The sequence below is a fragment of the Somniosus microcephalus genome, chromosome 13, assembly GCF_052327205.1.
Source record: "Somniosus microcephalus isolate GS21.2 chromosome 13, FLI_Smic_1.0, whole genome shotgun sequence".
Lineage (NCBI taxonomy): Eukaryota > Metazoa > Chordata > Chondrichthyes > Squaliformes > Somniosidae > Somniosus > Somniosus microcephalus.
The window spans coordinates 32,838,549-32,910,637 of record NC_140999.1 but is presented as its reverse complement, the minus strand read 5'-3'; positions in this window follow the sequence as shown (position 1 = coordinate 32,910,637).

The window sequence follows — 72,089 nt, the reverse complement described above, 5'->3', positions numbered from 1 at the left end:
ACCACTGTCCATCACCTGGTGTACCTTTTTGTACTTCTCCTGTGGAGATTTCTTACTGTTGGTTTTCTTCCCAGACCTGCAGACTCTTGCTATGTGTTCTGCTTTCCCACACTGTCTGCACACTTGGTCCTTGAACCAACAATCTCTCTGGTCATGTGTTGTTCTGCCGCAGCGATAGCACTTCCCTGTTCCATAGGTCATTTCGTTGGTGCCGTATTCTTGCGGTCTCCGTTGTATCTCTGCAGCGCCCCTTGCGGCTGCTTCGTGTGATACTGCCATATTGAAAGCTTTGTCCAGCGTAAGGTCCTTTTCTGATAGAAGCCGTTTCTGGGTTCCTTCACTTTGTAGCCCACACACAAACTTGTCCCTTAATGTGTCTGCTAGTCCTGCTCCAAACTGGCAGTATTTCGATAGCTTGCGCAGTTCCGTTAGGTACTCAGCATTGCTTTCGTCTTTGTGTTGGTTCCTTTTATGGAACTTAAATCGTTCTGCTATCAGCAGCGGTGTGGGGCTTAAGTGGTCCTGTAGGATTTCTACTATGCTTCCAAAATCCTTGTTTACTGGCTTCTCTGGGGTTATTAGATTTCGCAGTAACCCATAAGTTTTTGCACCCATGGAATTTAACAGAACCAGTGCTTTATTAGCATCTGGCACTTCATTTGCCCTGCAGTACACCTCAATACGTTCCACATATGTCGCCCAATCTTCGACTTCATTGTCGAACGTAGAGATACTGCCACTCTTCGGCATCCTTGGTTGTGCGTTAACTATCCTCAATGGCGCCTCCCGCACTTCCCCTTCTTCTCCGCGGCCCAATGGCATCTCCCCTTGCTTCGCCCAGCGGACCCTGATCAGCCCGTGATCCCTGGCTGTGCTCTGCGCGTTCTTCTCTTGATATTTGTCGACGCCGCTCGGTCAAGAACCCGGCTGTTTCTTACCCTCTCTCTCTCCGGTTTGCAGTATTTTTCCTCGACGCCGCTCGGTGATCAATCCCCGGCTGCGCCCTGCTCTCTTCACCCCCTTTCTTTCCCCGTCGACGCTGCCCGGCTCTCTCTCTCTGCCGTCGGTCGGCTCCAGCCGCCGCTGCTCGGGAAGGGTCTGCTCTGGACCTGTCGTCGGTCTCTTACTGCTCGTTGTGGCTGGGGAACCAAGCCCGGCTCTCCACAGCCTCCCCAGCGAAGTTGGATCTCTGCCTGACTGCTGGGCGGTTGCTTGCGGTCGACGCCCGTGTTCCTGGACTCGACTATTTTTTTTTGTTTTGTTTTTGTTTAATGTTGCAGGTAGATTCGCATCAATACTCGTCGCCACTGTTAGATCCGTGGTTCAGTGGATAAAGAATTACACGGATGCTGTACATAAACAAACAACAGGTCTTTACTGCAGGAGGGTCATCTCTAGACTGGAGTACAGAGGCATGCGCACAGCTTATATACCGGTGTGGTTACTGCCGGTACTACAGTATACAGGAGCTGTAAAAAGTAGTTCTGACTTAAAGCACATACACTACAGACTGGCTTCCCACATTTTAGTGGTTTGCCAGCTCGGTATAGTTTTCTACTTGTTGTGCACAAAGTGCAAGGGAAGGGACAGGATGCTCCGTTCTCAACATGAGGGGGCATGGGACAAAAGTAAAAATAAAGTCTATGACCAGGTATAAAACAAACCTTGACTTTTATTAAAATGGAAGTTTGATGAGTGTGTGTGTCGTTATTTTTCCTATGTGTGTGTAATTTTGCAAGTGGTGCAGGGGTGTTGGACCCCCTCCGTGCTTGGATGTGAATGTAAGCAGATTTTCGTACCTTGTATATATTTCAAACACTACACCTAAAGGGGAACGGGAAAGTGCTTTGTTTTGGGGGTTTTAGTTTAGATAATACAGGGGAAGGTTGGCTCCCAGGGATCAGAAATTTTGCTCACCCAGGATGATACTATAGTGGATAAAGTATCACAGGGGGGAGTGTAAGGTTTGCAAAATTCTGCAGATCCCCTCAAACCAAGAAGATTACTGTTTTAAAAGAATATTGGGCCAAAAAGGGGTTTAAAGTTAAAACCCCAGGATTTTAGTTATTTTAAAAAGGACATGTCCAGGCCTGTGGAAGGCTGCGACAAAGGGGTTGGGATGAGCCTCTGTAAAACAAACAGTTTGAGTATTGGCATAGGCCAAACTGTCTGGGAATGTTCTGGACTGTCTCAGTCATTCCACATAAATGACAATAGGCCTACGGAAGGACAGTTCCCGCCAAAATTACAGAGCCATCAAGAATATGAATAATACAGTACATGCCACTGATCAACAAAAGGGACCCTGACCCCAGCAGGAGAAGACAATTGAGCAACAGTTTAACCACTCAGAGAAACATCCAAAACCACTTCACACACTTAAACCAATTTCAAAGCAATCCCGAAACTCGTTTAAAATCAATTAAAATTAGATGGGACCAACTCGAAACTTGATAAAGAATTTAAAACTATTAAAGTTAACAGACGAGTTGTTCAGATAGAAAGTCATTCAGACAGTCAGTGAATTTGAAGGTACAGTTCACACAGACAGAGGCACAGCTCATTTGAAAGACATCAGCCTCGGGACAATCAATCGACGGAAGGACAACAGAAGGAGAACGGAAAGGAATCGCGGCAACCAAGGGCCCCACGAAACCAAGAACCAAATATTATCAGAAGCCAACCAGGTAATACTGGGCCACCGCGACCAACAAGAAACTAACTCGGAAGAAACCGAAGATCTGCAAGTTTTTCCACTCTACAAACTATTCTTGCATTTGGTGAGCATTTCTCCTGGTCATCTGGAGTCCAACTTAGTCAGTGTAGTGGGATTGTTAGGGGTGAAGTATTCTGTCTATTGTTATTCTCCCTCGTATATTCCAAAGTGTTCCCCCTTTTAGAGTGATAAGATTATTGTATTGTATTTTTCCTTCTCAAATAAAAACCAAAGTTCTTGTATCAAATTCAGTTGTCTGCTGCAATTTCATTACAACCCCCAAAAACGTACAGGTCTAGAACCAAGGGAGTTGGAGCGATTCGAACTGCTCAGGAGTCAGAGGCAAAGCTGACCACACACACCACCCCTTACACATGGTGCGGAGGTAAAAGATATATTTCTGTGGTGGAGCTTCTAAGATTCAATGATTAAATGAAAAAAATGAGGACAAAATACAGAATAACACTTACCTTAAGGAGATTACTTTGCAGTCTGTAAACTTGGGCCTAGAAATTCAGGTGGCTGTGCCACCCGTTAGCACCTTAACAGGGCGCTAAGTGGGTCGCAAGCCACTGGCCATGCCTCCCGCCAAATTCAGCGGGACGCTAATGGTGGCGCTAGCCGTTAGCGCTGCGCCGCTACTGATTACATCATCGGTCTGCGCAGCGCCCCGCTGACGCCCCGGCCACGATATTAGGAAGCGCCCCCTGCTTTACCGCCGGACGCTATGTGCGACCGGTTCAGGGGGGCCTACCTGCGGCGGTAGAAGCGCAAATTAAAGGAGGTGTGCGGGGCGGCCATCTTTGTTGTTGGCCGCCTGCCAGCACCTCTCTGCGCTCCCGTCCCCGGCCTCCTATACCCAGCGCCCCCCCCCCCGCGGAGTGCCAGCTGCGTTGCAAGAGCCCGGCACTTCTCCTCGCTGCCGGGCTCTTTTGCTGGCACTCGCGATCCTCGGTGGCCCAGCTGGGCCCCAGATCGTGCAGAACAAGGCCCCTCCCCTTTAAAAAGGGGAGGAAGGCCTGCAGTACCGCAGCGCGAGGTGCTGCAGCGTGTGGCGCTGCGGCACGTTGCGCAACGATATTCAGTTGCAGCGCCCCAAGAGGGATGCGGGGTGCCTCCAGTAGCGCTGCGCTTCCCTTTGGGGCGCTCCAACTGAATTTCCAGCGGGCAGCCGCGAATGCTTCCGGGGCGCTACTTTTAGTGCCCTGGCGAGGCTGGCGCCCCAAACGGGGCGCTACTGAATTTCTAGGCCTTGGTGTTTATATCACTTTTATTATACATGGTATTGAGCTGCAAGAAAGATATTTTCAGTGATTCAATAAAATGAATATATTAAATGATCAGAAAATCATTTTAATAAATATTGCTCTGATGCTGTACCTGATGAGAAATAATTTTTGCTGCTGATTGGTACAAGAGTGATGAGTGGTCATATAGTGATTCCATGAATGGCAAACTTGTTGTAGTGCAGGTCACATTAAACCCAGGTGGCGATGGATTTTCTTTTGGTGTTTCTGCGATAAAGCAAGAGAATTGTACAATGAAATAAACAATCCAACTGTATTGCTGATCTATTTTACAGTTCCGTTTGTGCTGTAGACAAATCATTCAAAAGAAAAGGGACTAAAAGGCATAAACTGAATGTTGCAACATTTAACTGAAAATATCAAACTTTGTTCGAACTGAATGATTGCTTATCATGAAAAGTGAGCACAAAATAACAGAAATCTTACTCATTGGTTGGAGGAGTTGATTCATGATAGTCTGTAAAAAGAATAGCATAATTTAATCAATTAGAACTTTCCTCAATGTACTATGAAATGTTTAATGTGTTTGGTGCAATAATCTTATTGCAGTGAGAAAAGCCTTGAGCACTTGATAAGTTATAAAAAGCAACAATGCAATGCCACACTCCCAGTGGGGAAGCTGAATTCAAAGGGAATTCCGTTTGGAGCTAGCACAACATCCTCGAAGTACAGATTATCCGAGCCGCCCTCCCTGTGAATACACGTCGCCACTGAGATTCCAGGATGGTTTCTACAGTATAATGTAAAATAACCAGACAGTTCATACCATTTACGTAGAGACTGTTCTTGTCCAGAGAATAAGGTCCCAAAGTTGTGATGTTCTTTGCGTTGTAATTGAACTGATGGTACACAGTAACTCTATCAACTTTCTCTGTAGCAGAATTCTTGTCAAAAGAACAGATTGCATACACTTTGGTCTTCTGACTGCCCATAGCACTGCCAAACAAGAAAATAACAAGTTAATGAATCATATAACAAAATTTTGAAGATTGCCGATGAGACCAACTGAATATTGCTACTCACCAGAATTGATCAATACGCTTTGTAAATGTTTGTATACTTGTTTTGATTGAAACTATAGTGGCGGAGCCACTAAGGGACTCCGATCAAATGTATATAATTCCCTTTAACAGTGTGTTAACTGCAGCCTGAGTCTGTACCCTTGTATATACTGTTTGCATGTACAGGGCGCGGTCCATTTAAGAATGCGGGCAAACGCGATGACGTCACGCCATTCATCACGTGATCCCCAACGGCAGGAAAAACATGATGATGTCATGATGCCAACTACGGGACCGCCCTAGCAGTCCTCGTGGAGCCTCCGAACTGACTAGACCTGTTTTCGTAGTTCTCGTGTATTGGTTTGTTAAACTCAGTTTGTTTTATATTAAACATCGTTTGTTGATCGCCTGAGTCGACCTCAGTCTCTTGATAGGAACTAGGCATTCCTACATTGCTGACCCCGACTTTTGCGAACGGTTTTCGCAGAAGGAACGCAGCATGGAAACAAACGCCATTACATTGAAGCTACCGCAATTCTGGGAGCAACAAGCGACCTCACGGTTCGTCCAGGTCGAAGCCCAGTTTGCGCTACGGAACATCGTTGCGGATCAGACCCATTACTTTTACGTGGTCTCCGCACTCAACAGCTCCACCGCCTCGTGGATCGTCAGCCTGCTCGAGAACCCCCCGGACGACGGCAAGCATGAAGCGATCAAGGTGCGGTTATTGCAGGTCTTCGGGCTCACGAAGTCGGAGCGCGCCCGCCGACTGCTCGCTGTGCCTGGCCTCGGGGGCTCCAAGCCATCTGAGCTCATGAGCCAAATGCTCATGCTCCTTGGCTCCGAACCGCAATGTTTCCTCTTCAGGGAGCTATTCCTCAGTCAGCTACCGGAGCAAGTCCAGGCTGCCCTGGCCCGGTCCGAAGTCACAGACTGCACAACGCTTGCTGCTGGAGCGGATAAGATTTTCGCGGTGACGCAGCAGTACTGCGCTGCCACGAGGCGCCCATCCCCCACGGATGCCGCCCCAGCCCCTCAGCCTGTGGGGCTGTGCGTCTACCATGCGCGGTTTGGCGCGAAAGCCAGATGTTGCCGACCTCCCTGCAGCTTCTCTCCCAAAAAAAAACATCCACTGCAACCCCGGCGAAGGAAGAGCAGGTCTGACGGGTGCCCCGCGGCTGCGATGGCCATCGGAAATTCTGGCAAGCTGTTGTTCATCACCGATTCTATCGCTGGTCGGCGATTCCTGTGCGACACCAGCGCACAGTGCAGCATTATTCCCGCGTTAGCTATGGATATTCAATCTGGGAGGCACGGTATCTCACTCGAGGCGGCTAATGGCGGTGCTATCCGGACCTTCGGCAAACGGCGGGTCCAGGTGTGCTTCGGCGGCCAGCGATTTGTGTGGGAATTTTTTACGGCCGGGGTTTCACAAGCCATCCTCAGCGTGGATTTCCTGTGCGCCAACAGCCTCCTGGTCGATGTGCGGAACCGACGGCTGGTCAACGCGGCCACGTTTAACTCCATTCCCTGTCACTGGGGCAACACCATGTCGCGCACCATCTCCTGCGCTTTCCCAACTCCGGACGATTTTGCTCGCCTGCTCGGAGAATTTCTGGACCTGACCAGGCCCACGTTCTCCTCTACAGCCATGAAGCATGGTGTTGAACACCACATCACCACCACCGGCCCCCCGGTCCACGCGCGGGCCCGGCGCCTCGAACCCGGCAAACTGGCGGTCGTGAAGGTGGAGTTCGCTACGATGGAACGCCAGGGAATAATTCGCCGGTCCAATAGTCCCTGGTCTTCGCCTCTCCACATTGTACCGAAACCTGGCGGTGGATGGCAGCCATGCGGCGACTATCGACGGCTTAACGATGCTACCACTCCTGATCGATACCCGATCCCCCATATTCAGGATTTCTCTGCCCATTTGGCTGGGAACACCATTTTTTCAAAGGTGGATCTGGTCCGAGGCTACCACCAGGTCCCGGTACACCCGCAGGACGTGCAGAAGACTGCAGTCATCACCCCATTCGGCCTGTTTGAATTTCTGAGGATGCCTTTTGGTTTGAAGAATGCTGCCCAGGCCTTCCAGCGTCTCATGGACTCTGTGCTGCGGGACCTCGACTTCATTTTTGTCTATTTAGACGACATCCTCGTGGCCAGTCAGAGCAAGGAGGAACATATCATGCACCTGCGCACCCTTTTTCGTTGCCTCAGCCTACACGGCCTGATTCTCAATCCAGCCAAGTGTCAGTTTGGTCTACCGCACATGGATTTCCTGGGGCATCGCATTACACCGGAGGGAGCAGTGCCTTTGCAAACAAAGGTGGAGGCGGTGACGTCCTTTCCACGCCCACAGACCGTCAAGGCCCTGCAGGAGTTCCTCGGGATGGTAAATTTTTATCACCGTTTTGTGCCCAAGGCAGCTCTGCTCATGCAGCCCCTGTACGAGGCCCTCAAGGGCAAGTCTGGCAAGGATCCGGTTAGCTGGACAGTCGACATGGACCGGTGTTCACAGAATCACAGAATCACAGAATCACAGAAACCCCACAGTGCAGATAGAGGCCATTTCGGCCTCGCCCTCGCCAACGCGGCCATGCTGGCGCACCCACTACCAGGTGCCACCATCGCCCTCACCACCGACGCGTCAGACTACGCCATCGGCGCAGTGCAAGAACAGTGGGTCCATGGTACATGGCAACCGCTGGCGTTCTTCAGCCGTCAACTACGGCGCAACGAGCGGAAATACAGTACCTTTGACCGGGAGTTGCTAGCTATTTTCCTGGCCTTCCGCTATTTCCGGTTCTTGCTGGAAGGACGTACTTTTACTGCTTTCTTAGACCATAAGCCCCTAACGTTCGCTATGGCCAAGACTGCCGAACCGTGGTCAGCCCGACAACAACGTCAACTTACGTTTATTTCTGAGTTCACGACGGACATTCAGCACGTGGCCGGAAAAGACAACCTGGTGGCAGATTGCCTCTCCCGTGCGACCGTTTATGCAGTGCAGCTCGGAATCAACTACGCCCTCATGGCTGCGGATCAAGCCTCGGATCCGGAGGTACAAGCTTGCCGAACCAGCCCCTCTAGCCTCCAAGCGACCAACATCAAATTCCATGCCGCGGGCACCACGCTACTGTGTGACGTCTCCGTAGGAGATCCTCGCCCTATTGTGCTGGTCGCCTGGTGCCGAAAAGTGTTTGACGCCATACACGGGTTGTCACATCCTGGCATGAAGGCCTCGCAACGGCCGATGTCGTCCAAATTCATGTGGCGGGGCATGCACATGGATGTCCGCGACTGGGCCAACACCTGCGTGGTCTGCCAAAAGGCCAAGGTGCAGCATCACGTCAAAGCTCCATTGGCCACCTTCGCTGTCCCAGAACGTAGGTTCGATCACGTGCATGTAGACCTGGTGGGGCCACTTCCACCTTCCCATGGGTTCACACATCTTCTTACGATGGTGGACCGCACCACTAGATGGCCAGAGGCAGTTCCTTTGTCATCCACCACTTCCGCAGACGTAGCCAGGGCATTCATCTCCTCTTGGGTCGCCCGTTTCGGGGTACCGGCGGACATCTCTTCCGATCGTGGGCCGCAGTTTTCCTCTGAGCTCTGGAATGCAGTGGCTCAAGGGCTCGGCATCAAGCTACATCGCACCACAGCCTACCACCCACAGGCGAACGGCCTGTGCAAGCGATTTCACAGGTCGCTCAAAGCCGCACTGAGGGCCAGCCTCCAAGGCGCTGGTTGGGTGGACAGGTTACCATGGGTCATGTTGGGTCTTCGCACGGCACCCAAGGAGGTCGAGAGCTGGAGAGAGGACAGTTTGAAGGTCGAGAGCTGGAGTGACAGTTTGAAGGTCGAGAGCTGGAGTGACAGTTTGAAGGTCGAGAGCTGGAGTGACAGTTTGATGGTCGAGAGCTGGAGAGACAGTTTGAAGGTCGAGAGCTGGAGAGACAGTTTGAAGGTCGAGAGCTGGAGAGAGGACAGTTTGAAGGTCAAGAGCTGGAGAGACAGTTTGAAGGTCGAGAGCTGGAGAGACAGTTTGAAGGTCGAGAGCTGGAGAGACAGTTTGAAGGTCGAGAGCTGGAGAGACAGTTTGAAGGTCGAGAGCTGGAGAGAGGACATTTTGAAGGTCGAGAGCTGGAGAGACAGTTTGAAGGTCGAGAGCTGGAGAGAGGACATTTTGAAGGTCAAGAGCTGGAGAGACAGTTTGAAGGTCGAGAGCTGGAGTGACAGTTTGAAGGTCGAGAGCTGGAGAGACAGTTTGAAGGATGAGAGCTGGAGCGGAACCCGGTTACCAGGACGCCAAGTTGGACAGCCAGGGGTAATGTGCAGGCCAGGTGTGTGGAAGAAACCAAGGGGAAACATCGAGAAAAACTGAGAGGAAACATCGAGAAAGATAGAGGAAACATCGAGAGAGAGAGAGGGGAAACATCGAGAGAGACCAAGATGGAAACATCGAGAAAGACTGAGGGGGCACTTTAATTATTAATTTTATTAATAAATTAATGATTTAATTCATTAAATTTATTTAATTATAAGTTGTGAGTTCCTCACGATGCTCTCCCAGTGCGGCCACCCTGTAACCAGAGATTATTCTAGAAGCCTGGGTAGAAATATCAATGTAATTACTGTAGAAATTACTTTTTTTACATTATTGCTTGTTCATTTTATGCACTGTCTTTTTATATCTTTTATTTATTTTATGTCTGCTTTATTGATATTTAAAGTATGTATGCGTGTATATGTCGGTATGTGTTTTTTTGTGATGGCGCCGATGAAGATGGCTGCCGTCCTTGCGAGCTCCGTGCATACCAGGCAGCTCAGTGTTCTTGCTGCTTGGTGCTCTCAGCTCGTCAAGAAAAAAGCATTTCACTGACTAGATTACACTTCTTGTATTTAGTTATGTGACCAATAAAATTGAAATTGAAATTGAAAATTGAAATTGAAATTGAAAGGAAGATCTTCGCTCGTCCTCGGCAGAGCTCGTCTATGGCCAACCGCTACGCGTACCAGGTGATTTCCTTCTGACTCCAACAGAGTCATGGTTCGCATCCAAGCAACTCATCAGCCATCAGGGGCTGCCAGGTGTTTTGCACCAGTACCAACGTCACATCACGGCTTTCAGAGCTCCCACGTCCCAGCAGAGCTGAAGAACGCTGAATTTGTGTTCATCCGCCACGACGCTCATCGGGATCCGCTCAAGGCCCCTTACACTGGTCCTTTCCGTGTGCTAGAGCCGGGAGACAAAACTTTTTGTTGGACATCGGGGGTAAACCGAACCACATTTCGGTTGACCGGTTGAAGCTGGCTCACTTGGACCTTGACCGCCCGGTCGAGGCCGCACAGCTGCCAAAACGTGGCCGACCGCCCACAGTCGCCATGCCAGATCAAGCGCAACCGCCCGCCAGCCCGCCCGCCGTCCAGCAGCTTCCACTTCAAACGCACAGAAGTCGCTCTGACAGGCTTGTCAGGCCCCCTCGCCGTTTCACTTTTTCTGTTAAAGAAAATTTTGGGGGGGCGCATGTGGCGGAGCCACTAAGGGATTCCGATCAAATGTATATAATTCCCTTTAACAGTGTGTTAACTACAGCCTGAGTCTGTACCCTTGTATATACTGTTTGCATGTACAGGGCGCGGTCCCTTTAAGAGCGCGGGCAAACACAATGACGTCACGCCGTTCATCACGTGATCCCCAACGGCGGGAAAAATGTGATGACGTCATGACGCCAACCACGGGACCGCCGTAGCTGTCCTCGTGGAGCCTCCGAACTGACTAGACCTGTTTTCGTAGTTCTCGTGTATTGGTTTGTTAAACTCCGTTTGTTTTATATTAAAATTGTTTGTTGATCGCTTGAGTCGACCTCAGTCTCTTGATAGGAACTAGACATTCCTACACTATTATTTAAAAATCTAGAAACTGAAATTGCTCAACGTGAGCAGCGCCCCAGAAATAGTAGGTCTGACCCCGTTCGTGCCGACCAATAACCGGCGCTATATTCACAAGGGTAGACCACTGGGAGCTCGGAACAACAGCCTGATTGAAGCAGTACGTCCCTTTAATGTGTAAATCTCCATCCTATGTTGCCCATAGGACTCAACTGAGTCGGGCATGCACAGATTCAGCTGGCAGTCCAGCCGAAGAGGAGCTCAGAAGATAAGATTTTATTTATTTTTGTGGGGCCCGGGGTGACGATTCTTCATCTGGGCTACCATTAAACAACCTGAGCCACTGCTGCACTGGACCACCCCACCTTTCAACCTCCCCTCCATCGTACCCCACCTCCTCTATAGCTTCCCAAATGCCAGCCCCACCACCCCACGCCCAGACATTTCTTTTTCTGTCCCAGAGTCTGTAGGGTCGCCTGTTGTTGTGGCAGCCTGGACCCAGCAGTCTATCCCGGGGGGGTTGTATTTTGCTCCCAGTTGGTCAGTCGTATGTTATTTAGTGCCGACTCTCACCAAGAATGCTACCGGCATTGCTGGATGATCAGTGCAAGTGATCCACCAGGCAGCCAACTAAAACCTCCACAGGGGGTAAAACTACCACAACATTTCTTCAACGGGTTGGAACACCTGTCCCAAAGTGACAGCACATTTAAAGGTTCATGGGTCAACTGAGATAACAGCACCTGGACATGCAAATACAGCAACCAATTAGGAAAGCTAATGCTATGTTAGCCTTTATTAGAAAGGATTGGAGTATACGAGAAAAGAACCCTTACTACAATTATATAGGCCCTTGGTTAGACCACACCTGGAGCACAGAGCTTTGGTCTCTTTGCCCAAGGAAGGATATACTTCCGTTACAGGGAGTGCAACGAAGGTTCACTAGACTGATTCCTGGGATGATTGTCCTATGAGAGGAGATTGAGTAGACTAGGCTTATATTCCCTTGGACTACACCAGAGATGGAAAATCATTAAATGATGCTGGGAAAGAGCAGAGAAATGATATATGGACAGATAGCTCTATTGTGGAGATAACACTGGAACATGGTGTGGAGGTAAAATATATATTTGTGCGGTGGAGCTTCTAAGATTCAATGATTAAATGAAAAAAATGAGGACAAAATACAGAATAACTCTTACCTTAAGGAGATTACTTTGCAGTCTGTAAACTTGGTGTTTATATCACTTTTATTATACATGGTTTTGCGCTGCAAGAAATATATTTTCAGTGTTTCAATAAAATGAATATATTAAATGATCAGAAAATCATTTTAATAAATATTGCTCTGATGGTGTACCTGATGAGAAATAATTTTTGCTGCTGATTGGTACAGGAGTGACGTGTGGTCATGTAATGATTCCATGGATGGCAGACTTGTTATAGCGAAGGTCACATTAAACCCAGGTGGCGATGGGTTTTCTTTTGGTGTTTCTGTGAGAAAGCAAGAAAATTGTATAATGAAATAAATACTCCAGCTGTATTGCTGATCTATTTTACAGTTCCGTTTGTGCTGTAGACAAATCATTCAAAAGAAAAGGGACTAAAAGGCATAAACTGAATGTTGCAATGTTTAACTGAAAATATCAAACTTTGTTCGAACTGAATGATTGCTTATGAAAAGTGAGCATAAGAAGTGTTCAGTTGAATTCAATTAATTACAGAACTATGAGGAAAGCTAAGCACGTTGTTAACATAATCAAGAATGCATATGAAATGTATTTGAGGACAAAAAGTAGGCATAACGCGAGATTCAAGCAACCCAGTCTACTTGATCTGCCAACTGACCGGTTAAAGTGTTGGAGGATTATTTGTGATCTTGTTTTGTCCAGAACAGCACAATTGTTTAAAAACTTGATTATGGGCTGAAAGAAGCAAGCACTGATAATAATTTAAGTATTTAGACAGGACATGCGAGAGTGAGTCTGTTATGGAAAATATTTCAAACTGAAAGTTCGTTTCACTGGCTACATGGCTTGGTAGGTGCAAATAGCCCTTTGCATTCTACATGATCAAAATTTATGTATTTTCCACAACCTGTAACATGGGTATCATAAAGGGAGCTACTGAAAATAACAATTGGATAAGTACCATTTACATAGAGGCTGTCGTTGTCCATTGCATATGGCCCCAAGTTAGAACAATCTTTACCAAATCTGATCTAACCAGAAGAAGCTTGCTTAGATTGTCAGTGATATAATGAAGAGGCAAACCTTTCCTAAGAAATTGAAAAGAACCCATACTCACTGGTTACAGGAGGTGATTCATGGTAATCTGAAAATATAAATAGAGTGTGCTGTCACAGAAATTTATCACAAGTCATCATTCTGCTCAAATATACAATAATTGATGTCATCCATTAATTGGAACTAATCTGCACAATGTCATATGTCCTAGGACAGAAGATATCAATGCGAATAGTTTGGAATTTTAGACTGCACATGCAGGAGTCTGATATGGAAAACACTTCAATTATATTGTCAGCAAAGTGATGGAAGGTGTCGTCGACAGTGCTATCAAGCGGCACTTACTCAGCAATAACCTGCTAACTGACGCCCAGTTTGGGTTCCGCCAGGGCCACTCAGCTCCTGACCTCATTACAGCCTTGGTCCAAACATGGACAAAAGAGCTGAACTCAAGAGGTGAGTGACTGCCCTTGACATCAAGGCAGCATTTGATCGAGTGTGGCATCAAGGAGCCCTAGCAAAACTGAAGTCAATGGGAATCAAGGGGAAAACTCTCCATTCGTTGGAATCATACCTAGCACAAAGGAAGTTGGCTGTGGTTGTTGGAGGTCATTCATCTCAATCACATGACATCACTGCAGGAGTTCCTCAGGGCAGTGTCCTAGGCCCAACCATCTTCAGCTGTTTCATCAATGACCTTCCCTCCATCATAAGGTCAGAAGTGGGGATGTTCGCTGATGATTGCACACTGTTCAGCACCATTCGAGACTCGTCAGATACTGACGCAGTCCGTGTCCATATGCAGCAAGACCTGGACAACATTCAGACTTGGGCTGACAAGTGGCAAGTAACATTCGCACCACACAAGTGCCAGGCAATGACCATCTCCAACAAGCGAGACTCTAACCATCTCTCCTTGACATTCAATGGCATTACCATCGCTGAATCCCCCACTATCAACATCCTGGGGGTTAAACTGAACTGGACCAGCCATATAAATACGGTGGCTACAAGAGCAGGCCAGAGGCTGGGAATTCTGTGGCAAGTGTCTCACCTCCTGACTCCCCAAAGCCTTTCCGCCATCTACAAGGCACAAGTCAGGAGTGTGATGGAATACTCTCCACTTGCCTGGATGAGTGCAGCTCCAACAACACTCAAGCAGCTCGACACCATTCAGGATAAAGCAGCCTGCTTGATTGGCACTCCATCCACCACCTTCAACATTCACTCCCTCCACCACCGGCGCACTGTGGCTGCAGTGTGTACCATCTACAAGATGCACTGCAGCAACTCGCCAAAGCTCCTTCAACAGCACCTTCCAAACCCATGACCTCTACCACTTAGAAGGACAAGGGCAGCAGACGCATGGGAACATCACCACCTACAAGTTCCCCTCCAAGCCACACACCATCCTGACTTGGAACTGTATCGCCGTTCCTTCAGTGTCGCTGGGCCAAAATCCTGGAACTCCCTTCCTAACAGCATTGTGGGTGTACCTACACCATATGGACTGCAGCGGTTCAAGAAGGCAGCTCACCACCATCTTCTCAGGGGCAATTAGGGATGGGCACTAAATGCAGGCCTAGCCAGCGATGCCCACATCCCATCAATGAATTTTAAAAAAAGATGCTGACTCAATCGATAGCTCCATGCTCGAAGAAGAGCAGATGGAAAAGTAAATACAAGAACCTCTTACTCGCCTTCCTTCTCATTGCTTGCTTCATGGGTAGAGGCAAACACAGTAACTGGAAAGTCTCTCTTGTGAAAGAAGTTAATCCAAATTCAAAATTTTGGAATGAACAGATTGCAGTCACTGTGGTGCTGTTACCATTTACCACACTGCAGAAAAACAAAAGAAGTTTAATATTAGCAGCAAATAATTTGCATCCACATAGTTTGTTAGGTCACTAAGACAAGAATGATTAAGTCGTTGTTGGCCAAATGGTCAGCAAAGAAACCCTCGGTGCGATTAATATGTCTCTCTGCACCATTTCTTTGCAGGAAATATTCTTTGGGCATTCTGGATAAGTGAATTTTATATAAAGTGCAATACTCTAACAATAAGATACAAAATGAAGGAAGTTTTAAATATTTAGTATGAATGGTAATATTTCTTACCTGAATGTATCTACTTTGCAATTTAAGAATGTTGCATTTATGCTGCTGTTCTTAAACAGGTAATTGTGCTATAGGGAAAAAATCAACATTGCTTTAGATACAGAAACAAAGGAAATGATGGTCTAATACTTCTCCACAAAACATACTTGTACAACTCTCTCACCTCATTTGCAATCATACTTGTCTGGTTAGAGGTGTTTGATGGAATTCCTTCGAATGCTGGACTGTTTACAATGAATGTCACATTATAGTCAATAGGTTTTGGTTCCTCGCTTGGAGTCTGTGTTACAGTTACAACTGGTATTGCAGCTGTGGAAAGAGAGGAAAGCATTTTAGTGCACAGAATGAGAATATAGTGAAAGAAGTATTTCCCACTTCTGAAAGGTTAGACAGCTTAACCAGCGCAATGAGGAAATCCCAAAGCAAGTTCATTCCAATATTTGATTTTTGTTAAAAGGACTCCTGCTCCGTGATCTGACCAGCAACTTATGTCATTCACTCTTGAAACATTTAATTGAACTGAAGCAATCCCACCAGTTTTTAGTTCTTTGACAAATTCAAGCTGTTTTCTTCAAGCAAATAAATATGTTATCTTGTGGCGGAGCCACTGAATGACTCTGGCAACTGTATATAATTCCCTTTAACGATGTGCTAACACCAGCCTAAGCCTGTACCATGGTGTTAGACATTACTTTGTTTTGTATATAGTGTTTTGTATGTACGGGGCATGGCCCCTTTAAGAGCGCGGGAAAACGCCGGTAAACGCGATGACGTCTCGTCGCAAACCATATGACTGCCCAGGCAGTCCTCATGGAATCTCCATCTTGTTAAGACCTGTTTTCGTGGTTCTCCTGTATCGATCTCAACAAACTGTTTGAACTCGTTTAGTCTTACATTAAAGACCTGTTTGATTGATCTCCTGAGTCGACCTCAGTTATTAGTTAGGAATTCGTCAATTCCTACATTGGTGACCCCGTTTTTAGTGAACGTTTTTCGCAAAAAGGACACAACATGGAGGCCAACGCCATTTCGCTGAAGCTACCGCAGTTCTGGGAGCAGCAAGCGACCTCGTGGTTCATTCAGGTCGAGGCCCAGTTTGCCCTGAGGGACATCGTTGCGGATCAGACCAAATATCTCTATGTGGTCTCCGCACTCGACAGCTCTACCGCCTCGCAGATCATCAGCCTTCTCGAGAACCCTCCAGCAGAGCGCAAGTATGAAATCCTCAAGGCGAGGTTGCTGCAAGTTTTCGGCCTCACTAAATTGGAGCTCGCCCATCAATTGCTCGCTATGCCCGGACTCGGGGACTCCAAGCCTTCGGAGTTAATGAGCCAAATGCTCACACACCTTGGCTCAGAACCAGAATGCTTCCTATTCCGTGAACTATTCCTCAGTCAGCTGCCGGAACAGGTGCAAGAAGCCCTGGCCAGATCCGAAGTTGAGAACTGCGCAGCACTCGCAGCAGAGGCAGACAAGATTTTCGCGGTTACTCAGCAGAACTGCGCTGCCACGAGGCGCCCATCCCCTACAGACGCCGCCCCAGCTCGTCAGCCTGCTGGGCTGTGTTTCTACCACGCGCAGTTCGGCACAAAAGCGAGATGTTGCCGCCCTCCCTGCAGCTTTCCCCAAAGAAAAAAACAAATGCGACCACCGAGGAACAGGTCTAACGGGCGCCCCGTGGCCGCGATGGCGATCAGCAATGCGGGCAAGTTGCTGTTTATCACCGATACTCTCTCTGGTCGTCGTTTTCTGTGCGACACCAGAGCGCAGTGCAGCATTTTACCGACATCCGCCCTCGATGTGCAGACCGGGATTCACGGTCTTGCCCTTGAAGCAGCCAATGGCGGAGCAATTCGGACCTTCGGCAGACGGCGAGTGCAGGTGTGTTTCGGGGTCCAACGTTTTCACTGGGAGTTTGTTACAGCTAAGGTTTCGCAACCCATTCTCGGCGTGGATTTCCTGTGCGCCAACAGCCTCCTGGTCGACGTGTGGAACCGGTGGTTGATCAACGCGGCAACTTTTCATTCTATCCCTTGTTACTGCAGTAACACTACGTCGCGCACCGTCGCCTGTGCTTTTCCGACTCCGGATGAGTTTGCTCGCCTGCTCGGCGAATTCCCCGACCTGACAAGACCCACGTTGTCCTCCACGGCCATGAAACATGGTGTGGAACACCACATCACCGCCAACGGCCCCCCGGTCTGCATGTGGGCCCGGCGCCTGGAACCCGGCAAGCTGGCGGTCGCAAAAGCGGAGTTCACAATCATGGAACGGTTAGGGATTATTCGCCGGTTGAATAGTCCCTGGTCTTCACCCCTCCACATCGTCCCGAAGCCTGGCAGTGGATGGCGGCCATGCGGCGACTATCGACGCCTAAACGACGCCACTACTCCTGATCGGTACCCGATCCCCCACATCCAGGATTTCTCCACCCATTTGGCAGGGAACACTGTCTTCTCGAAGGTCGACCTCGTCCGGGGCTACCACCAGGTCCCAGTTCATCCCCAAGACGTCCAGAAGACCGCAGTCATCACCCCATTCAGACTTTTCGAGTTTTTACGAATGCCGTTTGGGTTAAAGAACGCCGCATACAAGTCCATTCCTTTGCTTTCTTTACCCTTGTGGACCACCTTTACTTTTATCTTTCCGATGGGGTATACTCTTTGCCCCGTGTATGTTTTCAATACAATCTCCGTATCCCTTAGGGGAATGTGCGAGAATAACCTTTTGTAATCTTGCTTATTCATAACCGTCAATGCCGATCCCGTGTCCAATTCCATCTTCACTTGGACTCCTGCTATCTGGAGTGTAACCCAAATAGTTTGGTGGTCTGCTGTGTTACACACATTATGTATTCTTAGACAACCCAGTTCCTTACTGCTGGAGTCTGAATCCGTCTTCTGTTCATCCGAACTGTTCTCTGTCACCTTGTGTACTTTTTTGTACTTCTTCTGTGGTGACTTTTTGTTGCTGGTCTTCTTTCCTGACCGGCATACTTTCGCTATGTGACCGAGTCTGCCACATTTTCTGCATTCTTGATCTTTGAACCAGCACTGGTTCTGATCGTGCGTTGTCCTTCCGCAACGATAGCACTTTACTGCACCCAATGCCATTTGATTGGTGCTGAGTTCCGATGGCCTTAGCTGCATTTCCATGGTGCCTCGTGCTGCCGCCTCGTGCGATGCTGCAATGGTGACAGCTTTATCTAGCATAAGGTCCTTTTCCTCTAACAGTCGCTTCTGAGTTCCTTCTTTTAATAGTCCACACACGAACTTATCTCTCAGAGCATCTGCTAGTCTTGTACCAAACTGACAGTACTTTGATAGCTTGCGCAGTTCAATTAAGAATTCAGCATTGCTTTCTTCTTTCAGCTGCATTCTTCTGTAAAATTTAAATCGTTCTGCTATCAGCAGCGGCGTGGGGTTTAAATGCTCTTGCAGGATAGTAACAATATTCGCGAAAGTCTTATCCGCCGGTTTATCTGGTGTTACAAGGTGCCTTAATAACCCATACGTCTTCGCACCCATCGAGTTTAATAGGGTTAGTGCTTTCTTTTCAGCCGGTATCTCATTTGCTGTACAATAAACTTCAGTACGCTCCACATAAGTGGCCCAATCTTCGACATCGCTATCAAAAGCAGTGATGTTACCGTTTTTAGGCATCCTTGTAAGTTTCTTTAAGTATTTTATTTATTTATATTTTTTTTCCAAAATGGCGGCTTCCCGCGCTTGGCGGCTTTTCCCGCGCTTGTCTTCTTCCTGCGCCGACTAAAATGGCGGCTTCCCGCGCTTGGCTTCTTCCCCCGCTGGCTACAATGGCGATTACCGCGCTGTTGCCGTTCTTGCCTCCCAACGGTCCTTAATTTCCCCCGACGCTGCTGCTTTTACTCCCCGCTGTCCTCGTGGGTATTAGCGCTTCCTTTCTTGCTGCGCGTCTGTTCCGATTGCAGCCCGGCCCTTTACACCGGCTGCGGTCAAGTTCTCCGCCCTTTTTCCTCCGGTCTCGCCCCCCTTCTCCACTGACAACGCGGCCGACTTTCTGCCCGTGTCGCTAGATCAGCTTACTCACTGCCGTGGAAGAAGGATGATCACTGCCTGTCGCTGATGGTGGACTTTGTGGTCAGCAATTCCAACCCGGGTTCTCGATGCCTCCCGTGCGAATGCGGTGCTCAGCAGGATGATGAGGGCGGATGCCTCTTCTCGATGCCCGTTCTGGGGACGAAGCTGCCTTGGATGCAATTGCCGCTGGGTAAGATCGACTCGTCGCCACTGTTGAGTCTGTGTGTTCCAGATATACTTATTTTAAATAACTGGACACAGACAACAGGAAAAACTTAAACAGGTCTTTACTACTTGAAGGTCAGGGCTGAACTGCTTTACAACTTACTACACAGAGCTTATATACCGGTGTGGTCACCACCGGTACTACAATATACAGTAGCAAGAGAAAGTAGTCCATCTTCTTAAGGTAGTTCTCTTAAGGTGGTACAGGTTACATACACCACATAACTGTTATTTTGTTAGTTATGGTTTCTGTTGACATGATGTTGTTTTGCTGTAATGAAAGACTTTTGTGACAATAAAGAGAAGTTTTAATGTGCTATGGTGCACGTGACTAATTACAGTGATGCTGGCCTTCAGAGGCTTTCAAACATCCAAAGTGCGCAGGAGTAAAGACACTCATCATTCCGCCAGAGGGGCCTCGAAACGAGTCCTCATGAGCCTCTGACGGATGGCCCTTCCACTTTCAGGAGCCCTTCCATCTTCCTCCTCCTCCTCCTCCTTCTCGTCCGCATGCTCCTCCTCCTCGTCCTCCTCCGCCTGCTCTTCCTCCTCCTCCTCCTCGACCGCCTGCTCTGCTGGTCGTTGAGGGACAGCTGGAATTGGCTGGGTGCGTCGAATCGCCAAGTTGTGGAGCATGCAGCAGACGACGACGATGTGACCCACTTGCTCTGGCGAGTACTGCAGGGCTCCCCCCGAATGGTCCAGACATCGGAAACGCTTTTTGAGCACACCAATAGTGTGCTCTACAATGTTCCTGGTCGCCTGATGGCTGCTGTTGAACAGCTCTTCTGCTGGGGTGGCGGCCACACGGAGTGGTGTCATCAGCCATGGGCAGAGAGGATAGCCCTTGTCCCCAATAAGCCAGCCTCGTGGTCGAGCCGGCCCCTCAAAAAGGTCACAAACTGAGGTCTACCGCAGGATAAAGGCATCGTGGCTGCTCCCTGGGAATTGGGCGTTGACTGCCATGATGATTTGGCGGTGGTCACAGACCAGCTGCACGTTGAGGGAGTGGAACCCCTTGCGGCTGCGGAAGTCCTCAGGATTCTGGAATGGCGCCCTCAAAGCCATGTGTGTACAGTCAATTGCCCCCTGCACCATGGGGAAGTCCGCAATAGCAGCGAAGCCCTGCGCGCGCTCCGCCTGCTTCCCCAGGGTCAGAGGGAAGGTGATGAATTGACGCCTTCACCTATAAAGGGCAGCTGTAACTTGCCGGATGCAACAGTGGACTGCAACCTGAGAGATATTCGCAATGTCCCCAATGGCTGACTGAAAGGATCCGTTGCCATAAAAATTGAGGGCAACAGTCAGTTTAACGGCCACCGACAGAGAGGACCTGCACCGTAGACGCAGCTGCAGATCCTCAGCAAGCAGGTGGCACAGCTCAGAAACAACGTCCCTCCCGATTCGGAGCCTTCGCACACACTGCTCCTCCGACATGTCAAGGTATGACACCTGCTGCCTAAAGACCCTCGCAGCATACCCTTGGATTGACTGACCTCCATTGCCCCTCCTCCTTCTGGCCAATCCTGGCCCTCTCTTACGCCGTCTCTCTGCCCCTTCATAGTGTTCGGCCATGAGGCCGTCGCCCTCCAAAGCATCTTCCATTCCGATGCCAGTTGGTCAAAAGGCTGTTAGGTCTAGTGCTCCAACTGCTCCGGACAGGTTTGAAGGTCCCAAGTACTCTAATGCTAAATTCCCAAAACTCTGCTCCACAGTAGCTTACCAACTCTCTCCACCAGCGATCGCAATGAACAGGCCAAGTGGCTGAAGCTTCTATACTAGAGCTGTCCCCTTTAAATAGCGCCCCCCCGACTCCGAGAAGGGCCTGCTAACGTTCCTTCGAACTGTCACTAATAGCGCTAGGCGTAAAGGCTCCGGGCGCCACCCAATATCCGCTCAGGCACCCCTAAAAGGTGTTGCACACTGAAATGACGTCATGATCTGCTTGCGCTCGCGGGCGCGCGCAAACACTTAGCGCAGGCGTTAAATTTATAGTCAATATGGGAGTTGTCGCTATCTTCATTGCGCCCGCCCCAACATTGGGTAACACCCCAATTCTCGGTCTCTTTAGGCGCTAACTGCTGGCGCAAAGAACCGAATTTCTAGGCCATTGAGTCCATGAATGGACCAGCAAAATCAATATGCACCCGTTGCCATGAAGATGAGGGCCACTCCCATGGGTGTAGAGGGGCATGTGGTGGTGCATTTTGGACCTTCTGGCATCCTGAGCAGCTCTTTGTCAGGTCCTCGATTTGCTGATCAATCCCCGGCCACCACACATAAGCCCTAGCAAGGCTTTTCATTTTCACCCCTCCCAGATGACCTTCGTGAAGCTCATTGAGCACTCTCTCCCTTAACTTGGGTGGAATTACCACTCGGGATCCACACATCAAGGTCCCCTGGCATACTGACAGCTGTTCTCTTCTGGATGAGAATGCTGGCAACAGTGAGTCGCCATGTGCTGGCCATCCCTTCACCGTCAAATCATATACCCGAGACAGTGTCGGGTCATTTTGGGTCTCCTTCTCTATACCAGCGTTAGTTACTGGCAAGCATTCAATTATAGTCGAATGAAATATTTCGACAGGATCCACTGCTGGTGCTTCCTCCGCAGTAGGCAGTGGCAGCCGTGATAGCCAACCAGCGTTTCCATGCTGTTTCGTGCCCTTATACTCGATTTCATATTGGTGCGTCCCTAGAAAAAGGGACCATCTTTGCAGCCGTTGCGCAGTCATCACCGGAACGCCCTTCTTTGGATTAAAGATGGAGACAAGTGGTTGGTGGTCAGTCAGCAAGGTGAACTTCTGCCCGTGCAGATAGTGATTGAACTTTTTCACTCCCCACACTAGGCTGAGGGCCTCCCTGTCAATCTGGGCGTAGTTACGCTCGGCTGAGGTTAGTGACCGAGACGCAAAGGCTACTGGCCTCTCCGAGCCATCCGGGAATTTGTGCGACAGCACCGCTCCAATGCCGTAGGGTGATGCATCACACGCCAACCGAATTGGTAGTGCTAGGTTGAAATGAGCCAACACCTCTTTTGATGTGATCAATGCTTTGCTCTTCTGGAAAGCTCGTTTACATTCGTCACTCCACTTCCATGATACCCCCGTTTGCAGTAGGGTGTTCAGTGGGTGTAGTACGGTAGACAAATTCGGCAAGAACTTATGGTAGTAGTTTACCAGCCCGAGGAACGACCTCAGTTGTGACACATTTTCCAGTGCTGGAGCCTTGACTACTGCCTCAATCTTTTCAGGGGACTTATGTAACCCTTCTTTATCAATAACATGGCCACAATACGAGATCTGCTTCTGGAAAAACTCGCATTTGTGGCGATTAGCTCGGAGCCCATATTCCTTCAATCTAGTGAGCACCTGCTCCAGGTTGGCGAGGTGATCACTGTCATTTTCGCCCGTGACCAGGATGTCGTCCAAATAACACTGGGTCCCTGGAATCCCTTGCAGGACTTGTTCCATTGCCCTTTGCCAAATAGCCGGAGCTGATGCTACCCCGAACACCAGCCGGTTGTATTGGGAGAGACCTTTATGAGTGTTGATTGTGAGGTACTGTTTCGAGGCTTCTTCTACCTCCATTTGCAGGTACGCCTGGGCCAGATCAATCATAGTGAAGCGTTTCCCTCCAGATAGCGAGGCGAAAATATCTTCAATCCGCGGAAGCGGATATTGTACAGTGTGAAGGACTGGGTTCACTGTCACCTTAAAGTCCCCACAGATGCAAACCTTCTTTGGTTCCCCAGGCGTATTACTCAACGACCTCTTCATTACAGGAACGATGGGTGTAGCCCACTCGCTCCAGTCCACTTTGGACAGTACTCCTGAATGTTCCAAACCTTCCAGCTCTGCTTCGATGGCTGGGCGGATCGCATAAGGTACCGGTCTGGCCTTAAAAAACTTTGGGCTTGCATTTTCCTCTATTTTGATCGTCGCTGTTATGCCTTTTAGTGTTCCGAGTCCCTGCTGGAACACTTCTTGTGCGTCAGTTAGCATTTTTGACAGTTGTCCAGGTGTGACGTCGTCATCCTTTTTGGCATCTACAGTCAGTGCTTGTATGGAATGCCAATCTAGCTGTATCTTCCGGATCCATTCACGTCCTAGTAGCGGTGGTCCTCCATCTGGCAATACATATAGATCCATTTTTGGTGTTTCCTTGCCGTTATATATAACGTTCACCCTTATTTTTCCTTTGTGGTAGACTTTTTGCCCCGTGTACACCTTCAAGACAATCTTTGTATCTCTCAAGGGTATATGTGAGAATAGCCGCTTGTAGTCCCTTCAGTTTATGACTGTTAGGGCTGATCCTGTGTCCAATTCCTTTTTCACTTGGACTCCTGCTATCTTGAGCATGACCCAGATAGTTTGGTGATCCTCCATTTTGATCACATTATGTAGTTTCAGACAACCCAGCTCCTTGCTTCCAGAGTCTGTATCACTTTTCTGTACGTCTGAACTACTCTCCGTCACCTTATGTACCTTCTTGTGCTTCTCCTGTGGAGATTTCTTGCTGCTGGTTTTCTTTCCCGACCTGCAGACTCTTGCTATGTGTCCTACTTTTCCACACTGTCTGCACACTTTGTCCTTAAACCAGCAATCATTATGGTCGTGTGTTGTTCTGCCGCAGCGATAGCACTTCACTGTTCCGTATGACATTTCATTTGTGCCATATTCTTGCGGTCTCCGTTGTATCTCTGCAGCGCCCCGTGCTGCTGCTTCGTGTGATACTGCAATGCTGAAAGCCTTGTCCAGCGTAAGATCCTTTTCTGATAGAAGCCGTTTCTGGGTTCCTTCACTTTGAAGCCCACACACAAACTTGTCCCTTAAAGTATCTGCTAGTCCCGTTCCAAACTGGCAGTGTTTCGAAAGCTTGCGCAGTTCCGTTAAATACTCAGCATTACTTTCATCTTTATGCTGGTTCCTTTTGTGAAACTTAAATCTTTCTGCTATCAGCAGCGGTGTGGGGTTTAAGTGGTCCTGTAGGATTGACACTATGTTTTCAAAATCCTTTTCTACTGGCTTCTCTGGGGTTACTAGGTTTCGTAATAAGCCATGCGTTTTTGCACCCATTGAATTCAACAATACCAGCGCTTTCTTGTCATCTGGCACTTCATTCGCCTTGCAGTATACTTCTATGCGTTCGACATATGTCGTCCAATCTTCGACTTCATTGTCGAGCGCTGTGATACTGCCACTCTTCAGCATTTTTGGGTGTGGTTAGACTGGCTTAAAATGGCATCTCCCGCGCTTTCCTTTCTTCCCCCGCTGCAGCTTAAAGTGGCGTCTCACGCGCTTTCCTTTCTTCCCCGCTGCGGCTTAAAATGGCGTCTCCCGCGCTGCTGCCAACGCCGCTCTCGGCGGTCCTCGTTGCAAATGGCGACGCCCTGTGGGTTTCGTGCGCTGCTCCTGCACTGCTGCCAATGCCGCTCTCTGCGGTCCTCATGGCAATGGCAGCGCCTCGCATTTTCCTGCGCGCCTCTCTCCCCCGTTGACGCTGCTCGGCCCTTGAACACCGGCTGCACTCTGCTCTCTCTCGTCTCTCACCCCATTGACGCCGCTCGGTCCTGAACACCGGCTACGCCCTGTGCGCTCTGCCCTCTCTCTCTCCCCCGTCAATGCTGCTCGGCCTTTTTCTGTGCCGCTCAGTCGGCTCTAGCCGCCGCTGTCCGGGAAGGGTCTGCGCAGTACCTGTTGCCAGCCCGTTTCGCTGGACCACCGTGACTGGAAAGCCAAACCTGGCTCTCGACAGCCTCCCCTGCAATGCTCAAATCTCCGCTGGATGACTGGGCGGTTGCCCGTGGTCGACGCCCGTGCTTCTGGACTCGACCTCCTTCCACTGTTCTCCAGGAGCGAATCCCTGGGAGGAGATGCAGAGTTGCAGGTAGGTTCGAATCTGCGTCGTCGCCAATGTTATATCCGTGTATCTTAATGTTGTGTCCTTCAATAATCAGGCAACAGACTGCAGGGAACGATCAACAGGTGTTTACTGAATGAGGGTTACTCTAGAACTATCTGTACAGATCACTACTCAGGGTTTATATACAGGTGTGGTCACTGCCGGTACTACAGTATACAGGAGCTGTAAAAAGTAGTTCTCTCCCTTACATTACAGCCCGCATTGATGGATCCGCCACCAGCTGGCAGAAGAGCACCGGCCGCCGTCTTTTCACCATTTCACGGTAGTAGCGGCCGGCCCTAAAGCCTCCAATTTCTTCCCCAGATCTTTTAGAACTGTCCCGAAATCTGTCTTTTGACCAAACGTTCAGTCTCTCCTAATCCTCTTCATGGCTTTATGTCTATTTCTATATCTGCTTTATTTAAAGTATGTTGAAATATTTTCTACTTTAACGGCACTATGCAAATGCAAGATTTTATCAGTGCTTTTGTAGACTAGAGGAGCACCTTTATAACAATAATAACTTATTATGAAAGAGCTAGAATGGATTTTTTAAGGAGGCAAGCTTGCCTGACAATGCTTGATCAATGTTTGAGGATGCTACACATGAAGTAGAAAATTTAACTCCCTATGATATTGTTTATTTGAACTTTCAAAAACTTTTAACAAAGTTCCACATAAAAGACTTCTAATTAAACTAAAAGCCATCGGAATTTAGAGTAGAACATGGGCCCTCTTAACTGTGGTTGGGGCCATCACATTTACTCAGTGTGAATGCTGTCTAAGCATGGTGCTGTGGGTCTGTCTCTTGCTCTTTATTAAAAATTAATTAAATACACATTTTTATTTATAAAATTTTTTTAAATAGCTGTGCCCGACTATTGGATGGAAGCAGTCATTGCAGGTTCTATCAAATCCTGAGACAGTTTGTCTTTCTTTTTCTTAACCAGTGATGTGCACAGTTGCCACTCCCTGACATTTATTAATTCCAGAGGGTTTTCTATTTCTGTAATAGGTTATAAAATTACATTTACATTCCAACCAGGTGTCTCAATATTGTTACTGAGTCACTCGCTATACTTATCTCATGATACCTAGTTGGCACCACATGTATCCCTACCACCACTTGTTCACAATGCAAAACTGAAAGGAGATAAATTATATTATCTAGTCATTATTAATGGTAATTATCTTGCAAGAACCATTTCCAAACAACATCCATTTTTACCTTTTCAAAAGCAATAGCTAGTCTAGATAAAATGCTAATTCTGCTTATAATTATAAGAGTCCTTGTTATTTTTCTAGGAGGATTTGGGGTATCTCTGTGGTATAATTCAGCAAAATGACTCAGTTGGCAAACGAAAGGTCAATGAATCCACCTAAATACTCCTTGGGGCAAATTTCTTTACACTCAGAAACTTTGGTTACAGTAAAACACCACCCAGGAATAGTCATGTTGTTCCTGGCAACGTGCTCATTGCGAGTACAGATTACAAGTTTCCAACACCTGTATCTGCCGGATTGTCAGAAACATTGCAAAAGTTTATTAATTGATCTAAGTAAGTGGCCATGTTGTGGTTTTCATATATTTGAGGAGCCAGTGGACCTATCACTTATACTTTCAGCTCAGAGGAGACACTCAGAGGATGTCAGCTTCACCAAACCCAACAAAAGTTATATTGAAATTATCTTATTGCGGCCGCCATCATCCTTTCAGATGAGAAATAGGATGGATGATAGGCTCAGAAAACTCTCATTACCATATTTGGGAAATTTCCATACCAAAGGGGAAAAAAAGTCATATACATCCCACATACTCCATTATGGTCGGAAAAATGTACATTTCTGGTATGAGCTCCCAGTGTCTTGGGGATGAAGTGTGGTATTCATGTACATTTATGGTTTCATGTATCTTTGACAAATTAACTAGTTCTAGATTTAATTGGTTTTTTGGGAGATATTCCATGGGAGTTTAATTTCCCCTGTGTGCTGTTTTCAGTAACATGCAGTCATCAAACTGCTGTTTGCAGTATTTTATTGCAGTCAATAGTCCTGAAAATCCACGTGGGTTCCACCAGTCTCTTGCCATAACTCCATTGAGAGATCAACAGAACCCATTAGAAAACGACAGCGACCTGGTTGTGCCAGCTCTCCACTGTTTCCAAGATTTTTTAGCTTGCTTTGTAAGGAATGGCCTGACTCTACTTTGGTGCTGTTTGCTTAATCTGTTTCCCTTACAGCCTCCTGCTGCTCCTCTTCTTCCAGCAGATAGATCACGGAAGCTGGGATTCCCATTAGGAAGCCATTGTGTAGTTCTCAGATACTAACCCAGTAACTCTCTTGAAATATAATGTTTTCCAAGAGTATTGCATAATGTCGGGGAAGGCTTCCTGAGTACAACCGTGGAAACATTTTTCCAGTATCTGCAGTGCATCTCAAGATATGGCCAAATCTCCACAAGCAATCTCAGTTAAGCAGTGTCCCTCTAACCAATTGCTTCTGCCTTGATGCACATTTTAAACAGCAGTGCACACTGTCAAAGGTGGATGGGTAAGTGGAAGTGGACGGGTGACATTATTCCATCCTAGCTCCATTTTTTGCATATGTCTGCAATGGAGAGGGAATTTCTTTAGTGCACCCTGAAATTAATTGTTCTTCTTAGGCAGTCCCTCGGAACCGAGGATGACTTGCTTCCACATTAAAAATGAGTTCGCAGGTGACTGATGAGTCCAATGCGGGACCTACAGTCTCTGTCACAGGTGGGCCAGATGGTGGTTGAAGGGGCAGGTGGGTGGGGTGCTTGGGTTGACGTGCGCTGCTTGCGCTTGGCTTCCGCTTGCTCCCGGCGAACAGACTCAAGGTGTTCGGCGCCTTCCCGGATGCTTCTCCTTCACTTTGTGCGGTCTTGGGCCAGGGATTCCCAGGTGTCGGTGAGGATGTTACACTTTTTCAAGAAGGCTTTGAGGGTGTCCTTGAAGCATTTCCTCTGCCCACCTGGGGCTCTCTTGCTGTGCCGGAGCTCCGAGTAGAGTGCTTGTTTTGGGAGTCTCGTATCGGGCATGCGGATGATGTGACTCATCCATCGGAGCTGATCGAGCGTGGTCAAAGCTTCAATGCTGGGGATGTTGGCCTGAGCGAAGTGGCTGAAGAGTTCCTCCTGAAATTAAACAGAATGCATGTCAGGGCATTTCTGCACTGGAACTCTGGCAGACAGCGGCACCGTTAGAAAGCACTGGTCCAGCAAAGAGCACAATCACAGAAATACGTCCTCCCCAACCCAGGAATTTGGGGGCCTGTGGTTTTCATTTGCAATTTTGATTTTGTACAGAATGTCGTAGTATGCTAGCAAATTGCTTGATGTTTCTGTTGAATCTTTTGCTTGCCTTGTTCCATCAAAGGTGTACAGGTGGATAGCTTTTTTTTTCATTTAATATTTTTATGATCCTGTCTTTCAACTTCAATTTGTTTGAAAAATCAATTTTGAATTGATTGAGTAGGATTCCTTTAGTATTTCATTGACAGCGCCCCTGATGCTGCATGCTAATAAACATAGATCTGAATGATGCAGGTGGTGATCTTGACTGCCGATCCCATATTTTACCCAACCCATGAGCTTTTGGCCAGCAGGCTGTTCCTTATTTTCATCACAAATGTATGACGTCAATTTTAGATTATTGCAGCAGTTTGAGCAGACGTGAATTCAGAAACAGCTGGTACTCGTTCAGAAGTTAGTAAGCAGGCTGGATAAGAGCTTGCGAAAGGTGGATTGGACGGTGGAAATTCCGGAATTTAGGATGGGTGACATTCCATCCTAACTCTTGCACAATTGCAAAATGTCTTAGGCCTAGAAATTCGGTAGAGCCGCGTTTGGGGCGCTAGTCCTGGCGATGCGCAAAGTTTAGCGCCAGGCGCAATTTAGTACCACCTAGTGCGATATTGGGTTGCAGCGCCCCTAAAGGTGATTGCGGCGCTAAATCAGGCATTGCACGCTACTCTTAAGGCGCTAACCCGGCGGCGCAACCCAATTTCGCGGCGGCAGGGCACAGCGAGGGTGCTGTCAATAATCACTTTCCCTCAGACGTACTGGCGCCGGCCAGCTCTTAAAGGGGCAGGTCAATTGGCATCACCAGACACACTCACTGCCTTGTAGGCCTTCAAAGCGGTGGGAGCCTACCTGTGGTGCATCAGCCTAGCAAGACATGGAAAGGGTGAGGCAGAGGGCGGAACGCCTCACTGATGGGGCATTGGATGCTTTGGTTGGCGCAGTGGAATCAAGGCCAAGGAAGATGGTCGGAATGTGATTTATGTTTTGGACAGTCTCCCGGGTGTGAGAGTCAGTTATGTGTCAGTGTATTAGTTTTGCTTTCTGTTGCCATAGCTTTCTCATGTTTGAAGGAACCACATTTTGTGTAATGAAACACTTTCTTCATTTACAATGGCCATGCCTGCTATTTACATGCATCTTGCCCTTCACAGGCTTGGGGGTATCAGACCGGTTCCATTCCTGTTCTTGGAATGGCAGCAAGCATTCCGTGAGAGGGGCCTAGAAGTTACTTCTGATCAGCCTCTGACACGCAGCCTGAGAAGAGCCGCTCGCATAGAAGTTCAGGCCAGCAGGCATCTTCTCAGCCACCAACAGAGATGTCCTGCACCTTATCTGAGGCTGCAGATCTGGCTGAAGCAGTTGGCACAGCTCAGTCACCACCTCCTTTCCAAATCACAGCCTTCTGACACACTGCTCCTCCGGCATGTTCATGTAGGAAAACTGCTGTCGGAAAACCCTGCCAGCGTAAGGTCTGCTGTGGCAACGTCTGTTGGCCCTCCTCCGTCTGGCCATGCCCGCCCCCCTCTCCCAGCATCTCAGTGCCCTTTCCAGATGATTCCACAGCAGGTCGTTCCCCTCCAATGCAGCCCCCATAATAAGTGCCCACAGGAAGGTTCCCCGTTGTCAAGGCTCACCAACAGCAAGGTGATGGTCAGAAGGCTGAAGATCATCTGCCAGCGCTGGCTCAGTGTTCAAATGGCTCTCAGTGTGCAGCTCAGCAACTCTCTGTAGCTCTCGAGGAAGTTGTGCTCCAAAAATGGCTGCCGCTTTTAAACCACACCAGTCCCCTTTAAATAATGCTCCTCCAGCCCGAGAGCGACTTGGTAAGGCCCAGGTAAGCTGTCACTATTAGCGCCAGGTGCTACGGAGGGAGGCGCCACTGAATTTCCGGTCCGGGGCGCTCAAAAGGCGTTGCACACTCAAATGACATCATAATCAGCCTGCGCCCATGAGCGGGCGCTAAGATTTAGCGCCGGCGCTAAATGCATGCTCAATATGGGGCGAGGCGCTAGGCACCTTGCGCCCGCCCAGAAATTGGCTAGCGCCCCACTTCTCGGCCTCTTTAGGCGTTAATCGGTGGCGCTAACAACCGAATTGCTTCCCCTTAATTTTCATCAAATACATTTTTTTGAGCACGACTTTATTCTTTCCTGGTTACAATGCTTTGCATAACCTACCCCAGCAACAGCACCCACCCTTGCACCCATTTAGTAATAACAGTATTCAGAATAGTCTTTTCTTTCTGTACACTGGTGCCTATCAACTTCCACCATCTGCAAGGGTCAGACACTCACGCTGGTAGATTTAACACATCAGACACTTCAGTGAATTATTTTGAATTTCATGCACAAATGTCCAGTGTGGTCAAAATGCTGCTAGTAGGGGGTGGAGGGGGGAGAATTGCTCTAGTCTCTCTGTGCAAGCAATATCATAAGTACTTTTGTGAAGATTCGCTCTACTGGGTATTTTAGCAAAACTGAAAACACACTGAAAAAGGATGCTCGATACACTGACAGAGGAAATCTTTGTGATGCGTTTATAGTGTTACTTCAAGAGCGACTGAAGTAATGCTTCCCCATAGTCATGAATGCTGTTGAAGCATTTCTCCCTCTCAGTTAAGACTGTTTCCCTTTAAAATTTACACAGATCAGGATTCAACGATAATTTATTAGCACTGTACTGTACTCAACCATTCTTTATGGACATATTTATGTCAAGGTTTTCAAAATGGTGTTTGACTTTTGTTTCTTTTTATTTGGTCAAAAATACAATGTCATTTAAATAATATGCAAATCATGGGATGGTGTTTCTTTGCAGACAGCCTGTGATTTGCATGCAAAAATGAGGCCTTGTCAACCAGTGTAACTGATGTTGAGATTAAAGAGGTGTAGGAGTTGCCAGGGAAGCTGATTCTGGTGGAAGTGCTCGATTGTATGCAGCCTGCAACCTGGGATAAGGAGCTTCTGGGAATATCTCCAGTTCCAAGTGAGATTTTGGCTAGTTTGCCCATGCTTTGGTCAGATACAGAGAAGGACTTCAATCTGACAGTCTGAGGGCTGGATTTTGCCAATGGGGAGCTTTTGGAGGCGGGACTCCCACTTGTCGGGTTCCAGTCCCGCCTCCATCGACTTCTGGCCAACCCAGGCTATTTTACCTTGATTGATCTTGTTAAGCCCACCCAATGGGTTTAGCAGGCCAATTAAGGGAAAGCCGGTTACAGAGAACGTCAAGGTATGACGTTTCAAATGTCAAAAAATTTTGACAGATGAATTTACATCGTTTGACAGCTCTGTGAAGCTGTCAAACACTGACATTCTCTGTAGTTTGATGAGTTCTTGAATTCAAGACTCATCAAACCATTTTATTTAGCAGAAATTAGATGGTTGCTGCATTAGAGAATGCAACAGCCATCTGTCATCTTTGCCGCAGAGGTGCGAGACTCGCCGCATACCCACCGATTGAAGCCTGCAGGAAGAAACAAAGGTAAATTCACTTTTTCTAACACTTTCCACTTACCTCACATACTCACCTCTCCATACTTGTACCCATCACTCACCTCCACAGCACACTTTTGGACCCCTCCAACCCCTGCAGACCCACTACTCGCTTCGGTGACCCTGGCGGGGTTCGGAGCCTTTGGGAAGCCCGCACTTGTGTGGGCAAAATAAGGATAATCCTTTGATCTGCCTGTTAACTACCTGGCAGATAAGTGGCACTAATTCCCTTCCCGCCTCCTGGCAACATGGCACGAAGGCGGGTTGGGCACCCGCCCCCAGATTCTGCCATTTTCCCGGCAGTCCTGCCTCCATACCCGCCTCCCCAGGACTGGCAAGATTGCACCCTGAGGGCTCGATTTTGCCATGGGGGCAGGCTGGGGGTGTCAGGTGATTTTCGTGTCAGGACCCCGACTCTGATGTGAAGTGGGAAAAAAGTGCGATTTTCCCTTAATTGGGCACTTGATTTCCAGCGTGTGGAAACCCCTGGCCCAATGAGTCTTCATACAGAAAGTCGCCTCCAGTGACGTCATCAATGCTACTGGATTTAAGGCTGCAAGCAGCCTTGCTTCTTCTGGAGACTGGAAACTTTATGACCATTGTTGTAAGCCCTTCATTCATCCACTATGTCCACCAGTAGGCCAAAGTGTGCTCCATGCTTCGATGAGGCCTCCCTCCAAGCTCTGGTGGAGGGAGCAAGATCCAATAAGGAGGTGCTCTTCCCTTCCTCAGGGAGGAAAGAGCCACCCTAAGGCTGTGTGGCTGCAAGTGGCCCAGGAGGTCAACTCCATCTCTATGAGCCGCTGAACCTGGTTGCAATGCAGGAAGAGGTTTCATGACCTTCTCCGCACAGGAAAAGTGAGTATGACTTTCATATCACCCTCAATCTGATCCCCATCACCTCTCCTCACCAGCACTCTGCTTTGCCAACCTCTTCCTCCACATCCTACTTGACACTTACATCTCTGCACTCTTCCCCATTCCCTCTCTCTCTATGGTCACATTCACTTAACTATTCGACCATGCAGCCTTCACACTCTCTATCACTGTGATGCAACGACAACAACTTACAACACACAGGGAGGGTCCTTTGTCTCCTTCTAAGTATCTATGCTATGGATTCTCTACACTCACTCCTTCATTCTCACTCAAACCCCACTTGTGTCCCTCATTGCAGGAAAAGAGAGCCCACAATAGGAGGGAAAGAGCCATGACAGGAGGAGGGCCACCCTCAGGAGCCCAGCTCACCGCCTGGGAGGAGGCAGCCCTGGAAATCGACGGGATCGAGGAGAATTCCCAAGTGGGGGACGGACAGACGGACGTGTTATGTCTGACATTGGGGATAGGTACTCGATTGCCTTGGCCCGAGCACATGAAGTTTTGCGATCTTATCGAAACATATAAGATTGTGAGGGGGCTTGATCGGGTGGATGCGGTGAGGATGTTTCCACTGATGGGTGAGACTAGAACTAGGGGGCATAATCTTAGAATAAGGGGCTGCCCTTTCAAAACTGAGATGAGGAGAAACTTCTTCACTCAGACAGTAGTAAATCTATGGAATTTGCTACCCCAGAGAGCTGTGGAAGCTGCAACATTAAATAAATTTAAATCGGAGATAGACAGTTTCCTAGCAGATAAGGGAATTAGGGGTTACGGGGAGAGGGCAGGGAAGTGGACATGAGTCTAGATTCGGATCAGCCATGATCCTATTGAATGGCGGAGCAGGCCCGAGGGGCCGTATGGCCTGCTCCTGCTCCTACTTCTTATGTTCTTATGTTCTTATGATAGTGCTGTTATCGTTATATTATGTCTGACATTGGATATAGGTATTTGATTGCTTTTGCCTGTAAGAGTGTGGTTGCATCAGCCATTAAAAGCGACATGAGTTGAGTTCTACATACGGCCTCTGGATTATCTTTGCAAACGCAACATTTGGTGACGAGGATGGCTGAAATCTCTCATCCACCACCTCCTCCCTTCCTTGCACTACCCGGTGAGCCCCCGATCCCATGGGTTCGCTGGTTACAGTCCTTTGAAACCTACCTTATCGCTCTCGGACTAGAAAATGTGAGTACAGCACGGAAAAAGGCACTGTTATCCCATTGCTTGGGAGCGGAGGGCCAGCGTGTTCTTGGGACATTAGGCACAGCAGACTCAATTCAAGTATATGATGTGGCTGTGGCTCTGTTAAGCACACACTTCTCTGCCCCACAAAGTGCCCTCCTGCGGCGATTCATTTTTAGACAGCATCACCAACTCCCTGGCGAGTCTGTGCATCAATACGTGGCTAATTTGAGGGGGTTAGCTAGCTCGTGCAAGTTCGGTGCACTACAAGACGAGATGGTGCATGATCAACTAATAGAGCACACCAACAACGTGAGAGTGCGTGAAAGACTGTTACTCGAGTCCGATGATCTGTCGTTGTCACAGGCAGTTAACATTGCCTTTCAAGTGGAGTCTGCAGCCGAATGTGCAGCGAAACTAGCACACACACCCAGTGACAGCGCCCTCGGCCCTGACAGCTCTGACACTGTAATGCTCGCGCGACGGCAGCAACACGCGCTACCGCGGCAACAGTGTGGAAACTGTGGATCTCGTTCACATGCTACCAGAGCGCAGAATTGCCCCACGCGCGGCCAAGCCTGTCGCAACTGTGGAAAACAAAATCACTTTGCCAATGTCTGCCGCTCTGCCCCTGTTGCTACAAATGAACACTCTCAGTCCTCAAGCACTATAATTCACAACGTGAGCTCTGGGCCAGTAGTGGCTTTCAAGTCATGCACAATTAACCTGAATGATGTGTGCATCCCTCTGTTGTTGGATACCGGTGCCAGCGTCTCACTGCTGAATGTGGACACATTCAAATATTTTTTCAGCTCCCTGCCACACTCTGTGCCCTCCACTGCCCTTTGCGGGTATGGTAATTCGAAATTGGGCTAGTGGGCTCAGTCAACCTCACTGTATGCTATGGAACAAAAGTTTTGCCAGATTTTTGTTTTCATGTGGCACGCCAAGGAGCTAACCTGATGGGACTGGATCTTTTCACTGACCTGGGTTTTTCTCTCTTGGACACCAGCGGGTCTGCGATTCTGCACGTCGCCTCACCGTGGCGCCAAACATGGCCAGCACTCTTTGAGGGTCTGGGCTGCCTGACTGCCTTCACCCACCAGCCCATGGTTGACTCCACCGTTACCCCTGTCATTCAGCCACTGCGCCGCATCCCGCTTGTTCTCCGTGACGGGGTCACAGCTGAACTAAAGCAGCTACTGGAAGCTGGCATCATCGAACCAGTTGATGCCTCCCCATGAGTCTCCAACCTGGTGGTCGCAAAGAAAAAGTCAGGTGGTCTACGCGTCTGTGTCGATCTTCGAGCAGTGAATAAGGCCGTAATCCCTGACAAATATCCACTGCCCACGTCAGAGGAACTCACAGCGCAGTTCTATGGTTCCATCCTATTCTCAAAACTGGACCTTCGACAGGGCTATCTACTGGTTCCCCTCCATCCCAGCAGCAGGGACCTCACTGCTTTTGTGACACATGCTGGCGTCTTTCGGTACACCAGGATGCAATTTGGACTTAGCTCTGCACCCAGCTGCTTCCAAAAGGTGATGTCCTCTGTGCTCGCAGGCATTCCTGGGGTGGCCATCTACCTGGATGACATCTTCATGCATGGGCCCTCGACCTCCACTCACGACGAACACCTTCACAGAGTTTTCAGGCTCTAGCAAAACATAAGCTCACACTGAATGGCGAAAAGTGTGTCTTTGCTGTTTCAGAGATTGAATTTGTGGGGTTTCGGTTGTCGGCTGATGGTATATCCCCACTCCAGTCAAACGTGGATGCCATTCACAGCATCCCAGAACCCAGCTCTGCAGCACAGGTTGCCTCCTTCCTTGGCATGACTGGATACTATTTGAAGTTTTTGCCCCAGTACTCAGCCACCACAGCCCCACTGTGCCAGCTCCTGCGAAAGGATGAGCCCTGGATGTGGTCACAAGCCTGTACGGTGTCCATACTTAAGTGGTGTCCATACTTAAGAAAGGACATACTTGCTCTCGAGTCAGTACAAAGAAGGTTCACTCGGTTAATCCCGGGGATGAGGGGATGGACATATGAGGAGAGGTTGAGTAGATTGGGACTCTACTCATTGGAGTTCAGAAGAATGAGAGTGTGGTAAACCACTGTTATAGTTATCACTGTATATTGTTCTCACTGTTCTCACTGTCACATCACTACACGAGGTCGCCTCTTGTCGCACTGTTATACCTGGGCTGACCACCTCCGACTCCGCCCATTACCTGCCCAGGTATAAAGGTAGCTGACTGGCTAGTATTCCTCCCTGTTGGATCGGATCACCCACGAGGGTGGGCTCTGTTATTTAGCCAATAAAAACCTTCAGTTACGTTCTTAACTCGTCGCCTTTTATTGGACTAATTGATAGGCATATCAATTTTATTGGCTAAATTTTAAAGATGTCTGATAATGAACAGCAACAGCAAGGAGCTCACCCAGCAGCACAGCAACAGCAGCCTCCAGACAACGGGCCACACCAGCCGGCTTGGCTGCAAGCCTTGAAACCACCATACCTGGATCTAAACCCACAGGCACCAAACTCAGCCAACGACTTCAAACACTGGCTGGACTGCTTCGAATCGTACCTGGAGGAAGCCGTCGTCCCTCAGAGATCCAAACTAAGAGTCCTGAAAGCCCAAGCGAGCCCGAGAGTATATACACTCATCCAGGACATGACTACGTACGACGACGCCATCAACCTACTGAAACAGCAGTACCGGAGCCCGGTAAACTACATGTACACTAGGCATCTCTTAAGATCTCGCCAGCAACAGCCAGGAGAATCGATAGCTGAATTTTCACAAGCGCTGAGACAACTCGGCAGGAACTGTGACTTTAAAGCGGTGACGGCTACTGCGAACATGGAAGACAATGTCCGCGACGCCTTGGTGAGAGGCCTACGTTCCGACTACACACGGCAAAGACTGCTTGAAGCTAAGGACATAGACCTGGACAAGGCCGAAGCCCTCGCCCTCACCCTAGAGGCCACCCAGCAAGACCAGGAAGCGTTTGCCAGGTACTATTCGCGACCCTGGGACTCGGGCCCGACCCCCACCCCACCACCCTTCACAGCGCTGCCCCCGGGACCTACCTCAGCGTCTGCATCACGGATCCGACCGGGCCCGCTAGCCCCGGTACCGGCCCCGACATCAGGCAACCCCGATCGGGCCGCTGGCTGCTTCTTTTGCGGCCAGGAGAAGCATCCGAGGTCGCGCTGCCCAGCCAAAAACTCGACCTGCAAAACCTGCCTCAAGAAAGGCCACTTCTCCAAGGCCTGCAGAAGCAAATCCTCAGAAGCCAGCAGTGCCTCATGCGAACCCTGGGGGCGGCCATCTTTGTGCGGGGCAGCCGAAGCCTGCAGAGCCTCATGGGAAAACCAGGGGCGGCCATCTTTGTGCGGGGCAGCCGAAGCCTGCAGAGCCTCATGGGAAAACCAGGGGCGGCCATCTTTGTGCGGGGCAGCCGAAGCCTGCAGAGCCTCATGGGAACAGCAGGGGCGGCCATCTTTGTGCGGGGCAAACGATTTAAACAGAGCCTCATGTGAACTACGGGGGCCGCCATCTTCGCCGCCATCTTGTCATGACAACGACGCGCTCATCTACACCCTAGCTTCCGTGACCCTGGATCAAGCCCGCCCGCACCACCTGGCCAGCTCAATGATGGACATCAAAGTCAACGGCCACGCCACGACCTGCCTGTTCGACAGCGGAAGCACGGAGAGCTTCATCCACCCAGACACGGTGAGCCACTACTCCCTCCCCGTCCTGCCAACGCGCAGCCGCATCTCGATGGCATCGAGGTCGCACGCCACAGACATCAGCGGCTACTGTGTCGTGACATTGTCGGTTAAAGGGACAGAGTATAAAAATTTTAAACTCCTCGTACTCCCCCAGCTGTGCGCTGCCGTCATACTAGGGCTGGACTTCCAATCCCACCTCCAAAGTGTAACCCTAGCATACGGTGGACCCCTCCCCCCACTCACAGTCGACAACCAGCGAAAGTTAAACCGCCCACCGCGTAACACCTGCAGCCTATCCACCCTCAAGGTACCGCCACCTTCCCTGTTCGCTAACCTCACCCCCGACTGCAAACCTGTCGCTACTAAGAGCAGGCGGTACAGCGCTGGGGACAGAGCCTTCATTAGCTCTGAGGTGCAGCGACTCCTGAAAGAGGGCATTATTGAGGGGAGCAGCAGCCCCTGGCGTGCCCAGGTGGTGGTAGTCAAGACCGGCGACAAAAATCGCCTGGTTATCGACTACAGCCAGACCATAAACAGATACACCCAGCTGGACGCATACCCCCTCCCCCGCATATCGGACATGGTCAATGAGATTGCACAATACCGCGTATTCTCGACCATCGACCTCAAGTCGGCCTACCACCAACTCCCCATCAGCCCGGAGGACAGCCAGTACACCGCCTTCGAGGCGAATGGCCGCCTCTACCAATTCCTTAGGGTCCCCTTTGGTGTCACCAACGGGGTCTCGGTTTTCCAACGGGAGATGGACCGGATGGTTGACCAGAACGGACTACAGGCCACTTTCCCCTATCTCGATAACGTCACCATCTGCGGCCGCAACCGGCAGGACCATGACGTGAATCTGGAGAAATTCCTCCGTACGGCCCAACGGCTGAACCTCACCTACAATAAGGAGAAATGCATGTTTAACACAGCGCGCCTTGCCATCCTTGGCTGTGTAGTAGAGAACGGAGTCATCGGCCCCGACCCCGAAAGAATGCGCCCCCTCATGGAGCTACCCCTCCCCCACTGTCCAAAAGCACTTAGGAGAACCCTGGGGCTTTTCGCCTACTATGCCCAATGGGTACCCAATTATGCGGACAAAGCCAGACCCCTCCTGAAAACCACATCCTTCCCCCTCACGGAAGAGGCGTGCGCGGCCTTCTCCCTCATTAAGGGAGACATAGCCAAGGCCACAATGCACGCAGTGGATGAGTCAATCCCCTTCCAAGTGGAGAGCGATGCATCCGACTTCGCCCTAGCCGCTACCCTTAACCAGGAGGGTAGGCCGGTAGCCTTCTTCTCAAGGACCCTACAGGGCCCCGAGACCCGACACTCGTCGGTCGAGAAGGAAGCCCAGGCAATTGTGGAGGCAGTACGGCGCTGGAGGCACTACTTGGCAGGCAAACGATTTACCCTCCTCACCGACCAACGCTCGGTTGCCTTCATGTTTAATAACAAGCTGAGGGGCAAGATCAAGAACGACAAAATCTTGAGGTGGAGAATCGAGCTTTCCACCTATGATTATGAGATCTTGTACCGGCCCGGTAAACTGAACGACCCCCCTGATGCTCTTTCACGCATTACATGCGCCAGCGCGCAAAGTGATAGACTTCAGACCCTCCACAATGACCTCTGCCACCCCGGAGTCACCAGACTCTACCATTTCATTAAGGCCCGCAACCTGCCATACTCCATCGAGGAGGTCAGGACCATGATCAGGAACTGCCAGATCTGTGCTGAGTGCAAACCGCACTTCTATAAGCCGGACAGAGCAAGCCTGATCAAGGCCACCCGCCCCTTCGAGCGTCTGAGCATCGACTTCAAGGGGCCCCTACCGTCATCCGACCATAATGTGTACTTCCTCAACATCGTTGATGAGTACTCCCGTTTCCCCTTTGCCTTCCCCTGCCCAGACATGACCAGTAACACGGTCATTAAATGCCTGAACAAACTCTTCGCCTTGTTCGGGTTCCCGAACTATATACATAGTGACCGGGGCGCCTCCTTCATGAGCGAGGAACTCCGTCAGTTCCTATTGGAGAGGGGTATTGCAGCAAGCAGGACCACCAGCTACAACCCCCGAGGGAACGGCCAGGTGGAAAGAGAGAACGCGACGGTATGGAAGGCCACCCTCTTAGCCTTAAAGTCTAAGGGCCTCCCAACCTCCCGCTGGCAAGAGGTCCTCCCGATTGCGCTGCACTCCATCCGGTCACTACTTTGCACTGCCATTAACACCACCCCCCATGCCCGAATGTTTGTCTTCCCCAGGAAGTCGACTACGGGAACCACCCTACCAACCTGGCTGACCTCTCCGGGACCCGTCTTGCTGCGAAAGCACGTGAGGGCCCATAAAACGGACCCCCTGGTCAAGAAGGTGAACCTCCTGCACGCCAACCCCCAGTACGCCTATGTGGCTTACCCAGACGGACGGGAGGACACTGTCTCCTTACGAGACCTCGCACCCTCACCCCCCCCTCCCAACCCCCCGAGTCCAGCCGAGGTAGACGGCATGCCGGAACCCCACGAGCCTTTGCCGACTACGCAGACACCAGCTTTAACACCGGATAATGTAACACCGCCGCTGCGACGATCGGAGAGGCTAACGAAGCCTCCGGACAGACTGACATACCAGAGCTGGTAATACACTTCACCCCGCCGGACTCTAATCTAAACAAGGGGTGAATGTGGTAAACCACTGTTATAGTTATCACTGTATATTGTTCTCACTGTTCTCACTGTCACATCACTACACGAGGTCGCCTCTTGTCGCACTGTTATACCTGGGCTGACCACCTCCGACTCCGCCCATTACCTGCCCAGGTATAAAGGTAGCTGACTGGCTAGTATTCCTCCCTGTTGGATCGGATCACCCACGAGGGTGGGCTCTGTTATTTAGCCAATAAAAACCTTCAGTTACGTTCTTAACTCGTCGCCTTTTATTGGACTAATTGATAGGCATATCAGAGAGGCGATCTTATTGAAACATATAAGATTGTGAAGGAGTTGGATCGGGTGGATGCGGGGAAGATGTTCCCGATGATGGGTGAAACTAGAACTAGGGGGCATAGTCTTAGAATAAGGGGCTGCTCTTTCAAAACTGAGATGAGGAGGAACTACTTCACTCAGAGGGTGGTAGGTCCATGGAATATGCTGCCCCAAAAAGCTGTAGAAGCTACATCATTACATAAATTTAAAACAGAAATAGACAGTTTCCTAGAAGTAAAGGGAATTAAGGGTTACGGGGAGCGGGCAGGAATTTGGACATGAGTCTCGGTTCGGATCGGTCATGGCCCTGTGGGTAGCGGAGCAGGCCCAGGGGCCGTGTAGCCTGATCCTGCTCCTATTTTGTGTGCCTAATTCTGTTAGATTCAGGAGATGGTTCTGTGATAGTGGATTGGCGGTTAGGATCAGATCAGCCATGATCTTATTGAATGGCGGAGCAGGCTCGAGGGGCCGATTGGCCTACTCCTGCTCCTATTTCTTATGTTCTTATGTTCTTAAGCTGTTCGCCTCCTCAAATCGCAGCTCACGTCGCCTCCAGTGTTGGCTTACTTTGACGTCGCCAGCCCCACCCTCGTCACCTGCGACGCGTCCGCTGCAGCTGTGGGGGCAGTGTTATGGCAGATACAGAATGGAGTGGAGAAACCAATCGCCTTTGCCTCCCGAGCCCTTAGCCCCACTGAACAGAAGTACTCAGTAGGCGAGCGTGAGGCGCTGGCGTGCGTCTTGGCATGTGAGCAGTGGCACCTGTACACGTATGGCCATGCCTTCACCCTGCGAACCAATCACCAGGCTCTCACTGCCTTGTTGTCGACATCCAGCATGGGCCACAGACCACTGCGTCTACACCGCTGGTCTGACCACCTCCGCCAATACAATTTCAGTCTCCAGTTCACATCAGGACGTGACAATGTTGTTGCAGATCTGCTCTCCCGCACTGTCTCTGCCCCAGCCCCACTCGTCGGGTTTGAACATGTGGAACAGAATATCGTCCAGATGCTGCACACGCCTCTCCAAACCACAGTCTCTCTCCAGGAGCTCAAAGAGGCCTCTGAACAGGATCCGGCCCTTTCCCAGCTGTGCACCTTCATCAGAGATGGCTGGCCTCGCAAGGTGCCTGAGGAACTGTCTGACTACTCCAGAGTTAAAGAGGAGCTCTCCTGCTGGAATGACGTGGCTCTGCACTGTGGTCCCAAGTGCCCTTCGTGCGCGTGTTTTATCCATGGCGCACGAGGGCCACTTGGGCATAGTGAAGCTCAAACAACGATGCCGAGACCTAGTGTGGTGGCCGGGTATCAACAGGGAAATCAAGGCCCTGGTCAAGGACTGTGCAGCTTGCCTTGTAAGTGGCAAGACTGGCCACCAAGCTCCTCCACCCCGCAACCCCTTGCCTGGCCCTCTCAGCCCTGGGAGCACCTGCAGCTGGACCTCTGCGGGGAAATCCATGGTGTCCCCCACCATCAACGGTTCCTAGTGGTGACCTATGACCTGCACTCAAAATGGCCAGATGTCACTGCCGTGGGCTCCGTCACCTCTCGGGTCATCATCGATATCCTTGAGTCCCTCTTCTCCCGCTGGGGGCATCCAAAGGCCATCACCACAGACAATGGCCCCCAAATGGTCTCTTCGGAACTCTCCTCTTACCTTGAGAGCAAGGGCATCCGTCACATACGCACATCTACCACCCCGAGTCAAATGGGGGGGTGGAGCGTTTTAACCAGACACTGAAAAATGGCCTGAGCACACCTATCCCAGCGGTGTGCATTTGACAAGGCCCTCCTCCACACACTGCTGCACTACAGAGCCTCCCAGCATTCCACGACAGGGGTCTCACCCGCATCCATCATTCTAGGCCATGAGCTCATGCTGCCCCTTGGCAGGTTCCGCCCCTCGCTAGCTCAGAGCCCTGCTCCATGGGCTCAAGCCACAGTCGCTAGACAGCAGGAGAAGATGAAACTCCGCTTCGACCAGTCGAAGAGGGCCAAGGCGCCCAACATCTCAGTCTCCGATTGGGTCTGAGTCCGCAGGCCTCACCGCAACAATAAGATGGCCTCATTCTGGTCCTCCCCTCTCCAAATCAGCCGCCAACTTGGACCAGCCACTTTCTGCCTCACTGACGGCTCTCGGTGGCATGCCAGCCACCTTCGGAAGGTGCCAGCACCCCCTGATGCGGGATTACACGGATCTAATCCCCAAGCCTTACCCCCAGAGTGGCGGGATGCACATGTGGCTCAGCCAGCCAACCCTTAAGCAGATATTGTGCCTCAGCCAAAACCTCACCAGTCCCCACCTCGGCTTGCTCCTCACCAGTCCCCACCTCGGCCTGCTCTTCACCAGTCCGCACCTCGGCCTGTTCGTACACGTTCTCGCCCTGGCCACCTACAGGACTTTGTCACTACATTTCATGTTTGAAATTCTGTGAGGGGGGAGGAAATGTTATGTCTGACATTGGGGATAGGTACTCGATTGCCTTGGCCTGAGCACATAAAGTGTGATAGTGCTGTTATCGTTATATTATGTCTGACATTGGATATAGGTATTCGATTGCTTTTGCCTGTAAGAGTGTGGTTGCATCAGCCATTAAAAGCGACATGAGTTGAGTTCTACATACGGCCTCTGGATTATCTTTGCAAACGCAACAGGGCGCATCACAGCAAGCTAGTGACAGAATAGTTTGGCATCTCTCTCATTGACATTGCATGAGTCACTGATAATGATTCTGATGCTCTAACAGATTGACTTATGATCATCTGCACTATTCAATGTGCATGTAACCTTGACCTCACATCTGTAACTCTTTCTTTTACTCCCCCACAGGACCATCGAGAGCCCCCGTCCCCACTGTCTAGGAGGAACAGCCTGAGCCTCAAGACTCCTCAGAGGAAGCTGCAACCTCTGAGGGCGCAACGTCAGCAGAATTCAGCACACCCAGCACCCGCACACTCACACCTTGGTGGGATAGAGCAGTGTTGTCACCTGGTGTATCACAGCTCACAAGTGAGCATTAGCAGATGGTGGAGAGAGGGACAACAGTGGAGAGTTCTCGTCGGAGGGCACAGAACTCTGCCAGCTCGGTTCAGCTGCATGTCGACCCAGTGCCTCCAGGTCCATCCAGAGGGAGAGCAGTGCTGGAACTCCAGGAACAGGTGCAGGAGTCTCTGGCAGGTTTTGTATCCAGGGTCACTGCGAGTGTCGAGCGAATGGAGGAGTCCATCACGAACATGAGCAGAGCCTTTGTGGAGTCATTGGCGCATCACCACGGAAAGAATGGCAACCTCCATGGAAAGGATGGCTACAGTAGACGAGAGGATGGCTATGGCCATGGAGGAGCTAAGTTGCCAGAGTGTTGAAAACATGGTCATTGCTCAGAATAGACTGGCGTCTCTTGAGGAGCGATGGTCAGCTATGGAGCATAGAAACCAGACATTCATGGAAGTTCTCTGGAGTAGGACTTCCAGTGCAGAAACAGGTCCTCATGGCCCCCCTGAAGTGCTGCAAGGTGCTGTCAAGCCATTTGCTAGCTCTGAAGTGGGGCTGACCCATGAGAGGGATGTTGGTGGCAGACAACAAGGAAGTGGGGGCTCCTCTCCAAGCGCTCACACAACCATGCCAGTGCAAAGCCCTTGGTCAGAGCCCCACCAGAGTCCCCACCCAACTGAGATCGGCGTCTCATCCCCTGCAGCCGCAGGAGCAGCAGCCTGTTGCCGAACCCTCACAGGTTCGCAACCCCAGAGGATGGCCGCTAAAGGTGTTGAGACAGGAGCAGCAAGAAAGTGAGCAAGGGGCTTTCACATCTGCTGAAGCCACAGGGGAAGCACCACATAGGAGCATGCGTAAGAGGAAGATAATGCACAAGTAGTCACAAGGGTAGTCACTTGGGTGTTATGTTGTGTTTATTTTTGAATTGCCATCAGTTGCTTGTTGTGATAAAAATTTCTGATGGCAAACTGTTGAAGTTGTGGCCTGTGCCATTTCGCAAATGGGACTTCCACATTGAGGGCTCAGAGCGACTTGCAATTGTCAGTATAGTGGTCAGAGCGATAGGAATCCTGTGGTGTATGTAACCGTTCCACCTTTAAGAGAACTATTTTAAGAGATGCACTACTTTATCTTGGCTGCTGTATACTGTAATACTGGTGGTGACCACACCGGTATATAAGTGCTGTGTAATGATTTATTGGGCAGTTCAGCCTGACCTCCGACTAGTAAAGACCTGTTGAATTTACTCTTGTGGTCTGTGTGCAGTGATTCTTATTAACCATAACTAGAACACACAGACTTAACAGTGGCGACGATGACGATCTTACCCTGCAGCAGAGACATATCCAAGGCAGTTTAACGGGCGTCGAGAAGAGGCATCCGCCCTCATCATCCTGCTGAGAAAAGACTCGGGTCTGAAGAGCAAGGAAGAATCCTGACACGAAGCCTTCCATCAGCAACAGGCAGTGATCATCCCTTCTATCACGGTGGTGGGTAAGCCGATCAGCGACGAGCAGCAAGTCGGTCACGTTGGCTGTGAAGTAGGGGAGGGAAAAACGGAGGATATAAGGGCGGAGAACTCGACCACGGCCGGGGAAAAGAGCCGGACAGAAGTCGGGGCCAGAGGCGCTGAGACTGGGGCAGCGTAAGGCACGGGAGCCGCGGTGAATGCAAACGCAGCCGGTGTAAAAGACCGGGCTGCAAGCGGGCTGGGAGACGCAACAGCGTCGAGAGAGAGCTCGACCGTGACCGGGGAAAAAGGCCGGGCAGCTACCGAGGCCGCGAGGCGCGGGATAAAATTTTAAAAAAACGCGGAGAACTCAGCCGCAGCCGGGGGGGAAAGGACCGGACTGCAAGAGGGGCTGGGAGGCACGATTTGAGAACCGCTGGGGAGGGCGAACGCAGCAATACGGCAATCGCCATTACAGCCAGCGGGGGAGAAAGGCAAACGCGGGAAGCCACCATTTTCATAGGCGGGGGAAGAAGACAAGCGCGGGAAACCGCCATTTTGAAAAAAAAAAAAAATTCTTTTTGTTTCTCAAGAAGATTGCGAGGATGCCTAAGCGTGGTAACATCAACGATTTCGATCCCGATGTTGAAGATTGGGCCACGTATGTAGAACGCATAGAGATTTATTGTAAGGCAAATAAAATATCAGATGAAGATAAAGCACTAACCTTACTAAACTCAATGGGTGCAAAGACATACGGGCTATTGAAGCATCTTCTATCACCAGCTAAACCGGCGGATCAGACTTTCGCTAATATTGTTGCTGTCCTGAGAAATCATTTGAACCCCACACCGCTGATGTTAGCGGAACGATTTAAATTTTATGCGAGAACGCAACTGAAAGAGGAAAGCAACGCGGAGTATTTAATTGAACTGCGTAAGCTAGCGAAATACTGTCAGTTTGGGGAAAGACTGACAGAGGCACTGAGAGACAAATTCGTGTGTGGATTGTCGAAAGAAGGAACACAAAAGCGGCTGCTTGAAGAGAATGATCTTACACTTGATAAGGCTGTCACTATTGCAGCATCGCACAAAGCCGCAGCGAGAGGCACTGCGGAAATGCAGCTGAAGGCAGCGGTACTCAGCGTAGATCAAATGGCTTTGGGTACAGCGAAATGTTATCGTTGTGGAAAGACAACACACGATCAGAACCAATGCTGGTTTAAAAATCAGGAATGTAGAAAATGTGGCAAGCTTGGTCACATAGCTAAAGTATGCCAGTCAGGAAAGAAGACCAGCAACAAAAAGTCACCGCAGGAAAAGTGCAGAAAGGTACATAAGGTGGCTGAGAAGAGTTCGGATGAACAGAATTCGGATTCAGACTCCAACAGCAAGGAACTGGGTAGTCTGAGAATTCACAATGTGAGTAAGAAAGCTGACCTACAAACTATCTGGGTCACACTTCAGATAGCAGGAGTCCAAGTGAAGATGGAATTGGACACCGGATCGGCGTTGACGGTCATGAATAAGCAAGATTACAAAAGGTTATTCACACATATTCCCCTACGGGATACAGAGATAGTATTGCAGACATACACGGGGCAAAGAGTATACCCCATCGGAAAGATAAAAGTCAAGGTGGTACACAAGGGCAAAGAACACCAAGGAATGGACTTATATGTACTACCTGAGGGAGGTCCACCACTTCTGGGACGGGAGTGGATCAGGAAAATAAATATGGACTGGCACCCCCTAAAAGCAATAACGGTAGATTCCGGAAAAAAAGATGTCAAACCTGAACGATTGTCCAGAATATTGGATGAGGGCATATGCAGCAGTGACAGTGACAAAGCAGAGAGTGAGAACTCGGTGAAGACAATCAGCTCAGACTCTGGAACTGATGATGGTAAGAGCAGCCCATGTGCAAAAGACAAGTCTAAAATGGACTTGCAGACTAATGATGGAAAAACGAAGGAGTGCATAAATGCTTCAGAAGAGAACAAAGTATCAGAACAGAATTCCACTGAACAACAACAACATAGTTTGACAGAGAATTCTGAGTCTGTCCAGTCTACAGACATGCACATTTCTGAGGGCACTGCTGATTCAAAGAATGAAAAAGAATTGCTAACCAGAAATGAAAAGGAAAGTAAATCTGATAAACAAGTCACTCTGGTCCCGGATTCATTAACTCTCAATGGAGCAGTAGATTCTACCAATAGAAAGTCAAAGAGAAATTCTGATTCGGGTAGCGTATCTGCATCCGATAGCGTTGACTTGAACATTTCCCTTTCAGGTGATCTCTCTTTAAACAAGGAAAGTGGCTCTCTATCAATACGGGGTAACCAAGCATACAACAAAACTCTGAAACGAACTAGAAAATTTGTTGTCGATGGAGTGGAAGTGAGTGTCACTACTTCAAAGATTATTGGTGAGGATGAGAAGAAAGCTGAGGAAATGCGATTCCTAAGGCGGCAGGAGCTGCGAGAGTTGCGGTTGCTTCAGAAGGAGGAACACCGGGCTCGAACTCAACTCAATTTCAAACTACAACAGCAATTAGAACAAATGATTCGCCGTTTTGAGCAAGAGATGAATGCAAAGAAAAAGTTCTTTGACACAGAGTTGGGGAATCTGGAAAGACAGCAGAAGTAGCTGATTGAGAAAATGGAACAGGAACACACAAACCGTCTGCGCGATGAGGCCAAACGAATCAAAGCTGAGCAAGAAAGGGAATATGTCAAATTCATCTATCAGTTGAAAGCTAAGAAGAAAGAGCACCCTTTGTGAGCAGTGTCAGCAGTAATAAGCCACTCAGGGAATTGGTGGCAGAGGCAAAAGCTGAAGTGATGGAGGAAATAGAAGACAATAGAGAGGAAGCAGAAGATGATGACTCATCTGAACCATTATCACCCCTACCAGGTCACGCACGCGGTCCCTCCGAACTGAGCCAAATCAGTCTGGAAGCAGAAAAACTTCCCAAGGTACTCGAGCCTTTAGAAGTCAACAATGCTGGTTCTGAAGTTACGAAAGTTCAAGCTGTTAAGTCCAGTGAAGGACTATTAGATGAGTCACCCCAGCAACGAGAACCAGAGACCCCTGAAAGGCGTTATCCGTCTCGGATCAGGAGGCCTCCTCAGAGACTGAATCTGTGAACTGTTTTTACATGAAGTTGTGTATATATGTTATTATGTTATGTTAATGGGGAATATATACTGTTAAGCAAAAAAGGGAGGATTGTGGTGTATGTAACCGTTCCACCTTTAAGAGAACTATTTTAAGAGATGCACTACTTTATCTTGGCTGCTGTATACTGTAATACCGGTGGTGACCACACAGGTATATAAGTGCTGTGTAATGATTTATTGGGCAGTTCAGCCTGACCTCCGACTAGTAAAGACCTGTTGAATTTACTCTTGTGGTCTGTGTGCACTGATTCTTATTAACCATAACTAGAACACACAGACTTAACAAATCCGGTTCTTGTCCATTGATGCTCTGGTAAGAAGGTGCGAGGCAAAAGTGTTTGATTGTGCAGGCTAAGCAAATCTGGCCAACATGAGTGCATCCCTTGCATCCCGGGCAGCAATGTGGTCGCGCGCTGGTGCCTTCTGGCCTGTGCAGCTTCAGGTCAGTGAGCAGCAGTTAGGTGCTCCTGTTGTTGCTGCTGCTGTTGGTGCTGCAGTTGTTCATGGTTCTGCTGCTACCACGGCTGGTCTTTGTCCGAATCTGATGTCCAGGAGGAAAGGAAATAAATGGTCGCCATGCTTCTGGTATATGCCTCAGTTGAGGAAGCGCTCAGTCAAGTTGGGGAGAGGGGTTTTCCAGCAGGTCACACTGGAGATGGGTGTCAGGCTACAAACTTCCACAACAATGGGTATGCCTGCTAAAAGCTCACCCAGACCTGAGACAACAAAGTTCTGCCACCTGCAAGTGATCATTGGTGAAAACTGCTTTTTAATGGTGGAGCTGCTGCTGTTAGTAAGCAGTCCACTTGTGAGGCTGCCAGGATTCACTGGCGTGTTCCAGAGGAGGCGTGAAGGATGGGGGAAATGTGTTAAAATTGGAAAGGCCTCTCAAAATGGGATTATAGAGACAATTAAGTGGTTGTTTAAGGGCCTTAAGGGCCTATCCCGCCTCTTGGAGGCGGGATGGAAACAGGGTCTGAAACCACGAATGTGGGAAAATTGCTCGGAGGCGGGATCAGAGCCGCCCACCATTTTTTGCGCTTTTAACACCTCACATGCCTCCAATCTCGCCTCCTCGGGCCTGACAAAACCCAACCATTAGAGTCATAGGGCTGGATTTTGTCAATGGGGAGCTTTTGGAGGCAGGACTCCCACTTGTTGGGTTTTAGTCCCGCCTCCATCGACTTGTGGCCAACCCACGCTATTTTCCCTTGATTGACCTTGTTAAGCCCACCCAACGGGCTTAGCAGGCCAATTAAGGGAAAGCCAGTTACAGGTGATGTCAGTGAGTGCCGTTTCATCTGTCAAGGGTTTTTGACAGATGAAATGTCATTGTTTGACAGCTCTGTGAAGCTGTCAAACACTGACAATCTGTCTTCTAAGTTGTGTCTTTACTCAAGACTCAATTAGAAAGCCTTCCTGACCAGAAAGCAGAAGGCTGCAGCTTTTGACAGTTCAGCGGCCATTCTGCTTTCTGTGCCGGTGAGCTGAGGGACTCCCGAGATCTGAAGGGAGGAAGCCTGCAGGAAGAAGTATGCAGAAAGGATGTTCCCGATGGTCGGGGAGTCCAGAACCAGGGGTCACAGTCTAAGGATAAGGGGTAAGCCATTTAGGACAGAAATGAGGATGAATTTCTTCACCCAGAGAGTGGTGAACCTGTTGAATTCTCTACCACAGAAGGCAGTAGAGGCCAATTCATTAAATATATTCAAGAAGGAGTTGGATATATTTCTTAAAGCTAAAGGGATCAAGGGGTATGGGGAGAAAGCAGGGACAGGGTACTGAATTTGGATGATCAGCCATGATCGCATTGAATGGCGGAGCAGGCTCAAGGGGCCGAATGGCCTACCTGCTCCTATCTTCTATGTTTCTATGTTTCTATGTAAAGGTAAGTAAAACTTATTAAAACACTTTACACACACCTCACACACTTACCTCTGCACACATGCACCCATTACTCACCTCCACACCGGACATCTCGGCCCCTCCAACCCCCGCAGACCGACGGCCTGCCTCGCTGACCCTGCTGAGGTTCAGAGCCATCAGGAAGCCCACACTTCAGGGCTCAAAATAGGGATTAGCCAAAAACTGCCTGTTAACAGGCAGTTAATTGGCATTAATCCCCTTCCCGTCTCGAGGAGGCGGGACCCAGCGTGGGTCAGCTACCCGCCTCCTGTCAAGATGGCATGGAGGCGGGTTGGGCACTGGGTTGGGCACCCGCCCCCAAATTCTGCCATTTTCCCAGCAGTCCCGCCTCCAAACCCGCCTCCTCGGGGCTAGCAAAATCCAGCCCAAAGAGTCACAGCCCTGAGTGTCTGTCAGACTCCCTAGAAATGTTTAACCCTCACCCAAATTAGGAGCTTGTATTTAGCAGCATGGGTTTCCTTATGGGGATTCTACTGACATGGGTTTCCTTATGGGGATTCCACTGACACGCAGCATTTCAAAATCTTCATTCCTCATTTAGAAATTGCCCCATAGCCTAGCTCACCTCCTGTGTCTGCTGTAGCTCTAACAGATTTGAGCACATAATCTAAACTGATGCTTCAGTGCAGTACTGAAGCTGACATGGGCATTACGGCCAGGATCAAGCTCGGACCATGCCTGTGGTAATTGGAGACTCGACAGTGTGAAAAACTGTTCATCAACAACAGCTTCAGCCATGAACTTCAAATCCATGAAAATGGGAGGGGCAAGAGAAAAATATCTTTTATACTCATGTAAATAAGTGTGCCCAGCTCGGAGCCAAACAGGACCCTGAAGCTGTGAACAGTCGGGTTCAGGTGGAGACAGTGGCGAGGAATAGAGTTTTTGGCGGAGGCCAAAGACGATAACCCCAGTTTTAATGTCCCATGTTCAACATGATCAGGAGCGTGCGGAGGGTTATAATTGTGACTGGAGAAGCTGGCATGAGAAGATTCCCGGACCAGAAGAGGCCCAGTAAGTAAAAACCTTTTTTTAAGGTTTCCTTGTGGGCGAGGAGTAGGGAGAGCCTTGTAAGGAGTCCTTGGACCTCCTCAGTCCCAGACTTCCCTTCACCTTCCTGGGACCATGATTATATTGGAACCCCACCTGCCCCCCAATCTCTAACCTTATACTGAGGACCATTTCCTTGGGTCACCCGCAGCGGTCTGCTGCCGTGCAATTTTCCACTCCCACCCACCAGTCTTTCCCACTGGGTTTGGGCAGGAGTCGGGCTTGGACTATGGTAATGAGACCCGGGAGTGAAAATGGTCTTGGCCTCGGGTTGGCTGGTCGAGTGAGCACGCCGTTCACCCCATCGTCGAATTCTTGCCCCGACTTAAAATCGGGGCTAATGACTTCAGTCTTCTCAATGTTTACGCGGAGACTCATCCAGACAAACATCTGACAACATCGAGGCAGTGGCAGGGTCAAGAGAGGTGGTTAAGAGTTAGGGCTGTGTGTCATCTGTGTACATGTGGATGCTGACTCCATGTCTGAAGATGATTGAGCAAGGAGCAGCACATAGATGGCAAAGAGGCCAGAGATGGATCCTTTGAGGACACTGAAGATGATGGTGCAGCGGTAGGATCAGAAGCTTTTCTAGAGATACTCTGTCTATGATCAGATGGGCAAAAGTGGAGAAGTTATGTAAACTTGTATAGGACCTTGGTTAGACTGCACTTGGAGTGCTATGCACAGTTCAGGTTATTATAAAGAGGACTTAGAGGCATTGGCAAAAGAGCAAAAAAAGATTCACAAGGATGATGCCAGAACTGAGAGGATATATTTATTAGGAAAGGCTGAACAGGCTGGGGCCCTTTACTCTAGCTGACCTGAAATAGCTCTTTAAAGATAATGAAAGGGTTTGATAGTGTAGATGTAGAGAAAATGTTTCCATTTGTGGGTCTGTCCAAAACTAGAGGACATAAATATAAGATGATCACCAATAAATCCAATAGGGAATTCAAGAGAAACTTCTTTACCAAAAGAGTGGTAGGAATGTGGAACTCGCTACGACAAGGAATAGTTGAGGCAAATAGCATAGATGAATTTAAGGGAAAGCTACATAAGCACATGAGGGAGAAAGGAATAGAAAGATATGCTGATAGGGTGAGATGAAGAGGGGTGGGAGGTGTAGTGTATGTAACTGTTCTACCTTTAAGAGAACTATTGTATGTAACCGTTCACCTTTAAGAGAACTATTTTAGGTGTGGCACTACTTTATCTTGGCTGCTGTATACTGTAATACCGACGGTGACCACACCGGTATATAAGTGCTGTGTCAGGATTTATTGGGCAGATTCGCCCTGACCTTCGAATAGTAAAGTCCTGTTAAAGTTACTCTTGTAGTCTGTGTATTAATTCGCCATAATACCTACAGACTTTACAGTGGCGACGAGTTCGATCTTACCCTGCGGCAACAATACTTCCGAAGCAGTTAACGAGCGTCGAGGAGAGGCACCCGCCCTCGTCGTTCTGCTGAGAGAAAACTCGAGTCTGCAGAGCAAGGAAGAAGGAAGAATTCAGACACGAAGCCTTCCATCAGCAACAGGCACGGATTGTCCCTTCTGCCATGGTGGTGAGTGAGCCGATCAGCACGAGAAGCAAGTCGGCCACGGTGACTGTGAGTAAAGGGAAAATAAAAAAATAAACGGAGGATAAGGGCGGTGAACTCGACCACGGTCGGGGGAAAGGAGCCGGACAGAAGTCGGGCCCAGCGGCGCTGAGACTGGGGCAGCGTGGAGCACGGAAGCCGCGGTACAAGCGGGCTGGGAGACGCAACGGCGTCGTGAGACAGCTAGACCGCGACCGGCGAAAAAGGCCGGGCAGCGACCGAGGCCACGAAGCGCTGCAACCGGGATCGTAAGGCGCGGGAAGATATAAAAATAAATAAACCGCGGTGAACTCAGCCGCAGCCAGGGAGGAAAGCACCGGACTGCGAGAGGGCTGGGAGGCACGATTGGAGTGAAAAAGGCCGGGCAGCGACCGAGGCCACGAAGCGCTGCGACCGGAACCGTAAGGCGCGGGAAGATATAAAAATAAATAAATCACGGAGAACTCAGCCGCAGCCGGGGAGGAAAGCACTGGACTGTGAGAGGGCTGGGAGGCGCGATTGGAAGCCGCTGAGGGAGAGACAGAGCCCGAGCGAGCGGGAGAGACAGAGCCCGAGCGAGGGAGACTGAGCGAGATCCAGCCCAGCGGCTGAAACTCTTCGCCGTCAACGGGTTGTACCCAGCGCCGGTTGCCCTGCCGAGAAAAGGGAACAAGGAACGCACTGAAGCCGACGCGCAGGCTGCGAACCCCGAAAGCCAGCGGTCGTCGCCCGAGGGAAAAGCTTACCCCTCCCGCCAGGGGAAGAAACGCGGGAAGCCGCCAGTAGGCGGGGAAGAAGACAGAAGCGGGAAACCGCCATTTTGAAAGTGGGCGGGGAAAGAAGACAAGCGCGGGAAACCGCCATTTTGGAAAAAAAAAAGTTAAAGAAATATTTCGTTGTTGTTTCTCAGGAAGAGGGTGAAGATGCCTAAGCGTAGTAACATCAACGGTTTCGATTCCGATGTGGAAGATTGGGCCACGTATGTAGAACGCATCGAGACATATTGTAAGGTCAATAAGATAGCAAATTATGACAAAGCTCTAACCTTACTAAACTCAATGGGTGCGAAGACATACGGGTTATTGAAGCATCTTCTATCACCAGCTAAACCGGCGGATCAGTCTTTCACTTATATTGTTGCTGTCCTGAAGGATCATTTGAACCCCGTACCGCTGATGTTAGCGGAACGATCTAAATTTTACGTGAGAACGCAACTAAAAGAGGAAAGCAACGCAGAGTACCTGGTTGAACTGCGTAGACTAGCAAAATACTGCCAGTTTGGGGTAAATCTGTCAGAGGCACTGAGAGACAAGTTCGTGTGCGGAATGTCGAGGGAAGGAATACAAAAACGACTGCTCGAAGAGAACGATCTTACACTTGAGAAGGCTGTCCTTATTGCAGCATCGCACGAAGCCGCAGCGAGAGGCACGGCAGAAATGCAGTGGAAGACAGCGGTACTCAGTATGGATCAAATGACTTTGGGTACAACGAAATGTTATCGTTGTGGGAAGACAACACACGATCAGAACCAATGCTGGTTTAAAAACCAGGAATGTAGGAAATGTGGCAAGCCTGGTCACATAGCTAAAGTATGCCGGTCAGGAAAGAAGACCAGCAATAATAAGTCACCGCAGAAGAAGTACAGAAAGGTACATAAGGTGACTGGGAAGAGTACAGATGAACAGAATTCGGATTCAGACTCCAACAGCAAGGAACTGGGTAGTCTGAGGATTCACAATGTGAGTAAAGAAGCTGACCGACAAACTATCTGGGTCACACTACAGATTGCAAAAGTCCAAGTGAAAATGGAATTGGACACAGGATCAGCCCTATCAGTCATAAATCGAAGGGATTACAACCGACTATTCTCACACATACCCTTGAGAGATACCAAGATCGTATTGCAGACATACACGGGGCAGAAAGTATACCCCATGGGAAAGATAAAAGTCAAGGTGAGAGACAGGGGCAAAGAACACCAAGGAATGTATTTATATGTACTACCTGAGGGAGGTCCACCACTTCTGGGACGGGAGTGGATCTGGGAAATAAACATGGAATGGCACTATTTAAAAGCAATAATGAGTGAGAACTCGGTGAAGACAATCAGCTCAGACTCTGAAACGGATGACGATAAGACCAGCCCAGGTGCGAAAGACAAGTTTAAAATGGACTTGCTGACTAAGGTTGGAAAAACGAAGGAGTGCATAAATGCTTGTGCTTCAGAGGAGAACAAAGTTTCAGAACAGAATTCCACTGAACAACAACAACATAGTTTGACAGAGAATTCTGAGTCTGTCCAGTTTACAGATATGCACAATTCTGAGGAACACCGGGCTCGAACTCAACTCCATTTCAAATTACAACAGCAATTAGAACAATTGAGTTGCCGTCTCGAACAAGAGATGAAAGCAATGAAAAAGTTCTGTGACACAGAGTGGGAGAACCTGGAAAGACAACAGAAACAGCTGATGGAGAAAAAGGAGCAGGAGCACACAAAGCGTCGGGGCAAGGAGGCCAAACGAATCAAAGCTGATTCGGTTTCAGAAGGTGCATGCAGCTGGCAGCTGACAGTGGAGCCCAGAGAGTCTCCAAGAAGCAGAAAAGGAAAAGATGAAGCAGAAGATGATCATCTGGACCATCATCATCACTACTAGATCACGCACGGGGTCCCTTCGAACGGAGCCAAATCAGTTTGGAAGTAGAAAAACTTCCCAAGGTACTCAAGTTTTTACAAGCCAACAATGCTGGCTCAGAAGGACAGAAGTTCAAGCTGTTAAATCCAGTGAAGGACTATTGGATGAGTCACTCCAGCAACGTGAACCGACTACACCACAGGGAACTGCTACACCACTGAGGTGTTGTCAGGACCGAGTCAAGAAGCACGGAAGGCGCATCCACCGAGATTGAATCTGTGAACTGTTTCCCGCAGAGACTGAATCTATGAACTGTTCCCGCAGAGACTGAATCTGTGAACTGTTTCCGCAGAGACTACATCTGAGAACTGTTTTAACATGAAGTTGGATATATGTTATGATGTTATGTTTAATGGGGAATAAGTATGTTGTAAGCTAAAAAGGGAGGATTGTAGTGTATGTAACTGTTCTACCTTTAAGAGAACTATTGTAAGTAACCGTTCACCTTTAAGAGAACTATTTTAGGTGTGGCACTACTTTATCTTGGCTGCTGTATACTGTAATACCGACGGTGACCACACCGGTATATAAGTGCTGTGTCAGGATTTATTGGGCAGATTCGCCCTGACCTTCGAATAGTAAAGTCCTGTTAAAGTTACTCTGGTAGTCTGTGTATTAATTCGCCATAATACCTACAGACTTTACAGGAGGAGGCTTGTGTGGTGCATAAATGCCGGCATAGACCACTGGTGCAGAATGGCCTGCTTCAGTGCCGTAGACGCTATGGCCGGAGTTTTGCCTACCTGGGCGGTTCTGGTGCAGTCGGTGTCCGTGGTGGGTCACGACCCCGCTGCTGGTTCCATCCCGCTGCTGAAAATTAACTTACCTTAATGGGGCCTATTAAGCCCGCCTAGCGCGTTACCCGGCCCAATGAGATGGAGCGGGTCTGGTGATGTCATTCATGATGCGTTTTCAGCTGGGATCCTTAAAAGGGCCATGGCCACATTAGATTTGAAGTTTAATTTAACATAGTGCTGTCAGTGCACTACAGCATTGGAGTGCTGCAAACACTGATAATGGCTGCACAGAGGCAGAGGGTTGCATCCAGGTTCTCCGATGACTCCCTCCATATGCTTATTGCAGAGGAGGTTACAAGCAGGGATGTGATCAGGAGGACCTGGGTGCAGTGCCGCAAACATTTCAATGCTCTCATTAGATCAGGAAACATTAGCACAAAGCTACACTCAACCTCATCCTGCTGTACCTCTCATCACATCCCCATCATTCTGCCTTCCCTACCCTACTCCTGCACATCCTTATTCACACCAATACCTCCACCCATTCCCCCTCTCTCTATCTACATTATCACTTCCCCATCTCACTAGCCACCCCCCACACTCACCCTCATCCTAATGCAATCATACCAACTAACAACACACAAGGGTAGCCACTTGGCTGTTTTATCCAATGTTTATGTAAAGTTTCTGTTAATGTGGTGTCAAACATAAAAATCTTTATTTTCAACACTTTGTGTGCACCTTTTGAAGTGAATTAATGAGTTGCAGTGAATGGTGAGACATAACAGTACCCTCTGTAATGGTGATGAGTGTGAAAGGAATGGTTTGGCATTGTAGGGATGCTTTATGGTGTTGGTGTGGGGTGGTGCCAACCTGGTGCATCATGTGGCAGCCAGGGTGTACAATGTCAAGTTACCTAAATCTGGCCATGATGAGCCCATCCCTGGCTTCCCGGGCAGCAATGCGGTCGGGTGCTGATGCCGTGTCCTGTGCAGCATCAGGCGATTGCGGAGAAGGATGGTGTTGTTGTTGGTGCTGCTGGTGTGCCTGGTGTTGCTGGTGTTGGGCCTCATTGTGGTCAGATTCTGAGGACCAAGGTGAGACAGTATAAACAGCACCCATGTTGATGGAACAGATGGCAGGTGAAGTAGAGATGACAGAAGCATTCTGTCAATGGTGAAAGAGTTCTTCCAATGAGGTGAGGCTGGTAAGAGACTTTGCTGGAAACACTTGCAGCCTCCAGAATCTGTGCTGGAGATGGACTGAGCAATAGCTTCTGCCTGAGGAAAGTGATCATCTGTCAGGTGGCTGTCCCTGAGTATTTCTTGCTGTCACGTAATCAGCTGGAGCAATGTCCACAGAACTCTCGCCTCAGGTTGACAGAGGTGGTTCCCGAGCTGCATGAATCCTGTGGTCATGCAGGGAAATTTAAAAAGTAAGTGATAAAAGACTCGTAATTGCCTGTAAACTACCTGATAATCATCTCAATTGGGTCCCCCGCCGCTGCCGGTCAGGTCAGCTCCAAAATGACAGACGCGCCTGGGGGAAAGGCGCATGGGAGCAAGATGACAGCGGGTTCCCAACCCACTGTCAAAAATAACAGCTTTCCCACCCGACCCGCCACCGATCGCGCTTGGAAAATGCCAGCCTATGGCCCCAATATTAATCTGAAGGCCGGTTCCGAGCTGGGTGGCCGGGGGTGGGGGGTCGGGGGCAGTTTGGCTGGCGGAATTGCATGGGGGAAACCCAGAAGTCAATTGAGCAGATCGGAATCTGCGATCGCAACTAATTTGAACCAATTAATTTTGACTTCCGAGTTTCACGTCTCGTAAGCTGCGCAGCGCGCGTGATCCACACCAACCTGACGCAATCTCAGCTGCATTTAAAAGGACAGTCTACAAATGGAAATTGGAAATGTTTTCGATGGATGGTGAATATAGAGTAAGGGCAACACCCAGATTTAATAACACCTCGCTGGAATTACTGCTGGGTGCAGTTGGGAGGAGGAGGAGGAGGAGGGACATACTTTTCCCCAGCAATGGGAGGGAGAAACCTGCTGCTCTCACAAAGTAAGCGTGGTTGGAAGTAGCTAAGGAGATGAGCAGCAGAAATGTTGTGCCCAGGTCATGGATACAATGTAGGAAACAGTTTAACAACCTAACCAGGTCAGGAAAAGTGAATACATTTGCTGATTAAGCTATATCCTGTGCTTTAAGCCCACCACCCACCCCATCCCCGCCCCCCTTTCTCTCTGTGTTCTCCATCACATCACTCCTCACAGCCACTCAACTTTCAGCCGCAACCAGCCTTCACTTTCTATACACTTCATCATTTCCCCATTTATCCATCCACTGTTGACACTCACTGCAGTCCTTATGCAATGTGATGCATCTGTCTCATAGTCACCCTCACCGAATGCACTGCCTCCTTCGGGTGAATGTCTCACCTTCATTCACAAGTTTGTTTTTCTGCCCCTTGTGGAAGAAGGCGGCAAACTGCAAGGGAGAGGGACAGGACTGGAGATGGGCTGCCACAAATAGTCCAGCTCACAGATGCAGAGGAGGACGCCATGGTGATAAGTGGCGCATCTGCGTCCCTCTCAGTCAGAAATGCAGAAACAGGGAACTCAGACTGGTGACAAAATTACAAATATCTCTGACACACATATGCTGACTTAATTTTATCAATAACTGAACTATGAGAAGACTGAGTATGGTGATTGTCAAGGTTGTGACTGCCATAATTAAATCATATCCCGTTCCTTTGTCTTCCAGTGTCTTCATAAGAACATAGGAATAGGAGTAAAAACAGAAAATGCTGGAAAAACTCAGCAGGTCAGGCAGCATCTGTGGAGGGAGAAACAGTGTTAACGTTTCAGGGCGATGACCGTTTGTCAGAACTGGAAAAAGTTACCTTTTGTCATTTAATCACTCCTGCCTTCCACCCGATCACAGATCTTCCCTTTTGTTCTTTCCTCCCCTCCCACCTTTCCCTGCCCCTGCACTTGCTTAAAATCTGTTACATCTCTAACTTTTTCCGTTCAGGAATAAATGTTGCTCGAGTATTGGTGAAGTCTTGACAAAGTTTCTCAAAGTCTCCCGATGTGTTTCAAAGTTCCTCTTCGCAGCTCCAGCAGCAATGACCATGAAATGGTGAGTACCCCTTTAAGTAGCACTTGAAATTGACATCAACGCCGTGTTTACTCCCAAACAGCTGGACACTGTTCGGAGATGGTGTTAGTTGAAGCGCTAGCCACATAGCCGTGTAGCCTATTTAATGAGCGCTGGCAGGCATTTTAAGTGGCAGTCAACTGTTTAACAAGCCTCCGGACGGCTGTTCCTAGTGCAAGCTTCAACTCCTTTACCAAAATGGCGACCTGCACTAAACATAAGCTGAAACGCTGGTTTAGCTCAACACCCCATCTTGGTCACCTCTTTAGCACTTAAAGTATTCAGCGAAAATTGCCTCCCAGCTGTGGTCTATCCAGGGCTTTGTATGGCTGTAGCATAACTTCTATCCCCTTATATGCTAGTCCTCTAGACATAAAGGCCAGCATTTGATGAACCTTTGTGATTATTTTTTGTAGCTGTTCATGACATTTTAATGATCTAAATACATGGACTCCTAAATCTCAATTGCTTCTAGCTTTTCACCATTTAGAAAGTACACTGATCTATGCTTTTTAGGTCCAAAGTGGATGACCACACACTTGCCCATATTGAAATTCATTTGCCACAGATTTGCCCATTCACTTGTCTATTAATATCTTTGTAATTTTATTCTTACATCTACACTGCTTACAATGCCACCTATCTTTGTGCCATTGGCAAATTTGGATATGTGGCTCTGCATCCTGTCATCTAAGTCATTAATAAATACAGTGAATAGTTGAGGCCCCAACACAGATCCCTGCGGGATGCCACTAGTCACATCCTGCCAATTAGAGTACCTGCCCATTATCCCTACTCTCTGTCATGTACAGCAAGTGTCGTGGGACATCCATGAGGACAATTCCTCGGAGGACCTCATCCCTTCTGAGGGTGCACTCTCACAAGACTTACACCCATTCACCAGCACCGATACTCACACTTTGGTTGGTCCACTTAGTTGAGTTTTCACCTGCTGATTCACACCTCACAAGTGAGCACAAGCAGACACTGGTGGCAGGGACAGCTATGGAGAATCCGCGTCACAATCCTCTCCAAGCTCTGCTCAGCTGGACACAGATGCTGAACCCTGGGGGGCTATCGCTGAGAAGGAGAATATTCAAGGTGCATCAGCAACTTATCTAGGTACTGACAGATGTTCCACGCACATGCTCCACAATAGCAGAGTACGGAGGAGTCCAACTCAATCGCGAGTGGATTGTTGGTGCAGGGAATTGCGAGAATGGCTTCCATGGAGAGGGCGCCTCCATGGAGCTTCAAGCAAGGGTCTCAAATGATCCCTGCAGGCCATGACCAAGGCTGTGCAGACTTGTCTACCACCTTAAACAGGATGACAGGTACCTTATCTGTGGCCTTACAACACATCACTGATCTTCACCAATCTGTTCTGCAGCAGAGTGGTACGAGTGATGTGGTGCTGGCCCAGGAGAGGGATGATGGCAAAAGGGGACATGGAAGTGGGAACTCTGCTCCACTCAAAGCGCTCCCACTTCTCACCCAATGCCCCACCCTCAGTACCCGATATGCTACCTTGTCTCCCAATGGCCAAGTCTGTCCCTGCACAGGTGCAGGTGGAGCAGTCTCAGGGGCTCCAAAACCCAGAGGGTGTCGGCAAAAACAATCTCAACAGTCAGGCAGGGATCTGAGCAACTTGCCTCTACCTCTGCTGAAGCCACACAGGATGCACCACGTAGAAGCGGTAGGAAGCAAACGTTGAAGAAATTGTAATTCACCAAAGGTATACACATAGATGTTTGACAAAATGTTATGTTGTTAAGTTTCCTTATTTTTATAATGACATAAAATTTATTGATTAGCACTATCTTCACCATTATTATGTCATGAAGGCCAAGTCACCCTTTCACTTGTTTCATGCTGAACGTCAATACATGACGGGACCCATTGGGTGAATGTGCAATGAGTGGATGAGTGGTTGAAGGACTGTTTAGTGCAAGGGTCGGGGTGGAGGGGTTGGCGCGGGGGTTGGTGCTGGTGGTGGGAGCTGACCACAGGATTTAATTTGTTATGTTTCACACCAGCTGAACCTTCGCGATATTAGGGAATCCCTGGCATCCCAGGCAGCAATTAAACGGCTGGTCTGGCAATGGGTATCCCATCTGCATCCTCCTCCTGCTCCTCTTCCTCGTCTATGTTCTCCTAATCCGAAGATGAGCGATGAGCCCCTTCGTCCTCCTTCGTCCTCCTCCACCTGCAATCCTCTCTGCTGCGCAATGTTTCCCTGGTCCGTTTCCCAAGGCCCGGGAAACCTGTGTTGCTCAAGTAAAATTTGGAGCCTAGTTCAAAACAATTTTAAAATGCCTCATCAACGTCTTCTAAGGATGTTAATTGTGCCAATAATTACCCGTCCACATCCAATTTTGAAATTCCCTGCTCTTTCCCACATTGCCACAGTGACTGTGCCTCGAGGGTGCTTCATTGGTTGTAGAGCACTTCAAGACGTCTGGTGATCATGAAAGGCACTATCTAAGTGCAAGTCTTTCTTTCTCGAAATAGTGCCATGGGATCTTTTACATCCACCTGAGGGAGCAGACAGGGCCTCAGTTTAATGTCTCATCTGAAAGACGCCACCTCTGACAGTGCCTTAGTACTGCACTGGAGTGTCAGCCTGGATTTTTGTGCTCAAGTCTCTGGAGTGGGACTTGAACTGACAACCTTATGCCTCAGAGGCGAGAATGCTACCAACTGCCATCTTCCACAATTCTATAGATTATGGAACAGTTCCTGCAGATTGGAGGGTGGCAAATGTAACCACACTATTTAAAAAAGGAGGTAGGGAGAAAACAGGGAACTACAGACCGGTTAGCCTAACATCAGTAGTAGGGAAAATGCTAGAGTCTATTATAAAGGATGTGATAACAAGACACTTAGAAAATATCAACGGGATTAGACAAAATCAACATGGATTTATGAAAGGGAAATCGTGTTTGACAAACCTACTGGAGTTTTTTGAGGAGGTAACTGGTAGAATAGATAGGGGAGGACCAGTGGATGTGGTGTATTTGGATTTTCAGAAGGCCTTTGATAAAGTCCCTCATAAGAGGTTAGTGTGAAAAATTAAAGCACATGGGATTGGGGGTAATATACTGGCAAGGATTGAAAATTGATTAACAGACAGGAAACAGAGAGTAGGAATAAATGGGTCTTTTTCAGGATGGCAGGCGGTGACTAGTGGGGTACCACAGGGATCAGTGCTTGGGCCCCAGCTATTCACAATATATATCAATGATTTGGATGAGGGAACCAAATGTAATATTTCCAAGTTTGCTGATGACACAAAACTAGGTGGGATTATGAGTTGAGAGGAGGATGCAAAGAGGCTTCAAGGCGATTTAGACAAGTTGAGTGAGTGGGCAAATACATGGCAGATGCAGTATAACGTGGATAAATGTGAAGTTATCCACTTCGGTAGGAAAAACAGAAAGGCAGAGTATTATTTAAATGGTGATAGATTGGGAAATGTTGATGTACAGAGGGACATGGGTGTCCTTGTACACCAGTCACTGAAAGCAAACATGCAGGTGCAGCAAGCAGTTGGGAAGGCAAATGGCATGTTGGCCTTCATTGCAAGAGGATTTAGGTACAAGAGCAAGGATGTCTTACTACAGTTATACAGGGCCTTGGTGAGACCACACCTGGAGTACTGTGTGCAGTTTTGGTCTCCTTATCTAAGAAAGGATATACTTGCCATAGCGGGAGTGCAGCGAAGGTTCACCAGACTGATTCCTGGGATGGCAGGACTGTCGTATGAGGAGAGATTGGGCCAACTAGGCCTGTGTTCACTAGAGTTTAGAAGAATGAGAGGGGATCTCATTGAAACGTAAAGAATTCTGACAGGGCTAGACAGACTGGATGCAGGGAGGATGTTTCCCCTGGCTGGGGGTTCTAGAACGAGGGGTCACTGTCTCAGAATACAGGGTAGGACATTTAGGACTGAGATGAGGAGACATTTCTTCACTCAGAGGGTGGTGAACCTGAGAAATTCTCTATCACAGAAGGCTGTGGAGGCCAATTCACTGAATATATTTAAGAAGGAGATAGATAAATTTCTAGATACAAAAGGCATCAAGGGGTATGGGGAGAGAACGGGAATATGGTATTGAGATAGAGGATCAGCCATGATTATATTGAATGGCGGAGCAGGCTTGAAAGGCCGAATGGCCTACCCCTGCTCCTATTTTTCTGTTTCTGTTTCTGTTTGGCGAGTAGTTTTCTCACCGGCATCCAAACATGCCTCCATGAAACCCACAAGTGGGCACATTGGAGCCGGGTTGCATTCCCGCTCTAATAATCAACATTTTTACCTCCCACCCACCCATTCTTGAGGGTTAAAATTCCCCCCTATATAACTGTTGTGTATGTACCTTTAAGAGAGAACTGCTTTTATACTGTAGTACCAGCAGTGACCACACCTGTATATAAAGCCGTAGCAGGCTTCTGTACTTTCAGTTCCAGCATACCCTCTGTTCAGTAAACACCTGTTATTACCGTTCTCCTGCAGTCCGTGTGTTATTGATACGCGGACACTACAGTGGTGACGAGCAGGTTCGAACTCACCTGCAGTACTGCATCACCTCATGGGGATCCATCCCTGAAAAGAAGCTTCTTGGAGGTCGAAGCCAGAGCAACGGGCGTCGACCGTGGGCAACCGCCCAGTGATCCATTGGAGTTCAGTGAATTGCAGGGGAAGCTGTGGAGAGCTGGGCTCCCCAGTCAAGGTGTTCCAGCAAATCGTGCTGGTAGCAAGTAGTGCGCTGACCCTTCCGGACTGCGGCGGGCTTGAGCTCGATTGAGCGGCTCTGCAAGGGGGCCGTGCAGCGTCGTTGGGAAGGAAAAGAGAGAGAGAGGGTGGAGCGCACAGGGCGCGGTCGGTGCTCAAGAGCCGGGCAGCATTAGAGAAAATAAAAAGAGGGGAAGGAAAAGAGACGCGCAGTGGACAGCGTCGAAGAAGAATAAAACTAAGGAATTTAACTAACAAAAGAGAGACGCGCCGAAGCCGCGGGGCGCCGCCATTACTATTTAGAATGCTAGGAGCAGCATTGGCAGCAAGGGGAAGAAGGAAAAGCGCGGGAGGCGCCATTTTAATCCATTGGGGAAGAAGGAAAAGCACGGGAGGTGCCATTTTAAACCACCCAAGATGCCGAAGAGTGGCAGTATCACTGCTTTCAACAACAAAATAGAAGACTGGACCACGTATGTGGAAAGAATTGAAGTGTACTGCAAGGCAAATGGGGTGGCCGATGAAAAGAAGGCGTCGGTATTATTAACGCGATAGCAAAATACTGCAGATGTTGGAAATCTGAAATAACAACAGAAAATGCTGGAAAAACTCAGCAGGTCCGGCAACATCCGTGGAGAGAAATTTGAGTTGAAGTTTCGGGTCAAACCCTTCTTCAAAACTGGAAAGAAAAGAAACTAGATCGAAGGCAGGGCTGCGATCGGACAAAAGAATAAAAGAAACAAAAGAAGTAAAAGAGATTAGAAGCTAGACGAGATGTTATTAGGCTGAGATTGGATGTAAAGTGTACTGGCAGGGCAAGAGATAGCTGCCAGGTGTGGGAGAGAAACAAAAGGAAAGGGGGGGGGAAAGGAGTGGAAAAATTACAAGAAAAAATGAAATAGGGGCCGAGGTTATGATCTGAAATTGTTGAACTCGATATTGAGTCCGGAAGGCTGCAGAGTGCCTAATCGGAAGATGAGGTGCTGTTCCTCGAGTTTACGTTGAGCTTCCGTGGAACAATACAAGAGGCCAAGGACGGTGAGGTCCGAGTGGGAATGGAGCGGTGAATTAAAATGACAGGCGACCGGAAGCTCGGGGTCACCCTTACGGACTGAACAGAGGTGTTCCGCAAAGCGGTCACCCAATCTGCGTTTGGTCTCCCCAATGTAGAGGAGACCGCATCGTGAGCAGCGAATACAGTATACTAGATTGCGAGAAGTACAAGTAAATCGCTGTTTCGCCTGGAAGCGGTGTTTGGGGCCGTGGACAGTGGGAAGGGGGGAGGTATAGGGGCAGGTGTTACATCTACTCTGCATGCACGGGAAGGTGCCAGGCGAAGGGGAAGGGCTGTTTGGGGTGAACGAGTGGACTAGGGTGTCTCGGAGGGAGCGGTCCCTGCGGAATGCTGAAAGGGGAGGGGAGGGGAAGATACGTTTGGTGGTGGGATCACTTTGGAGGTAGCGGAAATGCCGGAGGATGATCCGTTGAATGTGGAGGCTGGTGGGGTGAAAGGTGAGGACAAGGGGAACCCTATCGTGGTTCCGGGAGGGAGTGGCAGGGGTGAGGGCAGAAGTGCGGGAGATAGAACTGACACAGTCGAGGGCAGTGTCAACCACGGTAGAGGGGAATCCTCGGCTGTGGAAAAAGGAAGACCTGTCTGAAGCACTGGTGTGGAAGGTGGCATCGTCGGAGCAGATACGGCGGAGACGGAGAAACTGGGAGAACGGAATTTAATTACCCCAGCTAAACCAATGGAGAAAAGCTTTGAAGAGATTGTCAATATCTTACAGGAACATCTAAACCCTACACAGCTGCTGATAGCAGAAAGATTCAACTTCCATAAAAGAAACCAGCACAAAGATGAGAGTAATGTTGACGATCTTACGGAACTACGCAAGTTATCGAAGCACTGCCAGTTCGGAGCAGGACTGGCAGATACCTTAAGGGATAAGTTTGTCTGCGGGATCCAGAGTGAAGGAACCCAGGAATGACTACTTTCGGAAAAGGACCTTACGCTAGAAAAGGCTTTCAGCGTGGCAGTATCCTACGAAGCAGCAGCACGGGGAGCTGCAGAAATACAACAGAAACTGCAAGAATATAGCACCAATGAAATGGCATATGGAGCAGAAAAGTGCTATCGCTGCGGCAGAACAACCCATGACCAGAAGGACTGCTGGTTTAAGGACAAAGTATGCAGGCAATGTGGGAAAGTGGGACACATAGCACGAGTCTGCAGGTCAAGAAAGAAAACCAACACTAAAAGAACTACTAAGGAAAAGTACAAGAAAGTAAAAAAAATGACAGACAGTAGTTCAGAAGATCAGGAGAGTGATAATGACTCTGGGAGCAGGAGACTAAGTTGTCTAAAGTTACACAACGTGATCGTAAAGGAGGATCACCGAACCATTTGGATCACCCTCATGATAGCAGGGTCCCAAGTAAAGATGGAATTGGACACAGGATCAGCCCTAACAGTCATGAATCGATGAGACTATGAGCGGCTATTCTCACACATACCCTTGAAGGACACGTCCATTGTATTGAAGACATATATGGGGCAAAAAGTCTACCCCAGAGGAAAAATAAGGGTGCCCGTTAAATACAAAGGCGAGGAAACACAGAAACTGTATCTATATATACTACAAGATGGAGGACCACCATTATTGGGACATGAATGGATCCAAAAAATACAATTGGATTAGCATTCCATTCAGGCGCTAACTGTGGCTGACAAAAAGGATGACGACGTCACACCTGGACGACTGTCAAAAGTTCTAACTGACGTGAAAGAGGTGTTCCAGCAAGGACTTGGGACTCTGAAAGGAGTAACGACAATGATAACAATTGAAGATAACGCAAACCCAAATTTTTTTAAGGCCAGACCAGTACCGTACGCGATCCGCCCAGCCGTCGAAGCAGAGCTGGAGAGTCTGGAGCATTCGGGTGTGCTGTCAAAGGTGGACTGGAGCGAGTGGGCCACACCCATCGTTCCTGTAATGAAGAAATCATTGAGCAGCACGCCTGGGGAGCCGAAGAAGGTTCGCATCTGTGGGGACTTTAAGGTAACTGTGAACCCAGTCCTGCACACAGTACAATATCCACTTCCGCGGATAGAAGATATTTTCGCCTCACTATCTGGAGGGAAATGCTTTATGAAGATTGATCTGGCCCAAGCATATCTACAAATGGAGGTAGAAGAAGCATCTAGAAAATACCTCACGATAAACTCTCAAAGGTCTTTACCAGTACAACCGACTGGTATTCGGGGTAGCATCAGATCCGGCTATTTGGCAGAGGGCAATGGAACAAGTCCTGCAAGGGATCCTGGGGACCCAGTGTTATTTGGACGACATCCTGGTTACAGGCGAAAATGACAGTGAACACCTTACCAACCTGGAGCAGGTGCTCACTAGATTACAGAAATATGGGCTACGAGCCAACCGCCCCAAATGCGAGTTTTTCAGGAAACAAATCTCGTATTGTGGCCACATGATTGATGAAGAGGGGTTACATAAGTCCCCAGACAAGATTGAGGCAGTAGTCAAGGCTCCAGCACCGGAAAATGTGTCGCAACTGAGGTCGTTCCTCGGGTTGGTGAACTACTACCATAAGTTCTTGCCAAATTTATCTACAATTCTGCACCCACTGAACGCCCTGCTGCAAACTGGAGTAGCATGGAAATGGAGCGATGAGTGTAAGCGTGCCTTTCGGAAATGTAAATGCCTAATCACTTCAAAAGAAGTATTGGCCCACCACAATCCAACACTACCGATTCGGTTGGCATGTGATGCGTCTCCCTACGGCATTGGAGTGGTGCTGTCACACAAAATTCCTTGATGGTTCAGAGAGGCCAGTAGCCTTTGCGTCGCGCTCGTTAACCTCAGCCGAGCGTAACTATGCCCAGATTGACAGGGAGGCCCTCAGCCTGGTGTGGGGGGTGAAGAAGTTCAATCACTATCTGCACGGGCAGAAATTCACCCTACTGACTGATCACCAGCCTCTTGTCTCCATTTTTAACCCAAAGAAGGGCGTTCCGGTGATGACGGCGCAACGGCTGCAAAGATTGTCCCTTTTTCTCGGGGCACATCAATACGACAGAGTAAAAGGGAATGAAACAGCATGGAAACGCTGATGGGCTGTCGCGCCTGCCGTTGCCTACAGTGGAGGAAGCACCTGCAGTGGACCCTGTTGAGATATTCCATTCGACCACAGTCGAATGTCTACCTGTTACAAACTCAAGTATAGAGAAGGAAACCCGAAATGACCCGACACACACTCGGGTCTATGATTTGACGGTGAAGGGATGGCCAGCACATGGCGACTCACTGTTGCCAGCATTCTCGCCAAGGAGAGAACAGCTGTCAGCGTGCCGGGGGACCTTGATGTGTGGATCCCGAGTGGTAATTCCACCCAAGTTGAGAGAGAGAGTGCTCAATGAGCTTCATGAGGGTCATCTGGGAGGGGTAAAAATGAAGAGCCTAGCCAGGGCGTTTGTGTGGTGGCCGGGAATCGATAAAAAAATCGAGGATATGACCAAGAGATGCACAGGATGGCAGAAAGTCCAAAACGCTCCACCACAGGCCCCGCTACACCCATGGGAGTGGCCCTCATCTCCATGGCAACGGGTACACATTGATTTTGCTGGTCCATTTATGGACTCAATGTTTTTAATCGCCGTGGATGCACATTCGAAATGGCCAGAGGTCATCAAAATGTCCTCCACCACCACGGAGAAAACTATTGCAGTCCTACGGACCATCTTCACCAGGAATGGTTTGCCAGAACAGATTTGCTCCGACAATGGACCACAGTTTGTGTCCGAGGATTTCCGGAGGTTTTTGAGGAATAGTGGGGTAAAACATTACACATCTGCCCCATATCATCCAGCCACAAATGGATTGGCTGAGAGGTTTGTTCAGACCTTTAAAAAAGCAATAAACGCGATGTATAACGACAACATACCACTACAACACAAGGTGGATAATTTCTTGTTTGCTTACCGGAATGCAACACATGCAGTCACCAACCAACCTCCAGCCATAATGTTCTTTAACCGAAGGTTAAGATGTCGCCTGGATTTGCTCAAACCAAACATAAGACGAGATGTTGAGGATAATCAATTCCAGCACATAAATGAGAAGCCAACCAGGAGCTTCAAGATAGGGCAACCAGGCTTGGCCCGCGACTACCGAACAGAAAAATGGCAGCCAGGAACGATATGCACACAGCAGGGACCACTAGTGTACACAGTGGATGTTGGAGAGAGCAGCGTGAGACGCCATGCTGACCAGATTCTAGAGTCACAGGAACAAGTCAAACCCATACCACGAGCATGCGCACCTGGTGATGAACCCGAAGTACAGATTGTGTCTACGTCAGAATCAGTGGTATTGGAAGCTGACAAACCAACCAATGACAATGAGCCAGAATCGACTCCGCCGCAAGAACAGGATACTCGAGAAAGGCGCTATCCAGACAGGATCAGGAAGCCTCCTCCAAAGACTGAATTTATAAATAATTACTTCAGTTGATGTATATAGTACAGAGAAAATTGTAATTAGTTATTATTTAATTGTTAAATGAATGTTATGTACTGTTTATCTAAAAGGGGAGGAATTGTTGTGTATGTACCTTTAAGAGAGAACTGCTTTTATACTGTAGTACCGGCAGTGACCACACCTGTATATAAAGCCGTAGCAGGCTTCTGTACTTTCAGTTCCAGCATACCCTCTGTTCAGTAAACACCTGTTATTACCGTTCTCCTGCAGTCCGTGTGTTATTGATACGCGGACACTACAATAACTCTATGTAGCTCAATCTACCACCTTCTGTAACTGAAGAGAACATAACTTATATTTAGCTGTACAGCCATGACTACTGTTGGACTCTTTTTAACCCAGGGGAATACAACACCAAACACCCATTACCAAATTGATAATTGGCATTAATTACATAAAATAACATCACAAAGCTATTGTTAATAATTTCTGATTTAACAGTGCAGAAACCTGGAAATAGCACTAAAATCAGTAAGGGAAACTGCTGTCATTTATTTCCCAGTTTTCTGTCACTTTTAACATCAACCTCTATGTGTGCCAGTCGTGGGAATCATAACCATTTATTGAAAACATACATACGAGTCCAAGGTGTCATCTTACAAATGGACTGAACAGGAATCTCCTGAATATTGGCTCAAGAAGTGACCATTATATTAGTACAATGAGCTCTAACTTTTCCACTAAGTCATGTCCCACCAAGGGAATAACACAAGGCAACATATCACATCCTGACTGCTTATGTAACAAATTTACCAGAGGCTGTTTTTTACAGAAAGAAGCAAAGTGACAAGATTAATGAAAATATTTTGTCCTACCCATGTAAAAGGCTAACACCCTTTATGCGCATTCTGAAAATGCTAATGTTTGCCAACAGGCATATAGCAATTAAAGAACAAAGGCAAATAAGCAGTTACAGTCCCTTATGGTTTAGTTGTTGCTTATAGTGACCATGGATAACATAATGCATTGTGTTAGCAGTATATTTGCATTTCCTCCACTGTTTGCAGATACCATTAAAAAAAACCCACTCATGAACATGAGGGTATTCTGCCTCAGATAACCCAATGCCCCAACAGATAAGGTGATCCTAACTGGGCAAGCAGCGAGAAGCTATCAGTGCTTTGAGCTTATAAACGACATGCTTCTCGGCAGTTGAACTCCAGAAAAACCCGTGTGTGCAATAGAGGTTCCCCAATCCTTGGTGCTTGCAAACGAAGTTCTCTGAGGTCTGGTAGATGAGGTATGATAATGTGCCACATAAGAGGCTTGCCAGCAACGTTGAAGCCCATTGAATAAAAGGGTCAGTGGCAGCATAGATACGAGATTGGCTAAGTGACAGGAAACAGAGAGTAGTGGTGAGCGGTTGTTTTTTGGATGACTTCTTCTCCTTTGGTATGGTAGTAGCAAAGCAGATCGAATGTCAATGGCCCTGAAATTAGGATCGGGAGCTTGCCGCGCGTGCAAGCCCCTGATGTTCACTTACCCGGCGCGCTGACATTTTAATCCTGGCCCACATTGCATTTCCTCTCACTGTCCCGCTTGAGGTCCTGCCGCGCTGTGCGTGCGTGACCCAGCGGCGTACTTAGTGCGATGAGCCGGCTGGGATCACGTGAGCACAGGGCAACCAATGGGAGGTTGCAAAAGTTCATTCATGAGTTTGACAGTAAGAGCTGTCAAACTCATGAAAACTCCTGGCCCCAAAACACTACTTAAACCTGAAAGAAAATTTAAAAAAACATTGCACTACTTAAATGAACCATAAAGAACTCTGAAAAACTATTTTAAACAATAATTTTAAAATTTGAAAAAAAAAATTATATAAAAAATCGGGGCTAAAACTAAACTTACCTTACTGTAAATTCTTTAAAAATAACAAACATGTGGAAAAAAAAATTCTCAATTGTATTAATAG